The sequence below is a fragment of the Neophocaena asiaeorientalis genome, unplaced genomic scaffold, assembly GCF_003031525.2.
Source record: "Neophocaena asiaeorientalis asiaeorientalis breed wild unplaced genomic scaffold, Neophocaena_asiaeorientalis_V1.1 scaffold648, whole genome shotgun sequence".
Taxonomy (NCBI): Eukaryota; Metazoa; Chordata; class Mammalia; order Artiodactyla; family Phocoenidae; genus Neophocaena; species Neophocaena asiaeorientalis.
This window is the reverse complement of record NW_020172781.1, coordinates 3,587,678-3,648,152: the sequence shown is the minus strand read 5'-3', so window position 1 is coordinate 3,648,152 and position 60,475 is coordinate 3,587,678. Positions and strand designations below refer to the sequence as shown.

Here is a 60,475-nt window from a genome sequence, read left to right as displayed (position 1 = left end):
TTCCACTGCAGGGGGTACGGGTTCGATCCCTGGTCGGGGAACTAAGATCCTGCATGCCGCGTGGTGCAGCCCAAAAAAAAAAGACCTAGCCAAGGTCCAAAGAAGGTAGCTACTGCTGTTATGTACTGAGAACTTACTATGTACTAAGCATTTGGGACACATTATCTCCTTGACTTCTCACAACTCTATAAGGTGGATGTTAAGAGCTGTTGATCTCTCCATTACATAGATGAGGAAAAATGAGGTGCGGAGAGGTGAGGTCCCTTGCCTAAAGTCACATTGCTAGGAATGACAAGGCTGGAATTTGAACCCTGCTCTGTCTGACTGTACAGACTTACGTGGTCGATGAAACCTCTGAGCTGCCTCACCTCCCCAGACAAAGGGAGATGATGTGTGTCCCCGGAGACTCTCAGCAACCGTGGCTCCTGGTGGGAGCTCCCTAAATATATGTTGGATGGATGGATGAATGGATGGATAGATGAATGGATGGATAGATGGACTGAAGAAAGAATGGATTTTTCAAACTAATTCAGGTTGTTTCCTCTCAAATTTGACCCCAGATTTGTCCTTGACTGTCTTGATCTTCCCTGAACAAATTCTTTGTACTTTAGCCATCATACTTTCCCAGGGCCCTCAGAAAGCCCTTTGGGTTTGTTCACAAGCACACTGAGGGATTTCTTGCAGGAACTGGAGGTCCCAAAACAAGATAGAAAAAGCCACAGCCTGCACCCTGCCACTGGCCCAGGACTGCACTGTTCCCAGCCCTGTCCAGCAATCACTTTCCAAGATTTTCTGGGACCTCAAGCACTTTCTTGGACCATGAGTTCTGTCACCAACCTAGCAGCTCCAGCCCTCCCTTACCTGAAAGGAAGTGTGAGGAATGTGACCTTGCAGTCCCCAGGGTTGATTCAAGAACTCCTGTACAGAAAGGAGAGGCTCAGTGGGAGAGTGTGCAAGGCCTAGGTCTGAATCTAGAAGCTTTCTTCCCATGGAGAAGGGCTGGCACTAGCCTGGGGCTGGCAGGGGAACTGAGTTGTGGAGCCAAGTACTGTACTGCAGTGCAGGGAGAGTGAGGCCAGACAGACTGGGACAACTCAGGGAAGAAAAAGCTTCCCTCTGGTCCATAGCCAAGCTTCGCCTGAATGGACAGATACCTCCGAAGCCTGATTGCTCAGCCCCCTGTCCGGGGGTGCAGCAGATAAATTCAGGCACGTCCAGAGAGGCCTAGTGGGCCCCCTCAGCTCCCAATCAGTAAGCAGAAAATCCAGAGAAGAGGCTAAAAGCACAGACTTTGAAGCCAGGCGGACCTGGGTGTGCAGCCTTACCCTGCCCCTACTAAGGTGTCTGACCTTAGGTAAGTGACTCTACCTCTCTGAACCTCAGTTTCCTCACCTGTAGAATGGGGATTGTAATAGTCCTTGTTTCTCAAGGACAATTTGGAGATTGAGGTGGTGCATATAAAGTAGGTGGTATAGGACTTGGCACATGGCAAAGGTCAATGATGCTGGCTACCGATTATCATTAATGGTACCCTAAACCAGGATTCTTCAACCTCAGAACCAACGTTTTGGACCAGAAAGTTTTCTGCTGGGGGACTGTTCTGTGCATTGAACGATGTTTAACAGCATCCCTAGCCTCTACCCACTGGATGCCAATTGCACCACACACCCAGTTATTAACCAAAAATGTCTCCAGACAGGGAATTCCCTAGCAGTCCAGTGGTTAGGACTCTGTACTTTCACTGCGGAGGGCCTGGGCTCAATCACTGGTCAGGGAACTTAGAGCCCACAGCCAAAGATAAATAAATAAATAAGAGTCTGCAGACAGTGTCAAATGTCCGCTGGAGGGTGAAATTGCCCCCTAGTTGAGAACCAGTGCCCTAAATAAATCTAGGATGGGACTTCCCTGGCAGTCCAGTGGTTAGGACTCAGTGGTCTCACTGCTGAGGACGCGGGTTCAATCCCTAGTCGAGGGATTAAGATCCTACAAACCAAGCGGTGTGGCCAAAAAATAAATAAATAAATAATCTAGGATGAGTCTGAATGCCACAGATCCCAGATTCACAGCCCTGTGTAAGGACCACAGGGCAGGTGGGCTTACTTACAGACAAAGGGATGGGATGTCCAACAATTACAGAACAAGTTCCCTCCTGCATAGACTAGGAGGCAGGACTGGAGTCTGCTCTAGGAGCCCCCTCTGACTCACTAGGTGACCTTGCTGTCACTCTTTAATTATATGCAAAGTGGCCCCAAGTTAAATCTCAATTATTCTAGGGCCCCAGACAAAGGAACAAGCAGTTGGTATCTAATTTCCAGCATCTCCATTCTTAGGCACTGACTGGAAGAAAACCTGACTCTCCAGAACTCAAGAGTTCATTCAGACCTTCATTCATGATTGCTGAGAGAGAACCAGATGTCAGTCACTGTTCTGCGTGCTGGGGATTGTGACATTACAATTTATGATAAGAAATATATATTATAAACATATTATATATATATATATATCTTGTTATATATAAATGTAACAGGAGCAATGGGATCATCTTTTGTTATAATATTTGGTCTCTTGTCCTCAGTTCCTGAAATCACTTCAGAGCTATAAAGGTGAAATGAGTGTTTTGTTATTCATAACAAGCCCCTTCCCACCACAACTGGGTTTCTGCTGATGAGCTGACTTTTGGAAAGCACCTAAGGTGGGGCTGGTTGTCAGTGGAGCCAACCATGAGATTAAAGGCTTAGAACTTTCAGTCCCACCTCTGGACCATGAGGTGGGAAGAGGGGCTGGAGAGTGAGTTCAATTACCAATGACCAATGATTTAATCAATCATGCCTATGTAATAAAGCCTCCATAAAAACCCAAAAGGACGGTGTTCAGAGAGCTTCCAGGTTGGTAAACACATGGAGGTTCAGGAAGGGCGGTGCGCTGCAGAAGACATGGAAGCCCCCCACTCTTTCCCCATACCTTGTGTCTCTACCATCTGGCTGTTCCTGAGTTACAGCCTTTCATAATAAACCAGTGATTTAAAGCAATTATACTCCAATAAAGATGTTTAAAACAAACAAGCAAACAAACAAACAGTGATTTAGTAAGTAAAATGTTTCTCTGAGTTCTGTGAGCTGCTCTAGCAAATTAATTGAACTTAAGGAGGGGGTCGTGGGCACCTCTGACTTATAGTCAGTTGGTCAAAAGTACAGGTAACAACCTGGGCTTGCAACTCGCTTCTGAAGTTGGGGGAGGGGGCAGTCTTGTAGGACTGAACGCTTGACAGTGGAATCTGATGTCATCTCCAGGTAGATGCTATCAGAACTGAGTTGAATTGTAGGACACCCAGCTGGTGTCCAGAGAATTGCTTGTTGGTGTGAGGGAAACTCCATTGTAATTGGTGATCAGAACCCTATTAGGGATCCACAAGAGAACAAAACTGGCAAAATCCCTTCTTCATGGGACTTACATTCTAACAAGAGAATAAAGATAATAAGTAAGCAAAAATATGTCTGACCCTGCTAAGTTCAATGGATAAAAATAGACTAAGGGAACCAAAGGGGACAGAGTGAGAGATCTTGTCTTAAATAGAGGTTTCCAGGCAGGTCTCTCTGAGAAGGTACCATTTGAGCCAAGACTTGATGACCTGGCTATTGGGTGGAGGATAGAGTGTGGGGAAGCCAGTGGGAGCAGAGAGGCCAGGAAGAGGCTACTGCAACAGTCCAGGTGAGAGGTGATGGTGGCTTGGACCAGGACAGTAACAGCAAAGGTAGGATGAGAGGCGGTTGGATTCTGGATATATTCTGGAGGTGGAGCTGACAGATTTGCTGATTAATTGAATGCAGGGTGTGGGGGAAAGAGAGGAGTTAAGTATGACTCCAAGACTTGTGGCCTGAACAATGAGAAGAATGGATTGAGATAGGGAAGGCTGGCCAAAAGAGAAACAAAAAGTTGTTTTGGCTATGTTAGTTTGAGATGCCTATTAGACATTCCAAGTGGAAATGTCAAATATGCAGTTGGATATATGAGTTCTGGGAAGAGGTCCAGGTTAGACCTATAATTTGGGGAGTCATCAGATTACAGATGACACTTAAAGCCATGGGACTTGATGAGATCACCACCAATGTGAGGAGTACGTGCAGATATAAGAGGTAATGCTTATTCAGCTAGCAACATTCTCTGAGCTTTCACTGTGCGCCAGGCCCCGAGCTAGGTGCTGGGTACAGAGATGTACCTCCCTCAGCACCTGCCAAGAGAAGCTCCATTACTTAAATTTTTTCTTGCCTAAATGCTTTGGCCAATTAGAGGATAAACACTGAGAGTTCCTGCCCTGTGTCTTAGTCACTTGTTCATTATTTCAAGAGATACTTATTGAGCACCTACTTGGTACAAGGCCCCCATCTAGGCACTAGGGACATGAAAGGGAGAAACTCAGACCTGGCTCCTGTCCTCATTGAGTTTACATTTTGTGTGTAGAGGAAGTGGACACTGAATGAGATGCACATGGTATTTTGTTGTAGGAGCCTGAACAGACTAAGACACTTCCCATTCACTCTCCAGTCCATTCCACCAAAATAGCTTATCAAGGTTACCAGTGACCACCACGCTGCTAAATCCAGTGGCCAGTTCTCAGCATCCTTCATTGATGTACTTGTCACAGTTGCTCTCCTCCTCTCTGAAGCTCATTCTTCGCTTGGCTTCCAGTATCCCCAGGACTCTCCCTCTTCTCCCGGCTCACTGGCTGCTCCTCCTCAGCTTCATCTACTTGCTCCACCTCTTCTCCCTGGCCTCTAAAGGAAGAAGTGTTCTGGGCCTCAGTCTTTGGACCACTTCTCATAGTTTCCATTTTCAAGGCTTTGAATAACACCTCCATGCTCATGACTCCTGTCTTAGTCTGTTCAGGATGCTGTTACAGAATATTATATAGACTGGGTGGCTTATAAACAATAGACATTTAGTTCTCACAGTTCTGGAGACTGGAAGTCCAAGATCAGAGTGCCAGCATGGACAGGTTCAGGTGAGGGCCCACTTCCTGGTTCATAGATGGCCACCTTCTCTCTGTGTCCTCACATGGTAGAGGGGGTGAGGGAGCTCTCTGAGGCCTCTTCTATAAGAACCCTAATCCTATTCATGACCTAATTATCTCCCCAAAGCCTCACCTCTTAATACGATCACATTGGTTGGTTAGGTTCCAACATATGAATTTTGGGGGATTAACAGTCTATAGGAACCTCAAATTTATAGTCAGCCTGGAAGAAGTGTGGGTAGACTGGTAACCCCATTTTCAGCTGGCATCTGAACTGAGGGTAAGTCTTATGGGACTAAGCCCTTAACCTGTGGGGGTCTGCACTAACTCTGGGTAGTTGTGAATTGTTGGACACAGAGTTGGCGTTGGAAAATTGGAGAACTGGTGTGGAAAAATGACACATTTGGTGTCAGAGGTGGTGTCAAAAAAAGATACTGCAGGTATTCCCTGGGTATCAGCACAGTGCTACAGATTTAGATTTCAAGAAATATAAAAATTATAAGCCACAAATAGGAGAAAAGAAGAAAAAAGATGTGAATAAATAGAAAGTGATACCAAACTTCTGGGTGGGAGGGCCATATACAGCAAGAATGGAAAAATTTTCCCCATGTAAATTTATAGATATAACACCATTCCAATGAAAACAACTAGAAGATGCCATATAGAACTTGATAAAAAGATTCTAGAATGTGCTTAGACAAATCAACTGGCAAAAATACTGAGGGAATGAAAGGAGCAGTAGGGGACACCTAGGCCTTTCCAAGGTACAAAGTGGGAGGAAAGCTCTAGGCTGAGGTCACACAGGTCTTGGCATCACTGAACACCAACTTACTAAGTCAAGTAAGAAGGCCAAGGAGGGTTTGGTCAGGCTAAAGACTGGGGAGGCAGCGGTAGAGAAATCAATGTTCCAAGGAGAAGAACTAGCCCCTGCAACACTTGGTACAGGCTTTCAGACACAGCAGATCCTGGAGAAGTTGGCAATCTGGGAGTAATGGGAAATGAGGGAGAGACTGGTGGAGGCAAATCACAAAGGCCAAGATAAAGGGATGCAGATGGGGTTCTCTCTGGGAGGCAGACACTGTTCCCTCCACCTCTGGCACCCTAGCATCTAGCACAGTGCCAACAGTAGGCATTCCATAAATAACTCGCACATCTTTTCATAACTACATATAGGGACTTGCTCTTTTTCACATCTGCATGCTATTCAGAACTGCACGTTTCCCATGTAGCAAGTCCCCTCTGGGTGGACCTTGAGGGTGCTTCCAGTTCCTTAGGGAATTATAGTTATTAATAAACATCCTAGCATTTTGAATACAGCACCCCCTGCGGCCCTTCTTCCTCAGGCCCAGGAGGGATCGCTGGATTTCTGCTTGGTTCTCTTCTGCTTTCCCTCTGGCTTCCAAACAAGTACCCTTTCGCTTTGCACAGCTCCCCTAGGAGACTGTGAGACTATATTCCCCTCAGGCTCTCCCCTCCCTCCAGCCTATCTCATCCCCTTTACAATCATCCTAGTCAGGGATATACAATAAACATTTGTATGAGCAGCTGAAATACTTAGGATTTACATGTATAATCTAACCCAGCCAGGCTCTGATTTACATTAGGGCTTCTCACCCTAAATCACTGGCGGCTGTAGAGTGAGAAAGAAAGAACACTCCTCAGCCCCACCTAACTGTGCTGAGCTGGGTAGCTTCCCCAAAACGACAGAAGTCGTCCCAGCTTTCTTTGCACACGCTTTTCCTTCTGCCTGGAATGCTTTTCTTCTCTCCTCATGTACCTGGTTAACACCAGCTGGTACATCAGGTCTCACTCAGCTCAGAAGCCACTCCCTCCAGGAAGTCTTCCCTGAACACCCCATTCAGCTCTGGGTTAAGAGCTGCAGGAGCACCCATTGCCATTGTCCCTTTGTCTGTGAACAGTGGGGGTCTTTTTTTTTTTTTTTAACAGTGGGGGTCTTGATAACTCTTGTGTCCCTGGCGCCCAGCACAGAGCCAGGCTATTCTGCAGCTCAGTAAATACCCGGTGGAATGAATGAACAAATGTCAAGTGGGCAAGGAGTGGGGAAAACCACCAAAGTCCCAGATGCCACATACACAAGCCTGGGCTTTTAGAGCTGGGGTCAGAGTGTTCCATGAGGGAAAAAACCCTAGTCTCCTGCAGGCACTGTCAAGGAGTGTGCCATGACAAGAAAAACTGGCAGCCCACGAGAAGGAGGGAATAACAAAAGAAACTGGTCCCCAGCTGCCTAGCTCCAGGGAACGTTTGTCAATGTGACATTCACAGAAGCCCTGCACATGTGCTGGCTGAGGGGGAGAGCCAGCCTCAGCCAGACAGAAGGAAATTTAGCTACTGTGCACATGTTAGCACAGGGGGAGGTACAGCTTGGAAGGTTGGGGGGTTTTTTTTGTTTTTGTTTTGTTTTTTACTTTTATAAAATCTGCATGTACTTCCCATATTTGTTTTTACCTTTAATGAATGCGTTTACTTTTGAGGTGCTGTTACCTAATTATATCGATGCAGTTCATTAAAAATCTGCTTAGTACAAGATTGAGTACAAAGCTTTAGGATTCCATTAAATCAGTGCATCACCTTGCTGCATCAAGAAACATTATCAGCACTGTTGTTAATCTTTTCACACCCCTTCCACCCTTTGCTTGTGCTTCTGGTTCGCTGTGCCATAAAATAAGTTTCCAAAGTATGTGACAGAGTAGAAGATGTTTAGGGAAAAGTTTTGGGTAGAGGGTAAGGAACTTAGGGCTTAGAAAATAAAACTTGGTGAAACTGAGAAGACCATTTGTCATTTTGTACTTCAGCTCCCTTTTTCTGGAGCTAGAGCAACTCTTCTTTAAGTACTAGTTAAAAAATTAACAGGTGTTTATTAAACACTTACTATGTGCCAACACAACAGGGCTATAAAGGGATTGGCCCTAGTGGTTCTTAACTTTTCTGGGGGGGAGTTTGGGGGGTATAGGTTTACAGACCTTTGAAAATGATAAACTGCACTGTCCTGTATGGTAGCCACTAGCCACATTTGGCTATTAAAATCAAAATTAATTACAGTTAAATACAATGAAAAGTTCGGTTTCTCAGCTGTAGCAGCCACGTTTCAAGTGCTTAAGAGCTACATGTAGCCACATGGGGTTACCATATTGCACTCAGATAGAGAACATTTCTATCATCATGCAAATTCTCTTGGATAGCACTGCATGAATATTCTTCCAGAATCAAGACTATCCTGCTCACGTGCAATATTTTGCATCCAACTTTACAACTTTCACAACTTGGCGGGGTCGTGCGGGGGTTGGGAGGGGAGGCAGTGTGCTTCACTGACCCCTGCAGCCCATGGATCCGAGAAAAAGCAGCCCTGACATGACAAGCTATTTGAGGCCTCCATCTCAGAATACAGCAAGTTGGCAAAAATGAAGCAATGAGGCTGCTACAGATTCAGCACGCTTACTGCTTTAGATGTACCTCATATGAAACCAGACCCTCGTGTTCCTACTTGTCTGGCCACATTCAAAGAAACATCAGGGCTTCCCTGGTGGCACAGTGGTTGAGAGTCCGCCTGCCGATGCAGGGGACACAGGTTCGTGCCCCGGTCCGGGAAGATCCCACATGCCGCGGAGCGGCTGGGCCCGTGAGCCATGGCCGCTGAGCCTGCGCGTCCGGAGCCTGTGCTCCGCAACGGGAGAGGCCACAGCAGTGAGAGGCCCGCGTACCGCAAAAAAACAAACAAACAAATAAAAACCCAAAGAAACATCAGTTCATTACCCCAAAATAATTGAAAATGTTACCGATTTTCTGCAGTCTCTTAAGAAAACACCAAATAGTCACAATGTACTGCAACTCTTCTTGAATTATCTTTCCCATCTTTCTCCTCTTCTCATCCACCTACACATGGCACTTGCTTCCCTAAAGCTCTCTGCACCCCCTTCCATACTCTCTCCAGATCTCCTAGTTCTGCTGCTGCTTTGTCCCCTTCCTCTCCTGCACAGCTCAGTTCTTAATTATGTAGCTCTCCAGAATGTTTCATTTTACCCCATAGCACAAATAAAGTGGCAAAAAATGACAGAAAGCTCCTAGGGTACAGTGGCCAGAAACACATTCCACAGCGACCCAGCCCAAGCCTTCTCTGCTAGCCTGGACCAGTTTCTCTGAGATGACTCATTTTCCCACCGATGGTTTACTCCCCCATCACTTCCTCTTCTGCCCACTGCTCCCAAGGGCCAAGGTCTGGGAGAAGCTCATGACTGAGGCTGGCAGAGAAGAAAACATTTTGCTTGGATGCCAGAGGGGACTGATGTCATAGGGAAAGGGAGGAAACCAGATGGGCAGGTTCGTAGAATGTTTTATCCCCAGTGTTGCTTTATTATTTTTTACTGGGCACTGCCCTACTCCCTAGTAGGGGGTAAACGGCTTGCTGTGGGAAATGCATTAACTCTTCACAGTCTGCCAAGGCCAAAGGCTTCTTTTCAATCTGAAGACAATCCCACTGGTGCCATTCTTACCATCATATTAGGAATGATGAACTTTACTGAGCTCCCATACAGCTTAAGTGAAAGCCCCACCCTGTGGGAAGGGCAGGCCTATCCCATGTATCAGAGGACTCCAATGTCCATCCACCATCACCTGGTCATGCACCTGGAATTCTGTTCTCAGAGAGGGCACATAGAGCCTAGAGCCATCACACTTCTTATCCTTCCTTCTTACCTCCTCCACACGTATCTGAACTCATCGTTGTTCATCCTCTTGCAGATCAGTTCCTTCTGCTTTATTCCCTGTCTCAGAACGATACCACTGCCTAGCTAGTACCCCAAGCCAGAAACCTGGCAATCAACCTGGACTCCTCCTCCTTCCTCAGCTCCCACCACCAATCTATCTCCAAGTCCTATGATTTTTGTCCTTGGAATATCTCATTTCCTTAGCATCTATCTCTATCACCTTACATCAGACCACTGGCATCTCTTGCTTGGATGACGGCAGTGGTCTCCCCATTGGTGTCTCCCTGCACCCAATCCCATGTTACTTCCCCATGTAACCTGCTAGTCAATAGGCCACCCAAGGCTATCTCTGTTCTTACCTATACTCACCTTTGGGCTAATCTGAGCACACTGTCATATCTTCCCGGAACAATATGAATCCAACTCTAAAATCATGAATGTATAATGCAGATTTTTTTTTTTTTTTTTTTTTTTGGCGGTACGCGGGCCTCTCACTGCTGTGGCCTCTCCCGTTGCGGAGCACAGGCTCCGGACGCGCAGGCTCAGCGGCCATGGCTCACGGGCCCAGCCGCTCCGCGGCATGTGGGATCTTCCCAGACCGGGGGACGAACCCGCATCCCCTGCATCGGCAGGCAGACTCTCAACTACTGCGCCACCAGGGAAGCCCGATAATGCAGACTTTTTAATGAAGTCACAGGAGGGGGCTTACACTGCGATTACACAGCAATACTTCCTACACTGACCCTTTAATTATCTCTCCTCTTTCCCCAAGTTTCCCTATAATGGCAGCTGCTGCCACAATTCTCCCTGACTCCCTTTCCTTTCCCTACTATCCTGCAGCTACCCTCCATTCAAATTAGCTCTCAGTCTCCTCCCCTACTCGTTATCTCCCGTCCAGTCAGCTGCCACTTCCTTCTGAGAAGGTCTCATCCCAACATAACTCCCTAAAACCCTTAAATGGCTACTCACTGCCCTCAGTAGAGTCCAAACTCCATAATACAGTCTACTAGGCCTTGGAGGCCCCGGCCCTAGCTCCTTTGCCCTCCATTTTCCTACTTGAACTCTTTGCCCCAGCCATATTGTAGGGAGGTGGGGTTCGCCCCTGGTCTGCCATAATCTCATGATCTGAGCAATTGCTCATGCTGTCCTTTTTGTCTGAAAAGACTTCTCCTTCCCTACGGTTAACTCCTACTGGTCCCTCAGGGCTCAACCTAAATATCTCCTCCTGGAAGCCTCCCTTATAATCTCTAAAACTGTATTAGGTGGCCTCACAGCAGTTTACCCTTATCACAAATGTGCTCTAAATTGACTGTTTGAATAACAACTTGAATATAACACCTTGAGGACAGAATGGTATAACTGCATGCAACCAGGGCCTAAATTATAGCATGCACTTGATGATGTTGAATAACCAGATGGGCAAAAGCTCAAAAGGGTGTCCCTCCTTAGCATCTGTGGCCTTAGTAGAGAATGGAGTCCATGGGCCTCTTTAGCATTACGTCATAATTTGGGCTTCATCTGGGTTCTAACTTGCAAAGGTTAGTACCTGGGCTCACAGAAACAAAATCCACCTTTGGGGTTCCCTGGATGATGCCTCCTAGCAATTTAGCTGCCTTCCTCCTAATCCAGAAAGGCTGTACTTGTCACATCCCCAGATCTGGGCCCATTTTCTAGGCTACATATGAACTTCTTTGGTGATCACAAGCTGCAAGAGTTTGCACCAGACGAGTTGAATCATTACTATTTACACCTAGAGTTCTGTTAGGTCACTTAGCTGACTCCACCTCTCTCTCCCTAGGAGACTACCCAACTGCCTCCATCAGCACATTCCAGGCAACAATCACGTAGGAGTGGTAGGACTCAGAGGGTGGTGTTAGTACACCTAAGCACCCCCCCAAATGAGGAGGCATCTGGACTTTAGGATGCCTTTAGGATACATAAGCTCCTATATACTCTGGCCAGGGCTCTTTCCTGCTTGCTTTCTGAAGGCCAGGAAAGAACAACTAGAAGTTTTACATAATCCAGAATACAACAGATGGTTCTGATTGCTTTATTTTAGAAATAATTTATTTTTTATTCCAATTATGAAAGTAGTACATGCTAATTACAGATAATTTCATAAACACAGAAAAGCACAAATAAAAATATAGAAATCAGGGAACTTCCCTGGTGGCACAGTGTTTAGGAATCTGCCTGCCAATGCAGGGGACACAGGTTGGATCCCTGGTCTGGGAAGATCCCACATGCCGCGGAGCAACTAAGCCCGTGCACAACTACTGAGACTGCACTCCAGAGCACCTGAGCCACAAATACTGAGCCTTGTGTGCCATAACTAGTGAAGCCCGCGCTCTGAAACAAGAGGAGTCACCACGATGTGAAGCCGGCGCACTGCAATGAAGAGTTGCCCCTGCTCGCCACTAGAAAAGCCAGCAAGCAGCAACGAAGACCTAACACAGCCAATAAATAAATAAATAAATATACAAATTAAATATTTGGTTTTATTCTCTTGCTATTGCTAGCACTAACAGAGTTTGTTTTTGTTTCATAACTCCCCCCAACATTTTATTATGAAAGTTTTCAAATATACAGGAAGGTTGAAAGAATGGTACAGTGAACACACTGAATACACCCACCATCTAGATTCTACTAGTTAACCCACCATCTAGTTAATGTTCTACTGTATTTGCTTTCTCGTGCATCTACCCATCCATCAATCCAGAGAGGTTTCTTTTTTTTTAAATAAATTTATTAATTTTATTTATTTATTTTTGGCTGCGTTGGGTCTTCATTGCTGCGCGTGTGGGCTTTCTCTAGTTGCGGAGAGCGGGGGCTACTCTTCGTTGAGGTGCACGCGGGCTTCAGTAGATGTGCTTGCGGGCTCTAGAGCGCAGGCGCACGGGCTTAGTTGCTCCATGGCATGTGGGATCTTCCCGGACCAGGGCTCGAACCCATGTCCCCTGAACTGGCAGGCGGATTCTTAACCACTGCGCCACCAGGGAAGCCCCAGGGGTTTCATGTTTAACATGAAAAATCTTTTTAGATCAAGACTCTAGATGCAAGATCTCATTCTTGTAACGTCCCCAGGTTCAATGCTCTGCCCTGAATGTAAATGCATCCAATGGAATGTAAATGTGGAAACGTTCCAAGGTGGGAGTCTACCTGAGCTCCCGAGCTTCTGAAGGACCCAGCGCATAGGCTGGAATAATGGCTCTGGGTTCTAATTCTGACCCAATTATGATACCTCCGTTTTCTCACCTGTAATTTTGGAATCTCTCCATACTGCGTGAGGATTAAAAGCACAGTTCGCGGGAAGCACTCTATAGTGACAGTCGCCACAGTTATGATCCTTTTTTTTTTTTTTTTTTTTTTTGCCCACGCCGCGCGGCTTGCAGGATCTTAGTTCCCCGACCAGGGATAGAACCCGTGCCCCTACAGTGGAAGCGCGCGCCAGGGAATTCCCAGTAATGATTCTTTTACTCCCTCCTTGTCTCCGATAAATTTCAAGTCCAGCTATGGAGCCCATCTCAGGTCTCTTACACCCATTTTAATCCACCTAACACCCTCAGTTCTAAGCAACTGCAAAACAGGGACAGGGTGGCCCAGAGGGCTACAGACCTGAGGCAGTCGAGGACTCCTTCAGTCCGCTGCGGCGTCAGCCTGAGGCCCTGGCCGACTCCCTGCGGCGCCCTGCACGCGGAGTGACGGCCCGCGGGGCCCACCCTGAGCGCTACACCCGTTTCACCTCAGCAAATGTTCACAAAAACCTGTGAGGTAGGCAGCGCTACAGAGGGAGAAAACTGAGGCCCAGGGAGCCTGAGTCACTTGCCCAAGTCGACGCAGCTGGCGAGTGACTTGCCTTGGGGAACTGACTCCAAATCGCCTGACTCCAAGCTCTCTCCCGGTTGTCGCCCCCCGACCCCCTGTGCACCTACAGGGGGCGCAAGCGCACGCGCAGTCGTCGCAGCCGCGTCCCCTTTAAGAGGATTCCTTTTGCTTCCTCCGACCCTTTCGCTTCCGTTCCTGTTCCCACAATGCTGTGCGGCTGAGCGCCTCCGAGCCCGCGGGGACGCTGCGGGGGGTACCCCGGCTGAGGCTGCGGCGGGGACGTGGGCTGCGGCAGGCCCGCGGCGTCGCGCGGTGCGGATGTCGGGCTGGGCGGACGAGCGCGGCGGCGAGGGCGACGGACGCATCTACGTGGGGAACCTTCCGACCGACGTGCGCGAGAAGGACTTGGAGGACCTCTTCTACAAGTACGGCCGCATCCGCGACATCGAGCTAAAGAACCGGCACGGCCTCGTGCCCTTCGCCTTCGTGCGCTTCGAGGACCCGCGGTGAGGGCCCCGCGCCGCCCGCCAGCCCGCCGGCCGGCCCGACGCCCCGGGCCCCCCGCCTTCTCTCCTTTCCCCGCTCCTTTCCAGGGCTTCCCCTCCCCCCTCGCCGCAGACCCCTCACGGCGCCCCCGGGTGGAGGCTGAGGCCTCCTCTCGCCGCGGGGCTCCGGGCAGTCCTTTGCTCTTTGCTCCGTCACTTCCTCTATTATTTTTTTTTTTTTTTACTTAGAAACACAAAAGCCGGGTCTTGGGAGGGCCCAAGCCCACCCAGACCGACCTCAGGGATAGTACAGATGCCCGTTCTCCCCCTCGCGGCAGGACAGGCACCCTTCGGAGAAAGCGGCCCAGGGCTTGGGAAGCTTGGCCCCTGAGCCGGCCCGGAGAGGACTGGGTGAGGAGGGAAGGGTCGCCCTCCCTGCCCACTCCAACCCCCAGCTGGGACTCGCCGTTGTGGGGCGCACAGTGCCGGGGTGTGGATGCCTTTGGAGGGCGTATAGGGGGCTCCTTGATGGAACGGATCTCCATCCACGCGCGCCCCGCCCCACACGGCCAGGGCCTCGTTCTGATAAAAGCGTCAGGGATTTGGGAAAACTTGTAAAACAGTCTGATGGGGGTCTCTGATTTCACTATTCCTTCTCTAATAAGGGAGGCACCGCTAGATGCTAAGGGCCCCGAGGATGTGGAAGCTCTAGATCCCGAAACCGGCTCGAAGGGGGTCTTTGTGACTTTGCAAAGAGTGTCGGCCCTTGCCCCAGAAAAGGCCTGGTAACTTTCAACACTGCGCTTGTTGGTTCGCACTGTGTTGGTTACTACACTCGGGGTAAATCGGAGCCCGCTCGCTGGTTTCCAGCACTGGCAGAGGGAGCGCTTTGCCTAGTCTGCGCCCTGCGGGCTTCACTAGGAGGACTGCCCGTGGGGTGTCCTGCCCATCTTGGGGGGTGATACGAGGCAAGGGGCAGCGTCTGAGGATGAGGAGGCTGGACGTACCCTGAGGCTTTGATGGCTGAAGACTCTGACGGAGCTCATTTCTAGTGTCTTGCCATTTGCCTCAAAAAATGGAACTAGGCATTTTCACACACACCTAAACTGGAAAAGGTTGTTCTATAAATTAGTAACAGTTCCCGTGTTTCTTAAGTTGCTATGTGTCATGTGCCATACTATGTATTATTTAGCATTTTCAACAGCCTATAAACTAGGTGCTACTAATCACATTTTCAGATGAGGTAACAGGATTTAGAGTTGATGAAAGGGAAGGGTACTAGGGAAGGTAGGATTTGAATCTACTGCCCTGTCGAATACAAACTTACTGTATGGTATGTCGTCTTTTCCCTCATTCCTTTCATATTGAAAAGCTATCTTTTGCTATCACTAGATGCCAGGTTTCAAGCAAAGCACTGCGCACATAGTATCTTATTTAATCCTTACAAAAACGCTGTGAGACAGGCGTATTACATTCACATGTAAAATCTTGATCACATACTTACCCAGAGACAACTACTAGTAAGTAGCAGGAGGATGATTTGAACTGAGGACAGTTTTTATTCAGTCTTAAACCCTGGCAGTTCTGCCTCTCTCTCACTGTATTATGAATATAGCTAGGGTTGTACTGGATGTGGTCCTCCTTGCTCTTAATCCTGGGACTGGAATCTTGATTAGCGTTTATGTGCCTGTGACAACTGAATGCTGCCTTCATTAGTATGTCTTCAGCTGTTTGTCCTCTCACCCTCTGAGGATATTCTCTCTCCTATCAATATTGGAGAACCAGCTTGGTGTTCCTAACTCTCCTAGAGCCCTAGGAAAGACTTTAAAGTATTACTTTATTGGATATTTACCTCTTTTGATGAAACTGTACCCAGAGTGGTTTTGACAACTTAGTCCTCCAAACCATGCTGAAAAGGTACACTTGAAGGAATTCCATATTCCTCACAAAACACTAATTTGCATTTGTCTTTTGAGCCTTACCTCTTTTTAAATGGGTTTCTCTTTCTATAGACTTGAATGTACTAGGCCTTGAGGAAGAATATTAAAGGACTAGTGTGTGGTGTGCGTTTTGAGAAACAGCTCACCAAGGTTAGAGAAACACTTTTATTGGCAAAATCAGTCGTCTGTCAACAGTTTATTTTTTTCTGAATTAGTTCTCTTATCTGTTTATCTATTCATTATCATTTCATACCTAGAGAACCCTGTGTGTGACAGCTGTAAAGTTTAATTCCAATATCATGAAAGGTCTTCAAACCAAAGCAGTAGTGCATCAAGTTCCAGGTTTTCGTTCTTTTGTTTGTTTTCTCACTTGAGGTTTTCTTTTTATTCTTGTTACTCATGTTCCTCACTGGGAAGTCAGTCGGCCCTCCTGAGTAGCACTAACTCCAAACTTTTCTTTGCAGAGATGCTGAGGATGCAATTTATGGAAGGAACGGTTATGATTATGGCCAGTGCCGGCTTCGTGTGGAGTTCCCCAGGACTTACGGAGGTCGGGGTGGGTGGCCCCGTGGTGGGAGGAATGGGCCTCCTACAAGAAGATCTGATTTCCGAGTTCTTGTTTCAGGTATGTTCCTTTCAAACTAAGTAAGATGATGCATGTAAAATACTTAGCACAGAGTCTGGCCTCCAAGAAATGTTAGCTGTTATTCTTCAGTGCGTGGGATGTGTGGGGTTTTCTTTTCAACAGCCCATGCACAGTGACAGTCTGAAGCCCTGCCAGTGAGGCAGGTACCTTGCCAATGAAATTGCACTGATCGTGCAGCCTTGATAGAACATAAACTTTCTTCTTATAATGGAGTTTTCTGATGGCAAAACCCCTTGAGCTGGAATTCTAAAGACATTTTCTTTTGGAATGTACCCTGGTGTCGGACTTGCTAGAAAGACATTGCAGAAGCCAGATGTGAACAAATTACCTAGCCTTGGATCCTAAAATAGGCCATATTTTGTGGTGGTTTTGGAATTATGTAAAAAAGAAACCAAAACTACAACTTGGGAATCTTAGTGATTGTATTGCAAAGTATAGAACGAAACGTCTAGTGTTGACAAGTGATGAAATGCTAAGCTCAGAGGTTTATGCATCTTTTTGAAATATTAACACACTGGTAACAACCTGGGGCCTTTTGCACATTGCAGGGGTGTTTTAGGGCCCTGGTGGAGTGAAGTGTATTGAGGAGCCTGGCACTGTCTTAGATGTGAATGTCACACAGTCACATCAGACTCCCATGGTGCTTGAGAGTGATACTGTCGGTATCTGCCTATCTGTGTCCCTTTGTAATTTTTTAACCCCAGAACTCTATTCCCTCCTTCAGGATGTCATACATATCTTTTTTTCTCTCCATGCTGCTCTGAAATCCTGCTTAGAAAACTATTAGGAAATGGCTGCAGTCCTGAGCTGTGAGCGGTAAACACAGCCTTTGAGAGCAGGAGCACATTTCCCTTTCATGACATCAGGTAGGGTTGTATGACTCCCGACTAGTTTTAGCGTCTGAGTCTTACCTTTTCCCCTACTGTATTGAAGAGTGTTGGTGATCTCTTAAGAGGTACTTTGTCTAGTTTGTCAGTCATTCACACCTACAAGAAAACAAACTTTAGATTTTTGTTGTGTTACTTCAGCTACACTTTGGTTATTTTATTGGATGGTTTCAAAATTCCCATGTCCTGGGAACCCAGTCAGGCAAGAAATAATTGGTACCGATAAATTTCATAATGGAAAAAATTAGAACTCAAAGTCTTGGGAGTTTGTTATTAATTATGAAGGACAAAGAAAGAGAGGCTCTGAATTCTTAGAGGTACTAAACCTATAACGGGATGAACTTCTTGGTCTGTCGGAAAGGCTTGGTCTCTGGAAGATTATCCTAGGACCAGCTTCTTATGGTGGTTTACCACACATACTTTAGTGTTCTTCTCTGGTTTTGTGTCCCTTATTAAAATTTGTGATTTGGGGACCCTCAGGATTTAAAAGTAGTGATTGATGGAGAAGGGACCCTAGGTCTTGATGGCTCTTAACATAGATGAAGGATATGGCCTCTTTTCTTATGTTCTCTGTGCCTAGGACTTCCTCCATCAGGCAGCTGGCAGGACCTGAAAGATCATATGCGAGAAGCTGGGGATGTCTGTTACGCAGATGTGCAGAAAGATGGAATGGGGATGGTTGAATATCTCAGAAAAGAAGACATGGAATATGCCCTGCGTAAACTGGATGACACCAAATTCCGCTCTCATGAGGTGGGTCCCCACCTTCTGTTGAGGAGCTTGTACCTAGACCACTCCACCTGAAGCTGACCTAGCAGAAGTAGCAACAGGCCATGCGTTTGCCATTTGAGGACCTCACAATACCATTAAAGATCTATCTTACGTGGACAAAGCCAAGGAATTCATCATGCCTAAGCCCTGCAGGGTCATAACAGAGAGAAGTCTGCAGTCATAGTATTTTTAACCTGGAAAGAATACTGGTGCAGTCTGTCATAATGTGGTGAGCTATTCCATGATAACACCCTTTCACAACTGGCTTAATCTGCAGTGTCCCTCCATGAACCTAATTATTATGGCTCTCCCTCCTTAGGGTCTAGTCTGGGCTATGCAAGCCAACCTCATCATCTCAGCCCTTCTAGGTACTGCTACTGGGGCTGAGTTGTCACTTCACTGTGTCTTTCCCAAAGTGATGCAGGAGCCTCTTTGAAACCTGAGCCCTTGGCATTTTCTTGTTGTTCATCATCTCACCCTGGGGACTTAGTTCTTGATGTCCTTCCTTTCAAGTAGGTGGCTGCTGCTTTGGATCTCAGTCTGATTCAAATGGTGACTATTCCTTTGATACCATTGAGACCAGATACCAGACCACCAATTGGACATTTTTTTCTGGTTATCCTGTCCTGACTTGCTGTGGGGTTTAGGGATGTCTGGGGACATGAATTTCTGGGCCCATTTCTTTTTCTAAGGATTCATATAATTCCCTAACTTTATGGCTTGGAGGCTGCCTGGGTTAACAGTGCTTTTGCTCAGACTGTCCTCTAAGACTTGAATTTGCAGCAGAAACAAAACAGCACCTGGTTGTCAGTTATACTACAAAGCAGGGTCTCAGTAAGGGTAATCAAATTACTGACTTCACTGAGGGAAAAAGCATCTGGCTTCTTTCATCTTAGGGTCTTCAGATCTGAGAATGCTGGCTGAGGGCAAAGGGCCTGGAGGTAGGCCTGCCTGGACATGACTTCTCTGCTGCTTATTAAAATCTTAGCTGACCTACTCCAAACCCTGGTTCCTCTATATGCAAAATAGTCACAATAATAGCATTATCTTAAAAGACTTGCTGGGGGCTTCCCTCGTGGCACAGTGGTTGAGAGTCTGCCTGCCGATGCAGGGGACGCGGGTTCGTGCCCCGGTCTGGGAAGATCCCACATGCCGCGGAGCGGCTGGGCCCGTGAGCCATGGCCGCTGAGCCTGTGCGTCCGGAGCCTGTGCTCCGCTACGGGAGAGGCCACAACAGTGAGAGGCCCGTGTACTGCAAAAAAAAAAAGACTTGCCAGGAAGCTAACTTATGAAGATAACTAAGCATCTAGCCCAGGTCAGATTCTGGGGGTAGTGGCAGGAATTCAGATATGTTAACAGTAGTAGCTAGTAGCTGAGTTATTTACCACATAATCGAGTTGCCATTTAGTTGTGTCACCTTGGACAAGAATACCTACCTCCTGCACTATTGCGAGGGTTTAATGAGATAGCATTGTGCCAAGCAAACAGTAAATGCTCAGTACTTAACTATTATTGTTAGGCAGCCATGTTAGGTGTTGGTGTGCTTTATTATTCTGGGTCTTATTTTTTCCTTTACCTTTTGTTTGAATTTCAGGGTGAAACTTCCTACATACGCGTTTATCCAGAGAGAAGCACCAGCTATGGCTACTCACGGTCTCGGTCTGGGTCAAGGGGCCGTGACTCTCCATACCAAAGCAGGGGTTCCCCACACTACTTCTCTCCTTTCAGACCCTACTGAGACAGGTGATGGGAATTTTTTCTTTATTTTTTAGGTGAACTGAGCTGCTTTGTGCTCAGAATCTACATTCCAGATTGATGATTTAGTGTCTTAGGACATTTTTTTAATTTTTTTTTTTTTTTTTAAGGAAATAAAACTACATAATTTCTACCAGGGCCATATTAGCAGTGAAACATTTTTAACTGCGGAAATTATGGTTTTGGTTCAGAAACAAGTTGTATATTTTTCACCCCTGATGATGGGAAAAAAAACAGTGCTGTATCTTTGTGGGTTGCTCTTCTACGGAGATCAGCTGTTACTGTGACTTAAGTCGGCCCATTCTGTTTAGAAATATATTTTAAACGTTTAGTAATTGACATGTGTGATTGTCCTTAATTACGTTCATAGATTTTACCAAACAGGCACACTGATAATAGTAAAAAAAAAAAAAAAAAATCATTGACTTGTAGTGGCAGCTTGTACCCAGTTGGTAAGGAGCAGGAGTGGATTTACTTTATTTGGGGATAAAGATGTTGCTCTGATGGTGGTCTGAGAACTTCAATCCCAAGGGCAGGTTCAGGGTTCTCTTATAATTCAAGGCCAACTGTATAAATTAAGCTGCTTTAAAGAAAAGAGGGCGCATTGCAGATAGGGGAAGGGAATGGGAAGGCTAAAAACAGACTTTTAAAAGTGGGCACCAGCATAAAGATCATTGGGAAATTCTTAGCCAAAACCAACTTTGGCAGTTGGTTAGGGAAAAAAAAAAAACCAAAAAAGTTTTGGTTCTATCACTTTCACTCCTAAATTTGTCTCATTTGTCCCTGGTATCTGAGCTTTAAAAAACAAAACAAACCCCCAAACAAAAAACCCCACTGTCTTGGGATTCTGTTCAGTTCAGTAATCACGGGGCAGGGGGCCTACTTTGTCACAGGCCCAGGACTATTTTTTTTTTTTTTTAGACCACTTTATTGAAATACAGTTGACCTGTAAAAAGCTGTACATTTAATGTATACAACTCAGTGAGTTTGGGGTTAAGTACACACACATGAAATCACAACCATGAAGGCCATAAACATATCCATCACCTCCCAAAGCTGCCTCCTAACCTTAGCAGAAAGTCAGCCCTCTGCTTGGAACAAAGTGGGTACCCAAGAACAAATTTAAGTGTGCTCAGTAAAGATAAAAGGCTGCTCAAGTCAATGGAAGCAGCAACTGAAAAGGACAACTCAGGTTGTCACATAGTGATCAGATGCAATGTCTAACAGTTACATAAATAGAAAAATTCACTTAAATGCAGTTTGGTAGACAGTCTTTTGGGGAGGGGATAAAATCTTCCATACAGAACAGCCTGTGAGTACACTTGATCCATTTCCTTGGAAACTGGCCATACCTTCTACTTCCGTTGGCATCAGGGACTATTTGTCTTATTTTGGCTAGATCTTTCCCAGTTCTGTCTTCAAAAGAGTTAGTTACTAAGAGATACTTAACCATCACTTTTTTCAGGTGACTGAAGGAAGTGGGAACATTAGTGTTCGTAACAAAATAGTCGTTGCACTTCCACGTTTTTAGAGGGCACCCCTTCCCAGAATAGCTACTCAGCAGTGTGAGAAGGGCTCTTTTTCATCCAGCTTTGGCCAAGAGATATTACCTGTTTGAAAACAATAACAAAAAGGAATGTTATAGTTGAGCCTGCTTTCCAACTGGCTCTACACTGAGCTAACTGGTTTGTCATGAAAAATAAGCAGTGGAAATAAGTGTAGCTATTACAGTTTTTCTAACTATGAGTATCTGAAAGAACCAGTTATAAGTGAAGCCTAATCAATGCACACTTTTCAGTAAGTAGCAGAGACAGGTTAATTAGACATTTATATGCATATGGGAGAGGAAGGAGAGACTATGACTGTGAACTCAGTTTTTCCCAAGAAGCAAAGTCTGACACAAGGTTCTATTTGAGAAACAGCATATGTGATCAATGGATGTGTCTGCTGAAACAGCAACAACTATCAGACGCTGAGATTGAGAGATTATAAAATCTTACTTCTCTCCACAGTTAACTGAGGTGGTTCAGTTAATCAGAGGCATGAGCTCAAAAAAATTTTTTTTTTTTTTGCGGTACGCGGGTCTCTCACTGTTGCGGCCTCTCCCGTTGCGGAGCACAGGCTCCGGACGCGCAGGCTCAGCGGCCATGGCTTGCAGGCTCAGCGGCCATGGCTCACGGGCCCAGCCGCTCCGCGGCATGTGGGATCTTCCCGGACTGGGGCACGAACCCGTGTCCCCTGCATCGGCAGGTGGACTCTCAACCACTGCGCCGCCAGGGAAGCCCGAGCTCAAAATTTTTTTAGCTTTCCTTCCCATCCTTCCTTCAACCAGAGCTTTTCTTTAATTGGTTGGTCTCGATCAAAGAGGTATTCCCTGAGCCAGAGGACTGATGTTTGTCTCTGGAGGCTGCTCACGATGGTTCTCCACTGAGGGACATCTCCTGAACTTGAAGCTGGCACTTGGAAAGCCATCTACCTGGAGTGCTTAGGCTAGTCCCATTCCCCAATGTCCAGAGGGGTGCAGCAGCTCTGAGGGCTCACCTATCTGCAGTTCAGCTACCCAAGGTTCTGGGTTTTATCATTGGCCCAGAGTTTTAAAATAGTTACAGTGAGGTTTAAAGATGCAAATCTCCACACTAGGGGTTGCAGATTGGTCACAGGATGCACCTGGCTTGCAGCAGGTATGTTTTATTTTCATGGTATTTTTTAAAATCTTGAATTAACACTTAAAATTTGGGAAATAGCACACAAAATGCCAGATGTCCAGGTTCTCTGGGAAAATGGGCTCCCATTCCTGCCTGGCGCTAAATGAGAAGCAGCGCATGCCAGCTGCCCCTTTAGGCATAGCTTGAGCTCCAGATTTGCCACTCTACACAGCTCTCCCTGCCTCGGTCCTGTTTTTGTTTTGCTCATTCCTGTTAACACCTGGCCCCTAGAGGTGAATGTGACCCCTGGAATCTACTGCCACCTTAGTGTCACCACCTGTATATACTTTGTTTTTTGTTGTTATTAATACATGTATTATTTTTTTTCAAGAGGGTATTCAATTGCTTATTTATTACACATGATAATGGATGACACACAAGCTTCATTCCCATCTATATCTGGTACCATAGTCCAATTTAGATACATTGCATAGGATGTGCCAGCAATCATATTAATCATCAAAAAACTCCGTGACCTGGCTTGGGCGACCCTCTTCACGGTGAACTCCAGGTCACAACGCAGTAACTGTCAGCTCAGCTACACCAGGGTTTCAGAAGACAGCAGCTTCTCCACCAAAGCAGGCTGTAAATAAATTTTGAATGGAACCTGGCATCACCCTGAAGGAATACTAACTTCACACTGTTGGGGTAGTTTACCAAAATGGCTTCAGGGTAGACTAACTTTATACAGCACATTTTAAAAAAAGACACGTTTATTCAGCGTCATGATCAGACTATTACACTTAGCAATCAACAGCATGGGTGCAAAAAAAAAAAAAATCTACATTAAAACCCTTTGTTGGAATGCTTTACACTTTCCACAGAGCAGAAACTAAAATAACCTGTTATACAATTAGTCACAAATACAGTCCTTGAGGGTTTTTTGCCCATACACATGAGTATTGTCTAAAACATGTCTTCTTTGTAGCAGCTAGGCCCTGCCACCACTGTGCTTGGCTGAGTTCACAAATCTGTTGTAACCTGTAGCTTCCCTGTCACTTCTCTGGCTCTCCTCTCCTGCTAAGCTTTGTTTCCTGGCAGTAATCAAAACCTTCTGCCACTGCCATAGCTACTGCTGCTGCTGGAACCACCATAGCCACCTTGGTTTCGGGGTTTGGCAAAGTATTGGCCTCCACCACCATAGGGGCCAGAACTTCTGCCTCCAAAGTTTCCTCCTTTCATGGGTCCAAAATTTGAAGACTAATTGTTGTAACTGCCAAAATCATTGTAGCTTCCACCACCTCCAAAATTGCTTCCATCATTACCAAATCCATCATAGCCATCCCCACTGCCACCATATCCACCAACACCGTGGCTGCCACCAAAGCCACCTTGACCACTGAAGTTTCCTCCACGACCAAAGTTGTCATTCCCACCAAAACCACCTCCATGACCACCACCAAAGCTTCCAGAACCACTTCGACCTCTTTGGCTGGATGAGGCACTAGCCATCTCTTGCTGAGATAGGGCTTTCCTTACTTCACAGTTGTGGCCATTCAGTGTGGTATTTCTGAATGACAGTCTTGTCTACGGAGTCATAGTCATCAAAGGTTACGAAAGCAAAGCTGCTCTTTTGCCACTGCCTCAATCAGTCATGATTTCAATCACTTCAATTTTCCCATACTGTTCAAAATAATCTCTTAGATGATGTTCTTCACTGTCTTCTTTAATGCCACCAACAAAAATCTTTTTCACAGTTAAGTGGGCACCAGGTCTTTGAGAATCTTCTCTTGAGACGGCCCTCTTTGGTTCCACAACTCTTCCATCCACCTTGTGTGGCCTTGCATTCATGGCCACATCCACCTCCTCCACAGTGGCATATGTGACAAACCTGAAGCCTCTGGAGCGTTTGGTGTTTGGATCCCTCATTACCACACAATCTGTGAGCGTTCCCCACTGCTCAAAATGGCTCCTCAGACTCCATCGGTTGTTTCAAAGCTCAAACCTCCGATGAAGAGCTTCCGCAGCTGTTCGGGCTCTTTGGGTGACTCTGACTTAGACGTGACGGCAGTGGAGAGTCGGGGGGGAGACGTCAACGATGCTTACTCGGCGGCGTCCACAAGCAGAAAGGAGTAATCTCCATGTGTTTTTCTTATTTCCAGTTTTATTGAGATAATTGACATACATTGTATAAGTTTAAGGTGTGTAACACAATGATTTGATACATGTATATATTGCAAAATGATTACCATGATAAGATTAGTTAACATCCTAGAGTCACCATGCTGTACATTATATCCCCAGGACTTATTTAACTTATAACTGGAAGTTTTTACCTTTTGACTTCCTTCACCCTTTTGCCACTTTATACTTGTCAAAGTGCTTTCACATAGCAAATCTGGGCCTCACAGTTCCTACTGCATTCTTAGTTTACTGTGGGACAGTCTGTTAAGCCATTTTGGGCAACACATACCTGGGGGAGCCACAAAATACTCCTCCACAACGTGATGGGAGTTTTGTAGTAGTTCTTCAGCACAGTTGCCTTCTACCACATTGTCGGATCTCAAGTACAGACATCTACAAAACCAGAAGTTTAAGGTTACCTTCTCAGAACATGGCTTCTAGGGCATGGGTAGAGAGGGTCAAGTACGGGAGAACAAGGGAGCAGCATATTCTTGAGTTATAGTCAGTGCTCAAAGATGGAGGAGTTGTAGTCAACAGTAGACCAAATAACAGCCTACCATTTATAGATTCTCCCAAGAACCCTGTGAGGTAAGTGGTAATTATTCCTCAGGATTGATATGTTTAATATATTTTATGATTACTATGGGTAAGTTGCTTTTGGCGGAGATAGGTAAGAAGGCAATTACAGTATAATATATTAAATCTAACAGAGGTGAGCAATGCTTGCCAAGGGACTAGATAGGGGGACCTAACCCAGCCTGGGTGAGGGACAGGTCCTCAGAACAGGTGATGTCACTCCTTAACCATGGTCAAGGAACAGCTGGGTTGGGACTTCCCCGCTGGTCCAGTGGTTAAGGCTCCGTGCTGCCAATGCAGGGGGCCCAGGTTCAATTCCTGGTCAGGGAACTAGCTCCCACATGCTGCAACTAAGAGCTTCCATGCCGGGCTTCCCTGGTGGCACAGTGGTTAAAAATCTGCCTGCCAATGCAGGGGACACGGGTTCGAGCCCTGGTCGGGGAAGATCCCACGTGCTGCATAGCAACTAAGCTGTGTACCATAATACTGAGCCTGTGCTCCGCAACAAGACAAGCCACTGCAATGAGAAGCTCACGCACCACAAGGAAGAGTAGCTCCTCAGTGCAACTAGAGGAAGCCCACGCGCAGCAACAAAGACCAATGCAGAAAAAATAAATAAGTTAATTAAAAAAAAAAAAAGAGCCCCCATGCCACAACTAAAGATCCTGCACACAGCAATGAAGATCCCATGTAAGACCCGGCATAGCCAAATAAATAAATATTTTAAAAATATGTATACACTTTAGGGCTTCCCTGCTGGCACAGTGGTTGGGAATCTGCCTGCGAATGCAGGGGACACAGGTTCGAGCCCCGGTCTGGGAAGATCCCACATGCCGCAGAGCAACTAGGCCCGTGAGCCACAACTACTGAGCCTGTGCGTCTGGAGCCTGTGCTCTGCAACAAGAGAGGCCGCGATAGTGAGAGGCCCGTGCACCGCGATGAAGAGTGGCCCCCGCTTGCCGCAACTAGAGAAAGCCCTCGCACAGAAACGAAGACCCAACACAGCCAAAAATAAATAAATAATAATTTTTTAAAAAATATTTTAAAAATATGTATACACTTAAAAAAAAAAAGAAACAGCTGGATTGGGGGGGTGATGGGAAATGAGCAAGGTGCAGAAACTTGCTCAAGGTTGGTTATAAATAACTTAAGCTGCTAAGTGACAGGACTGGGATCCGAGCCCGGTTCTGGTACCCCTAAGATGAGTGCTTTTTTCATCGCAACCACCTTTGTGGATGTAAAAGTACCTGCCCTCCAAGATGTACCACGAACATAGCTCAAGAATCTCACACTGTTTTTGAGGCTTAGTGGTTTCATTAAACTATCCAGATGGCAAACTAGTGAAACCAAACAGTTTTTTTTTTTTTTTAATTTATTTATTTTTAATTTCGGCTGCGTTGGGTCTTCATTGCTGCGTGCAGGCTTTCTCTAGTTGCAGCGAGTGGGGGCTCCTCTTGTTGCGGAGCACAGGCTCTAGGCGCGCGTGGGCTTTAGTTGTGGCATGTGGGCTCAGTAGCCGTGGCTCATGGGCTGCAGAGCGCAGGCTCCATAGCTGTGGCGCCCGAGCCCAGCTGCTCCGCAGCATGTGGGATCCTCCCGGACCAGGGGTTGAACCCGTGTCCCCTGCATTGGCAGGTGGATTCCCAACCACTGTGCTACCAGGGAAGTCCCACACTACTGTTTTAAGGTTTAAAAGTGCATGACAAGAGGTTTGAGTTGGCTTCCAGATACCTGGGCTGAAAAATAAGCAGTCTGCTCAATCACTAAGAGGGTAGCAGCCAAGCTCTTTCTGCTCTGAGCCAGACACAGACTGCAGGCTAAACCTAATGGGACAATGGCACAAGGGTGTGACATGAACATCTGGGTAAAGGCTGCATAGAAGGCCAAGTTGTAATGATAAGATTCTTTTAGGAAAGGATTGGTTCTTCTATTTCTTTGGGGCACCCAGCCCTGGGCAAGACACGATAAACACTTATTCATGGTACAAAGAGTGGAAAGCTGGACTCTATTCCAGGACTGGCACTGTCTTAATGCGTCACCTTGAACAAGTATGATCTTTCTAAGACCTTAAGCTTCTTGCCAAAAAAAGTGAAGGTTGCACTAGAATTTTTTTTTTTTTACCATACAAGGATTATGCACTCATACTCATTCAAGGAAACTTGGAGAACAAAAATAAAAGTAATCTGCAAAGGTGACCATTGGACTTTCTGGGGTTTATATTTCTGTTGGGCAATATACCAAAACGGCTAAGAGACTGGGCTCCTGAATCACTGCAGAATTCAAACCCCAGAGCTGCACGTGGCCTGTATGCAAGTTACTTATCCTTTCCATGTATCAGTTTCCTTGTTTGTAAAATGCTTCAGAGAATTGCTGGGACAATTAAATGAAATGATGTTTAAAAAGAAGGTCTGGTAATGCTGGGCTTGCATTCTTAGGGCAACAGGAGGTGGGCGCTGAATAGCACCTGCTCTTTTTTCAAAAAGAGTTTGTACACCCCGGGTACACCTCAGTCCCCACTACTCATTCAGAGAATACCTATGCACTTAACCTGCTATAATCACTCACAACCCTCCCAGTCCATAGGGACTGGAGGCTGCTAATTGTTCCTGGGCGCTTGGAGATTTTGACAAAAAAGACTATACTACTGCCAAGAGGTGGTTAAAAGCTACTGCTTCCCAACAGTAGGTAGCAATTGATTTGTTCACTCATTTGGTAATTGGGTTTCCTCTTAAGTGACATTTCCAGAAAGACAAAACTCACCTCTTTAAATATCACACATTTCCACCTAATTACTATTTAAGGTGGAGCTGTTTGTAGAATAAATCCACACCTCCCTATTTTCTTAAACATAGGCTACTGAACACAGGGTCTCTGAGGGTGGCACACCAAGCAGACCCCTCACTTGGCAAGTCGCTTAACTTTTCTTGACCTTGGAATCATGCATAAAACACCAAACAAGACCAGATGAGCTCTTTAAGTGCCTATCAATTATGACTGACTGAATGTCTACCTCACCTCATCTTTCTCAGTCTGGGTTCTATTATAAGAGCATTTAGTCCAGATACGTAGGACAACTTCTATGCATCTGGGCTACAGTGTTAGTTATGTACCATCCTTGGGAGACTTGAAAAAAGAGTCCATTGATCTTTCTGTGTCCTCAATCAGATGAAAGACCCCGGTTGCGAAAACTTTTGACTGTGAATTAGAAATCCCTGCCCTCTAAAGCTCACAGACAAGGCACTTAAACCAGTAATTGAGGGAAATGCATTTAATTTCATGGAAAACACTATGGCAGCATGGCAGAAGAAGTGCCTCTGTTGGCCCTTGGGCTGACCAATGGAACAGTTCTGCTGTTGTATTAGTTTCTTTCTGCCTCTTCCCTGCTATCAGGCTGCCAGGAGTTGTTTCTCTGGGCACCATTCTACTTCCATCTACAAGCCTTTTAATTTATTTCTAGTTTCACGCGGACTGAAATGAGAGCTAATCGATTTGGCAAATAAGGCTCTGAGGGACATCCTAAGCATTGAAGTTATTTGGCTACAGTCAGAGATGTCACCTGAGTCAGTCTCTGGATCTGAGATGAAAAAGGATAAAGTTTCTAGGGGCTGATTTTATTATTGATTGATTGATTGATTTTTTTGGCTGCGCCACGAGGCTGGTGGGATCTTAGTTCCCCGACCAGGGATTGAACCCGGGCCCCAGCAGTGAAAGCACCGAGTCCTAACCACTGGACTGCCGGGGAATTCCTGGGGCTGACTTTAGAGGGCATATCTAGAGCAGTATTTGAGAGAAGCTCTGAGTTCCAAGTCCTGGATTCTCCTCGTAATACCTGTGAAACTTTGGCACAGGTTACATAATCTTTCTGAGCCTTGGTTTCTTCATCTATGAAAGAGATACTAATATTTGCCTTTCGGGATTATATGTGATTACTGAGATATAACGCATATAAAATCTTAGTGCCTGGTACATAAGCATGCTAATGCTTTTTAGCTCAAAACAAATGATAGGTTATTAATGGGCCAAGAGATTTCTGTTAGCCAGTCAGGACCCTTACAGCTAGTGTGGCTATCACCTAAAACCATTTAACACTTGTCTTCACTTAACTGGGTTCCATTTCAAATGTCAGTGAAGGCAGTACATTCAAAACATGAAAATCCTACAAATGTCACATCTAAAATGGAATCATTACCCCAAACTGGTTTCCTAATTTATGGCAAGATTGCAAATCACTGAATACTAAGTCACTATTCCAGTTACCAGAACCAAATCCCTCTTCATCTTTTCCACAAACTCTTCCCTGAGTAATAGTTGCATTTCTTTATAGTTACCCTCTAGATGCCTTGGGAAATTCTGACTGCTCTTTGCACTCTATTCCCACCTTTCCCATAGATAATAAAGAACATTCAACAAACATTTACTGAGTGTCTGCTCAGTGCTAGATGAAGATGAGCAATAACAGACATGCTTCCTGTGAGGTGGACGAGCAGTAGGAGAGGGGCAGAGAATCAAATATCAATTAAATACATGTATGAATACATGTAAAATTACAGCTCTTTTGAATACCATGAGAGCCACAGGTTCTGAAAGAGAATCTGACTCAATACAGAAGAATGAAAACTTCCTTGAGGAAGTGGCAGTTGAAATCTGAAGAAAGGAAATTAAGTAGGCAAAAAAAAAAAGCAATGTGGGGACTTCCCTGGCAGTCCACTGCAGGGAATACGAGTTTGATCCCTAGTCAGGAAACTAAGATCCTGCATGCCACACAGTGAGGCCAAAAAAAAAAGGAATGCATGGGCTGAGATGGGGGTAAAGGCAAGAGCCCAGAATTCTAACAAGGGGAAAGAATGGAGAGCTCTGGGAAAGCAATGTCTTGAAGAAGTGGGCAGAAGCTTGGTTAAATGATGCCCCACAGGCTATGGTGAAGCTTTCCTTTTTATCCTAAAGAGCACTAGGAAGCCACCTGAAGGGCTTGGGGAGGAGAATGACATCAGATTTCTGTTTTGAAACACTGTAACTTTGGGCAAATTGGTTAACCTCCCTAGACCTAAGCATCAAGATTACAAAATAGAGGATTTGAAGGAATCAAAGACTGGAGTGAGGGCTTCCCTGGTGGCACAGTGGTTGAGAGTCCGCCTGCTGATGCAGGGGACAGGGGTTCGTGCCCCATTCTGGGAAGATCCCACATGCTGTGGTGCGGCTGGGCCCGTGAGCCATGGCTGCTGAGCCTGTGTGTCAGGAGCCTGTGCTCTGCAACGGGAGAGGCCACAACGGTGAGAGGCCCGTGTACCGCAAAAAAAAAAAAAAAAAAAAAAGACTGGAGTGAGACCATGAGGCTAGCAAGCACTTTACATGAAGGTTATGGTTGCAGATAAGTGTGGCTCTCCCTACCGGCATTGACTAATGGCAGCTTTCTTTCTCCCACCTGTACCAGGAGTTTATTTTTAAAAATTCCATCAGAAAAAGGCTAGGACAGAGTTGTAGACTACCCATATCTTTATAGGCTACATACCCATCCTTTCTAAGAAGCTGCAGTCCCAAACAGCAAACAAGTCTGCTTTTCAAAAAAGATCATTTTCTTTTAAAATGTATTAAGATTTGGCAAAAAAAAAATGTATTAAGATTTGGCAAAAATTGGTAGAGGTGGGTAGAGGCTGCACCCTTTTAGTGTTCATAAGCTGCTTTGTCAAAGACCCACCCCTCCCTGTTTCATTACACTACTTCACTACTTGGGTTATTACTCTGCCCCCTTAGGCATTTGTGTTTTGGGCCCTAGGTATAAAATGAAAAGTTAAAACTTCCCTCTAGGCTTCCCTGGTGGCGCAGTGGTTAAGAATCCGCCTGCCAATGCAGGGGACACAGGTTTGAGCCCTGGCCCAGGAAGGTCCCACATGCCACGGAGCACCTAAGCCCATGTGCCACAACTACTGAGCCCGCGTGCCACAACTACTGAAGCCCACGCGCCTACAGCCCGTGCTCCGCAACAAGAGAAGCCACGACAATAAGCCACGCAGTGCAACGAAGAGTAGACCCCGCTTGCCACAACTAGAGAAAGCCGGCACTCAGCAACACAGACCCAACACAGCCAAAAAACAAACAAACAAAAAAACTTCCCTCTGCATTCCCATCTTCTTTAACACTAACCATCGTTAATAGTTTCTTGCATGCCCTTTCAGGGAACAAAACAAAACTTAATGCATACACCAGAGTATATAAAATAGATTACACATAAAGTATCGATAATACCATACACGATGTCATGAACTTTGCCTTTTTTATTAAGTATATCTTGGAGACCCTTCCATATCAGCATATAGTTATTTCATTATTTTTAACTGCCAAATATTCCAGTGTACTATGATGATGTATTTAGCCATGAAGGACACTTAGAATGTTTCTGGGGTTTGTTTCTTTTCTGTTGTTTTGTATTATAAACAGATTTGCATACCCTGGGCGCTTGTGAACACATCTTGATGCACTTTCACAGATATTTCCATAGGGAACCACTAGGTCAGAAAATACGTACATTTAAAATTTTTGAGACAGGAATTCAGCAGCTAGGAAATCAGACATGAGCTCACATTCTATTAACAAGAAACATTACAAATCAACAAAAATAAGATTATCAATAAAAATATTAGAAGAAAACCCTGGGACTCCCCTGGTGGTCCAGTGGTTAAGACTCCGCGCTTCCACTGAAGGGATCGAGGGTTCGATCCCTCGTCCGGGAACTACAATCCCGCATGCCGCACGGCCAAAAAAAGAAAACCAGACAGGATTAAGGAGTTAATGCAAAGATCCTAGAGGAGCAACGAATCTGGCTGTGTTGGAAAAACGGTAAAGAAGCCAATGTGGTTGGAATGATAAAAGCAGTACTTCGGTGCGGTAGGGAGGGACTCTAGGAATTTGGGCCTCGAAAGTGAAGCTTAGCAGTTCGGATTTTGTTCCTAGTTACACTGGGAGCCATCGAGGATTCTACAAGGGAGGGGCAGGATCCATAATGAACAAGGGAAAGAGTGAAAGCACCCGCGGGGTGACCGTGGGCAAGTTCTCGCATCTCGCTTCTGTGAAATGAGACACTAATCTTCATCTTAACTGGGAGCGAAGGCGCCGCAGGCAAGGCTTCGAGGCCGTAGTCGCGAGCTTACCTGTCCTCCAGAACTGACTCCATGGGCTCCACCCCGTCCGTGTCCACGGCGCGAAGCCGGTCGGCGAAGGCGATGGCTTTCTCCAGCCGTGCCACGGCCTCTTGGCTGCCGAAGTCCACAAGCGCTAGCCGCTCCAGGTGCTCGATCAGCTCGGCCGTGACCCGGCGGCTTCCCTGGGGGAGGATGAGGCGGAGGGCTTGGGTCACAGGTGGGGCCTGCTCCGCCTCCCGCCCCGCTTCGGCACCCGCCTAGACGCCCCGGCCTCTACCTGAGGATCGGCCTTGGAGGGGAAGCCCCGGCGCCCGCCCGCCGACGCTCGAAGGCCCAGCCACACTCTCCGCGTCCACATTTCTCTCCTTCTCGGCCTCCGTAGTGCGTCCTCTCGTAAAGCCTAGCGACGCGCTTAAAAGTGATGACATCCGAGAGCGCCGCCACCGCCGACGCCATGAACAGTGTGGGGGAGGCTTGCACCGACATGAAGCGTGAGTACGACCAGTGCTTCAATCGCTGGTTTGCCGAGAAATTCCTCAAGGGGGACTGCTCCGGGGACCCGTGCACCGACCTCTTCAAGCGCTACCAGCAGTGTGTTCAGGTGAGCTGAGGCCCGGGTCCTCTCGCCTCTACCCCAGGCACCGGCTTCTCTCTACGGTGTTCCTGGCCTCACGCATCGTATCTTGAGGGCGTTGGGACTGGCAGGGTGAAGAAAAGCCTCGATGAGACCAGTGACAGTAGTTCTCTCCCCTACCGTCACCAAGGCTGCCTGGTATCTCTCCGAATGACAAAGTTAAATATTTTTGCAGCACTTTACTTTTTACGGAGCCCAGTAACATTCTTTGGTTCATTTGGTGCTCAACCTGAACTTGCAAAGTGGGTATAGTTATTTGTATTTTATGCATGGAACACTCACGCCCAGAAATAGGAAGTGATTAGTCGAAGTTCACTAGAATCAAGTTTCCTTGGATTTTGCGGTGGTGCACTTTTCCAATATTGCTGAGGGACAAGGAGGGGTGTTAGCCTCTCTGGCCTGTTAGACATTATGGAGGATCTCCTTTTGTTATATTCCCTTCATTGGCCTATTTTATTCTCTCTTGACTAGCCAGAACATCTTCATTCCAGCCCAGTGAATGTGAAACTGATCTGAATCGTAATCACAGCCCTGGGCAAGGCACTCCCAATTAGTTAACTTAAAAAACATCCTCAGTAATTCCAGGTGGAGCTGCTGTCTTTACCCAATATAGATAGGGAAGTTAGGCTTGATCAAAGTTATATAACCAGTAAGTCCTGGGACTGATTTGAACTTGTCTCTGTCACAAGAGTGGTGATACTGTTTAAATTCCACTTCTGAATTTTGATGTTAACTCTTTCCAATCTCTCTGGTTTTACAGTTAATTTCTTTGTAATCTTATGTTAAAAAGCATGGGGTTTGAATCATGTTTGGTAGTCCTTATGGTCCAGTCGGATTTACTTTTGTACCATCATATTTATAAAGTTTGGTCCTCAGGCTCCATGTGGACCTTTATCATGTGTTTTCTTCCATCAGAAAGCAATAAAGGAGAAGGAGATTCCTATTGAAGGACTGGAGTTCATGGGCCACGGCAAAGAAAAGCCTGAAAGCTCTTCTTGACCTTGACAGTCACCTTGAAAATGGACTCCTCAGATCAGGAAATTGAGGACTCTGGATAGTGTCAGTTAAAGCTGTGAAGATAGCATCAATTTGATGAATTTAGGAGAGAGGAGTTTCCTGTCCTCCTTGATATTTTTCTCTCATTTGTAAAAGATGATGAAAAAAATCACTCTTTGCTTTGAAATTTCAGGCTTTGGCATCAGCAGGAACTCAATGTGCTAAATAATGGGATTATGGTTGCAATACTTGGTCTGGGATCGGTTTTAAATGTATCTAGTATGTAAATGCTGATAAGCTTGTCAGGATGATCAAGGTTGCCTGAGTTATGCTTCGAAGGGCATTACTTGTACACTGTACTGGGGTTACTGTTCATGGAAGCAACTGGTTAGGATCTCTCTTTTCTCTCACGGAGATAATGCTTTGGAAAGGGTTCCCAGCACAACAGTTTCGATCAATGCTTGGGAGACAGCTTTTAAGAGTTCCCTACCTTAAGAAGAGGTGTCAGATCTCATGTTAAGAGGTGAAAGCTTCAAGAACACTGTGAACACCATTTCAGAGTTCATGGTGTAGTTCAGCAATTAAGATCCTTGGAGTGGCTATGCAGGAGGATCCTAAATTGCAAAGATTTGCTGTTGCCAGCTTTCAACTTAAGTAAATGAATTAAGTCAACCTGTATATCATAAAAGTGCCAAAATGCTGCATCTGGTTAAATGGGGGGAGAAAGAGTTCACTTTATTTGCCTGCTTTACCCACCCTGCCCTGTAATGCCTGTAATCATGAAGATGGAACAAATTGTAACATTTAGTTTCTATCATTATTTGCCCCTGAAACTCAGTGCACTTTATGGAACTACCACCCTGTAACCCCACACATCCCATATATACACTGGGGGGAGTTTTTTATCATTTTAAAATGAAGATTTATCTAAGCTAGGTAGTATCGTATAGCAAATGGAAACCACTGATTTCTAAAATTTCCACAGTCAGCTACACGGATATCTTAAAATGTTTATATAATGGCACCCCAAAAAAGGATCAGGTGAGCACTTACACACTTCAGAATGTCATATAGTCTCCACAATTGCATATCTTGAGTAATGTGGTTCAATTTTTTTTATGTGCCCATATAGTATGAAACTTGATTTACAGAAGTCCTAGATCCTATTATCTCTTCTCCACTTTACCAATTAATAACTTCATATTTAATGTGACCAGTCCTTCATGTCATTACAATACATTCTGCATTTATATTTTGACAGGTTAAGGTCCATTATACAAAAGATATCTGGAACCCAGTTGAGGGAGTCCAGGCAGCAAGCTGCAGTTAAGTATAACTGTCCTGAAATAAGCCTGCCCACAAGCCAGTAAAACCTTATAGGCTCTTGAATCTTACCACAGAACTGTCTGGTTGAGCCTTGAGAATAAAACAAATGTTATTATAATTGCTACTGAGGGAATAATTTTTTCCTGATTGTTCCTCATGCTATTTTGACTTTATCCTGCCCATAAAATGGCTCCCACTATCTCAACTACTTAAAAGGTTTTAAATTTTGAAGAGGAAATCTTAATTGCTCTTTAATGGTGATCTCTCCTAATTCCTATGGCTACAGGAAGGTTTTAATTCCAGAAACAAATAAAGCCAGTTCTATATGCAGAAATGTGTCACACTGCCTTTATTTCTCCAAAAGTTTCTGACCCTTCCAGCCTTAAGGGAGCTGAGAGATGACCCAAGATGAGAACTTGACATCTTTGGAGAAAATTATCTGACTATAGGGAGAATTCTTCAGCAAATGCTGGTGTCTTTGCCACCTGAAGTCTGCCAGGACCCAGTTTTGACCCTTAATTAGCTTGACTTGTGGTATCTGCTTTACCCACCCCAGGCACAAGAAACCAATGCCAGGTCTGTTACAAACATTGTTATTTGGAGGCCTGAATTGGACCTGAAACTCCGTAAACAGCAGCCGCAGACCTTCACTGCAGAAATAGAAATAACATCAATGTTAATTTCTGAGGGAAAAACACCACCAAAGAATGCAACTCTCAGCTCATGACTAAATTATTTATTTAAGCCATCTCCTGCCATAAGCAAAGGGACGGAAGATCAGTATAATGGTCATCAAGTATAATGGTCATCACTGGATACAAGAAGGTGAGCTTAAGGTCTCGAACACTTTTCTGGTCCATGTGTGCAGAGTAATGGTCCAAACCAGTGCTGTGGTCCCCACTGGGTAGTGGCCCAGGTTCTCTTTATTCGTCTTCATAGCCAGTTGGAAGCGGATTCACGTGAGGGTTATGGAATAGGGTATGATTACCATCTCCCCAGGGAAAGGGCTGTGGAGTGAAGATGTCAATTAAGCAATTCCAGAAAATAGTTCAGAAACAACACTACCATGAACTGCCTAAAGTAAGGTGAGTAACAGATAATACATAAAAACAAAATGGAAATTAGTCCTTTAACTACTGGCATATTTCAGCCCTCCCATAATTTAAGGGAGCTCTTATAAATTCCAGGGGAGCCCGTAAAGTAGACAGTATGAAAAGCAAGCTCAAGTTCGTTACTCAAAAGCCTCTCGCTGGTAACTGTACATCAGTGCTGTGTTTCTGAAAGTGCAATCCTCCCACCACGTGCATCAAAGTGGTAGAGGTGGGTATGGGGGCAGAGATGCTTACTTAAATGCAGATTTCTGGACCTGAAACAAATCTCTGGATTGGAAACTGCAACATACCCTCAGTTATTTTGCATGCTACTTTCGAAAAGCATTGCTCTAGGGCAGTGATTTCCAGCCCAGGATGATTCTGCCCCTGTGGGGACGTAAGCCAGTATATGGAGACATCTTGGGGAGAGAAGCGTATACTACTAGCACCTAGTGGTTAGAGGTCAGAGATGCTGCTAAACATCCTATAACTCACAGGACAGCCCCTCCTCACCCCAAAGAGAATTATCCAGCCCCCAATGTCAATAGTACTGAGGTTAAGAAACCTTACTGCACGGCTTCTAATTCTGTTGTACAAGGGTGGGAGTGGCACTCAGACTCAAAAATTCTTTCTGGATCTAAGGATCCTGCTTAATTTTCCAGTCCTACCTGGGCTAAGTGAGGTAATAATTTTATAATATATCTGCATCAATAGCCAAAGGATGACATAGTTGGGATGATAACTAGCACAAAGGTGAACAGAAGCTGTCAATCTCTTCATTATGCAGCTAGTAGCTTCCAGATGCCCAGGTTTTAGAAAGGTGAACCGCCTTCCGACTTCGCCAGTCTAAGGGAGTTTCCCAAATCTCCAGGTTTTGTACCACCGACAACTGTTTCAGAACAGTATCAGAAGGCAAAAGGTGGGATGACTCAGAGAAAGGAAAACTGAAGGCCACTTATTGTACGACCTTGAAGAAGAAAGTGAGATATGACCGGAGAAAATAAAGTGAGAAAATTAAATGAGAAACTACACGCACGGCACCCACGCTTTTAGAGAATGAAGAACTTGGCATTTGGAATGAAAAGCGAAGAGACACTCGAACAGACTACAAGGGGTACCTTGGACCTGATGCGGAGATGGGGGTAGGCGACGAACTCGGGTCTCTCCTCCTCTCCGTGGCGCGACTTCAGGAACACGTTCAGCATGCTCACTCCCACCCCGGGAAGCGCCACTAAGTAGGTGAGGGACTTCCACATGCGAGCTGCAGAGGGGGCACGACGCTCAGGCCTGGCGGTAATACGCCCGGGTCTCCTCTCCCTCCCCCAAGGCCTCAAGCCAAGGTCACAATCCCGCCGCTCTTCTCTCCAGTGGGGCCGAGGCCCGCCCTGCGCACCCAGTCTCAGTACCTGAGCCCTCCTCGCCGTGGGCGCCACTCGACATAGGCCGGCTCAGCAGCCGGGAACGACCTAGCAGCCCAGAAACCCTGGCTACAGCTGCCGTCGCCATCTTCGACTAGAACGGCCGCAGCGCCGGAAGCGGAAACAGAAAAGTTGGCTGTGGGGGCGGGGCCAGAACCTCAAAAGGAAGTTCCTATTGGGCGGCGCCTTTTAACCCGAGGAACCTGCGCACTGTCCTCCCGGCGCGCAGAATCCTAACCTGAAACCTCGGGGCCGCAGAGCTAGAGGGAGCATGCGCTCTGCACTCCTGCGTGCACTCCCTGCTCCCTAAGGTCGGCACCCTGGTGAGGTTAAGCGCAAAAGAAAGGTTTGTGGAGGACACCCTGGCATCCGGGGTCGCTCCCTTCGTTGAAGTCCGTACACAGCAACAGGAGGTTCCGAGGACAAACCACTCTGTCTAAAATGCCATTTCCCCTCCTCCCTATCCTTTGACTCTACGCTATTTTTTTCATGGCACCAGGGCATAATAATTGTCATCATCATTATTACAATATTTTGTCGGCATCACAGAGTTTATGTTCTATCAGGGGAGTCAAAAGATTTTGCCACTGCAGCATCCCCAGACTCTGGAATCGTACCTGGCAAGTAACAGGTGCTCTACACAAATTTGTTGAATGAATGAATAGCAACGGGAAACAATTGGCATCTGTTATATTTTATCTCTACAATTCTTTCCCACCCCTCCTGTCATTTTTCTTCCTTCTACTCATCTAAAAACAGTTTTAAAAATAAAAGTTAAAAAATAGATACATAAGATAAAATGAAAATAAACTTTTTGACCATAGGTTCCTTTAAGGATATAATGAAAGCTATGAATCCTTTCCTCACAAAAAATGCAGCTGCTCCTAAGCACACACAGTTTAAGCACACAATGTTGGGGGAAGAAGGTACTATAAAGTACATCCGGACACCCCCTAAGAGTCCTGTGCCCCAGGTTAAGAACCTCTACTTAGAGGAATAAACAGGGACTCTGGCGTGGTAAGACTGGATTCACATTTTGTTTGCATCCCTCACAGCCTGTATGACCTTGAGCAAGTTAGATAAAACGAATGCTTTAAGGTCCTGCAGTTTCATGAAAACAAAAATTTAGGATCACATTACTAGAGCTTCACAATCTGATCTTTCTTTCTCTGAGTAGCCTGGGTTTTTGCATGTTATGGTGAAATTAGGATTGTCAAATCCCTAGGCATCCTCAAACACAGCCAGAGGGGCTGTGAAGCCCCACAGTGTAGCCATGGAAAGGGTCCAAGCTCAAGGATCAGGAAATCCTGGGTTCAAATCTGGTCTGCCCCCAACTGTTCCTCTTCTCTAAAATGGGAATGTAATATGCACTTATTCATCCCTTTATCTGACAAACAATAATTTAAGACACAGCCCCACCTGGGGAAGTTACTCACCCTCTATCCATAATAAGATGGTTCATTTAATAAATATTAACTACGGTGACTACTATGTGCCAGGTGTACACAGTAGTGTGCAAGAGCTATAAGATCTCTCTCATGCAATTTACAATTCAGTGTTAAGAGACAGGATTAAGTGAAAAATGCCCAATGCCTAGGATATGTTAAAAATTCAACAAATGTTTATTGTCTCATAGGACTTTCATACATCTTGCAGGGTGGTAGTGCTAGGTAAAGATTCTGTCTGTCGTATGCTTGGCCCACAGTACATTCTCAGGCATGCCTATGATGTTATTGCCAGGTATGCTCAGCATTTGCAAAGCTTTGGGTGACTGAGTTTAGACAGCCCAGGAAACCAAAATCATCAATACAACAAATAGCTAATATTTACTAAGCACTTATTTCATGCCCTCATCTCTGCTAAACACTTTACATAAATTGTCTTCTCCACCTCAGTAAATGGGCACTCCATTCCTCAAGTTTAACACCTTGGAATCACCTTTGATCTCTCTCTCTCTTTCTCTCTCTCTCTCACACACACACACACACACGCACACGCACACGCACACACACACACACACACACACGCACACGCACACGCACACACACACCCACACACACACTCACACACAATTTTCTATCCAGAATCTGACAGCTACTTACCACCTACTGCTACGAATTTAATCAAAGGTGTTATCTCTCACCTGGGCAATTGCAACAGCTTCCTAACTGGTCTCCCTGCTACCTGGCCCTTCTACAGCCTATTCTTACGTGGCAGCCAGGGGAAAACCTGTCAGATCATCTTCTTCCTCTGCTCAAAATCCTCAGTGGTTCCCATCTCAGAGTAAATGCCAAAGTCCTGACAGTGGGCTGCCAGGTCCTACACACCTTGCCCCCAGCCACCTCTCTGACATCATGTAGTCTACCTGCTCCCTTGCCCACTTCACTCCAGCTACATTGGCCTTCTTGCCTTTCCTTGAACATGCCAGGCATGCCCCTGCCTCAGGACCTTTGCACATGCTCATATCTCTGTCTAGAAGAGTTCCCTCCCGACCCCGTAGCCACATGAATTCTTCCTTATTTCACTCAGGACTCTGCTTAGAAGCCATCTCTTATCAGAAAGGCCTTCCCAGACCACCCTGAAGTGAAATAGCTCCTCCCCGCCCTGACACTCTATCCTCCTTACTGCGCCTTATCTATCTTTGTGGCACTTGCCACCATCTGCTGTATTAAATATTTATTGGTTTATTGTCTGCCTTTCCTCACCACATACCATGGGGGCAGGGACTATATTTTGTTCGCTGGTGTGACCACTTGGCACATGATAGGACCTCACTGAATATACATTAATCCCAACCATGATCCTGTGAGCTAGATACTATTCTCCCCATTTTTCAGATAAGGAAACTGAGACTCAAAGTTGTGAAGGAAATTGCCCAAGATCACAAAGCATTAGGCAAGTTGTGGACTCAGGCAGTGTGGGACTCAAGCCAGTTCTTTTAACCTCAAAGCCATACAGACTTTGCTTTAAGTAGAATGACACCAACTCCGAGAGGTCACCCTGTCAAGCTCATGCTAATCTGATGCTCTGAATAAGGATTAGCAAGAAAAAAAAAAAGAGCTAATAATTTCTGACTTCAGTAGGTTTGGAAAGAAAAATATTTCAAGTCATGGGGCCCTTGAGAATGGATGGAACCATCAAATGTGTTTTCAAGGTGCTGAGCTGGCAGTTCCCAGCTTGTGCGTCCTCTCACAGTGAACCCCAGGGCATCTGGCTTCTCTGTGCAGGGAGTCTCCCCAAGGCCATGGCCAGCCAGGCCTGGATTTGACGTCATCTTCTCTGGCAGCTGGTGATGTTTACACTCATGTTGAAGCCACTAAGGTCTCTGGTGCTCTGTTTCCTTGAAACAGGGAGCTGGCAGGCACACACCTCAATATTGGGGCCAGCTGCTGATGCGGGGATTGGAGGGAGACTGGGGGAGGCTGCCTAGCCAAGGACAGGGCTTGCTTAGGGGAAAGCTTATCTGGGGCATTCTGCCTGCTACTTCTACTGTGGTTTTTCCCAGCTAAGAGTTCATCCAGTTCCTGGACCAATAAATATTTGTCTGCCAAGAGACTAACCCCAAGTCTCAATTAAGTGCTCAATTATCGTTCGTTATTATTTTTGCCATGATCAGGGGAGGGGTACAGGTTCTATGGAAGCAGAGCAGAGGGGTATGTGGCCTGCGCTATGCAGAAGGCACCGAAGCTGTTTTCCAAGCACGCTAGAGGGGTGCTATGACCACCACTTCCATCATCTGAATAACTTGTCTGAGATGCTTAGCATCATTAATTCATTTAATTAGGGTCTCAACTGTGTCCTTGGACTGGGGCAACAGCAGCGACCTCCCAGTCTAGAGGGAGAGACTGACAAGTAAACAGTTACTACAACCAGTGTGATGAGTTCTACAATGGGGGGCAGTACAGCATGAACCTTGGTATCAGGTTCAAGTCTCAGGTCAGCTACTTAGCTACATAATCATGGGCAAGTCAAGTGACCTCTTAGAGTCTCACTTGTGAATTGGAGTTATTACAAGGACTTAACAGGATAATAGTTATTAGCTAATAGTTATTAAGCATTTACCATGTACTGGGCCCTTCACATGCATTAGTGTAGTCATTACAGCACTCCTATGGGACAGCTACTGTTCTTATCCCCGTTTCACAGATGAGGAAACTGAGGCACGAAGAGAGGTGAAGTCATTTGCCTAAGTTTCACACCCTCTAAGTGATTGAGCTGGGATTCAAATCCAAGAAGTCTGGCCTCAAAGTTTGCACGTTTAATCACTCTGTGATACTGCTTCAATAACTCAAGTGACCAAGCAAAGGAAATTACAAACAAGACGAAAAGACAACTCTCAGAATGGGAGGAAATATTTGCAAATGAATCAACGGACAAAGGATTAATCTCCAAAATATATAAACAGCTCATGCAGCTCAATATTAAAAAAGAAACAACCCAATCAAAAAAGGGCAGAAGACCTAAATAGACATTTCTCCAAAGAAGACATACAGATGGCCAAGGGACACATGAAAAGCTGCTCAACATCACTAATTATTAGAGAAATGCAAATCAAAACTACAATGAGGTATCACCTCACACCAGTTAGAATGGGCATCATCAGAAAATCTACAAACAACAAATGCTGGAGAGGGTGTGAAGAAAAGGGGATCCTCTTGCACTGTTGGTGGGAATGCAAATTGATACAGCCACTATGGAGAACAGTATGGAGGTTCCTTAAAAAACTAAAAATAGAATTACCATATGACCCAGCAATCCCACTACTGGGCATATACCCAGAGAAAACCATAATTCAAAAAGACACATGCGGGGGCTTCCCTGGTGGTGCAGTGGTTGAGAGTCCGCCTGCCGATGCAGGGGACACGGGTTCGTGCCCCGGTCCAGGAAGATCCCACATGCCACGGAGCCCGTGAGCCATGGCCGCTGAGCCTGCGCGTCCGGAGCCTGTGATCCGCGACAGGAGAGGCCACGACAGTGAGAGGCCCGCGTACCGCAAAAAAAAAAGACACATGTGGGAGATTGGGATTGACATATATACACTAATATGTATAAAATGGATAATTAATAAGAACCTGCTATATAAAATTCAAAAAAAAAAGACACTTGCACCCCAATGTTCATTGCAGCACCCCTTACAATAGCCAGGTCATGGAAGCAACCTAAATGCCCATCGACAGACGACTGGATAAAGAAGATGTGGTACATATATACAATGGAATATTACTCAGCCATAAAAAGGAAAGAAATTGGGTCATTTGCAGAGACGTGGTTGGATCTAGAGACTGTCATACAGAGTGAAGTAAGTCAGAAAAACAAATATCGTATGTTAATGCATATACGTGGAACCTAGAAAAATGGTACAGGTGAACCGGTTTGCAGAACAGAAATAGAGACACAGATGTAGAGAACAAACATATGGACACCAAGGGGGGAAAGTGGTGGGGGTGGGGGGATGAATTGGGAGATTGGGATTGACATGTATACACTGATGTGTATAAAATAGATAACTAATAAGAACCTGCTGTATAAAAAGATAAATTGAATAAAATTCAAAAAAGAAAACAAACTCAAGTGACTTTAGCACGGTGCCTGGCACAAAGTGAGTGCTCAATAATTTTTTGTTAACTATTATTATTGCCATGATTAGGGGAGGGTGAACAAGGTGTATGGAAGCAGAGCAGAAGGGCATTTGTCCTGGATTAGGGAAGGGCAATCAGGGAAGGCTTCTTGTAGGACATGACATCTAAGTCATGCCACCATCCCCCCAATTAAATATGAGTGAGTCAAGGACAAGTTTTGGTTGGAAGGGAGATGGGAGAGTTTTCCAGGCAGACATCACCACAGAGAAAAGATACGGGTACTGTATCCAGAATTCCAAATGGTGCCTTAATGTTGGAGGTGTGGAGGGAGAGAAGGAGCAAGAACTTAGAGTCCTGCAGACATAGAGAATGGACTTGAGGACATGGGGAGGGGAAAGGGTAAGCTGGGATGAAGTGAGAGAGTGGCATGGACTTATATATACTACCAGATGTAAAATAGATAGCTACTGGGAAGCAGCCGAGTAGCACAGGGAGATCAGCTCAGTGCTTTGTGACCACCTAGAGGGGTGAGATAGGGAGGGTGGGAGGGAGACGTAAGAGGGAAGAGATATGGGGATATAGGTATGTGTATCGCTGATTCACTTTGTTATACAGCAGAGACTAACACACCATTGTAAAGCAATTATACTCCAATAAAGATGTTAAAAAATAAAAAAAGAACTTAGAGCCCTACAGTCCTACAGGCTATGATGAGTTAGGATTTTATCCAAAGGGTACTAAGAAGACTTGCTTTTAAGCTAGGAGAGAGGTGATCAGCTTTGCACCTGAGACTTTGTACAGGCTGACCTCTCCTGTCTGGAAATGCCCTTCCCACCCTGTTGTGCATCTCTGTCTGCACGCACCCCACTCAGTTCTCACCTCCTACAGGCAGCCTTTCTTGGTTACACCGTGCCCCTGGCCTCTGGGACCCCAATAAGGTTTAAGTTCACTACACTGTGTTTGAAAACTATTCCTTCTCCTCATTTCCACTCTGAGCTCCAGGAGAGCTCCCCTCCCCTCACCCTTTTCTAAGATTCCTCTGAATTCCCATACAGCCTGGCACAGAGCAGTCATAACAAAATGGTTAAAAACTCAGTTTCTCAGTCAAAGCTGGATTTTAAAAAAATATTTATTTATTTATTTATTTGGTTGCACTAGGTCTTTAGTTGCAGCAGGCGGGCTCCTTAGTTGTGGCATTTGAACTCAGTTGAGTCATGCATGTAGGATCTAGTTCCCTGACAGGGATCAAACTGGGGACCCCTGCATTGAGAGCACAGAGTCTTAATCACTGCACCACCAGGGAAGTCCCTCAAAGCTGAATTAAAATCCTGGCTCTGCTACTTTTGCTGGACAAATCACTTCACCTTTCTGTGCCTCAGTTTCTTCATCTGCAGAATGGGGAAAATCATAGTACGTACCCACCTAATAAGATTGTTGGAAGGACTGAATGTGATGATATGTGTAAAAACACTTAGCATCTTGCTCAACAAATAGAAGCAATTTGTATTGTATTATTATTAATCATCTGCTGTTACATTAAGCTAAAAACAGTACCAGTGTATGGTCTGTGAAATATATGTCAATAAAGCTGTTAAACACAACAAAGCAGGCTACGAAATATGATGAAACGTATACTTCCATTTTGGTAAAGTGCATGGAAAAATGCTGTAAGGGTTATACTTACGTGTTAAGAGAAGTATGTCTGGGTTTTAATTTTCTTTTAAAAATTTCTACAATGAATATTTATTTCTTGTGCTATAAAAACAAAGGCTTTCACCAAAAAGCAGACTGTGAAGTTGATACCAGAACTTGTGTTGTTGGTATTCTTCTCATTAGACTGTAAGCCCCATGAGGGCAGGGACCCCTTCTGCCTGGCGCAGGAAAGGCCCTGAGTAATTGACAGAAGGGTGACTGGATGATTGGGGGCTTCTCTGGTACCCTCACCTGCAGTACCGCACTCTCCCTGTGGGTGGCAGGCTCCGCATGTGTGGGCGCCGCCCACGAGTCTGGCCACAGAGGAGTCGCGCCAGCGACCATCAACGTGGCTGTCTTGAAGGAGCGAGAGAGGTGGAACGTGAGAGAGAGGTAGAGGGAGCTCGGGCTCAGGCACTCCTTCTTAAGGCCTTGCCTCTGAAACGTCTCCTGAATCTTCCCCGGATTGGAACAAGAAAACTTCACTTTCTAGAGAATGTCCCCTCACTCCACCTCACCCCACCCCACACTGGGGGGCAGAGAGGAGAGACTGAAAGGCTCCTGGGGCCTGGGAGACAGAGGAGGAGAGAGAGAGGCCATCCTGAAAATCTTCATCTTCACAACTCATAACTCACAGGGTGCTGCTCTTGGCAGTTGACTAATTGCCCCTATCCAGTAACTCTTTGATCTTAGAAGGGAGCTGTGCTAGCGTCCCATTTTGCAGACGAAGGTTATTGTGGCTTAGAGAGGTAGCTCAGAGAGGCAGACCTCAGCTGAGTCTGATTCCAAATCCCTTCCCTTGACTCTGCCTCCTCCCCAACTCCCCCCGCCCTCCCCCACCGTGTGTCAAGCTGAGACATCCTTGGAGGGGGTGTGTACCCATCTAAGTTACCATTATTAATTGTTAATACTAACAGCATTTGTTTAGCCTAGCCTTCCTGTGGTACTGGCACTTGACATATATTATCTCATTTAATCCTTCCAACAACACTTTGAAGTAAGAACTACTATTATCCCCATTTTACAGATGAGAAAACTGAGCCTCAGAAATGCAAATATTGACAAATTTGGAGACAAGTTTGACAGAGCCAGGATTCAAATGCATGCCTGTCTAACCCCAAAGTCTGCTTTTTACCAGTACGTTTTTCCTTCATAATTATTTTAAGTATTAAAGTATCGAATACATACATCTATATGGTACAAATTATAAAATAATAATAAAGAATAAAGAATGAAAAGCCTCCCCATCCCTGTTCTCCAACCACCCAGTTTTACTCCAAAGAAAGTTACTATACTAGAGATTTCTGATGATCCTTCTAGAGATATTCGGTACGTAGATGAACACCTGTTTTACTGCCTCTCACACACTGATCAGTGACTTTCTAAACTATAAGAAGGACCAAGTCCTCTTCTAGAACGCGGTGTAATTTCTCTTCACTGACTCCTTGGATTGGCATGCAGGGCCTCCCAGGGGCACCTCCACCCACTTTATGCATCAGCCACATAGGTCTTCTCCAAGCTCCGCATCATGTTGCCACCTTCCCAGCCTCCTTGCCTCCAGCCTCCTTCCAACTGCTTCATTTATTGTGATCTCTTTCCCTTTGAGGCTCCCCAGCCAGAACTTATCCCCCCTCCCTCTCTGCCCCCAGAGGCACTGTTAGCCCCTCTCTTTTAGCACATTTCACTGTACCATGTGTGATGGTGGTTGTCTCCATGGCTGACTCTCCTACTGGATCATTAATTTTAGGTGTCCCTTTTCATTGGGTAGGTGGCCTTATAATGGCGCCACCATCCACACAGTCCCCAAGCTAACAAACTAGGAGTCGATCTTTCTCATTGTCTTCTCTTTCATTTTCACAGTCAATCACCAAGTGGATTTTACTTTGGAAATGTCTGTCTAATGTTCTCCATCCCTGTTTCGTCATGGCCACTCTTCTCTCTCCTCTGGACTATTGCATTAGCCTGAGTGTTGGTCCATCTCCTTATAGCTTCACCGCCTTCAATCTTTTCTCCACAGGGCAGCTATGGTGATTCTTCTAAAGGGCAAGTCTGACTAGACCTCTCCTCTCTGCAACCCTTCAGTGGCTTCCTGTTCCCTGAGGTTAAAACCCAGCACCTCACTCTGACCTTCAAGGTCCTGAAGGATATACAGTCACTGCCTATTGCTACCATTTTCACTAAGGACACCTCAGTCATCCTCTGAGCTAATCTTTTTGTTTCTGAAATATGCCAAGTCCCTTCCAACCTCAGGGCCTTTGCTCATGCTGTTCCCTCTGCCAGGAATGCTCTTCCCACTCCTCATCTCACTAAATTCTAAGTAGCTGGGGAGCTTCATGAGAGCAGGGACCTTGTCAACCTTGCTTACTCCTGTATCCCAACACCAAACCCAGTGCCTGACACAAACCAGGTGCTTAATTTTTTTTTTAATGAAATGATTCTGCTTTATAAATTTTTGACACAATTTTCGGTCTCTACCATGCAATATAACATCATGTCTCCTGTGTTTTTTGGGGGTTATTTTTGGCCGCGTGGCTCGGCCTGTGGGATTTGAGTTCCTTGACCAGAGATCAAACCCGCGCCCCCTGCATTGGAAGCGTGGAGTCGCAACCACTGGACCACCAGGGAAGTCCATGTCTTCTGTGTTTATCTAACAATTTCGTGTGCCCCACAGCTACATCCTAAACTGCACCCAGACAGTCACCCACTGCCTGCATTTCCCATGCCAAGCTGCACAGTAGTAAATACTAATTGTTCTAAAATTTTTTTCACGTTCCAGATTTTTATTATTTCTACTATTATTAATTTTTAAAACATCTTTATTGCAGTATAATTGCATTATTATTAATTTTTTGGCCGCGTGGCATGTGGGATCTTAGTTCCCTGATCAGGGATTGAACCCATGCTACCTGCAGTGGAAACACAGAGTCCTAATAACTGGACTACCAGGGAATTCACTGAAGATTTTTATTATTATTTTGCTGCTGTTGTTCCTCTTCTGTTGACAAAATGCCAACTGTAAAACCTTCAGACAGAAATAAATTAGAAGGTAAGAGTTCCCCATCGGCCCATCCTTTAGAACCATTGCTGATTTAAATGGCACCTATAACCTTGTTTCCATTTGTAGACTTTGCAGGGGAGGAAGACAAGGCTCACCTGCCTGCCTGTGAGGATACCGTTTCTTTTCTTATTTTGTAGCCTACACCCCACCCCGTAGTTATGCACACAGCATTGACCCCAACATTACACATTTTCTGTGAAGTTGGCAGTCATTGGCACCAATGACTCTGATGGAGAGGAGGTCTATTTAAACCTCACCAGGGATGGAGGCCCATTCTCAGGCTTACATCAGACGCCAGGTTTACATCAGACTCTAGGTCTCCTTTCAAGTTTGTAAACATTGAATGAACTTGAACACTGCTGGAAAAAATAAAATTCCTGGGTCAAACTGAACCCAGGTTCAAATCTTGCTGCCAGCACTTCCTGTGTGCCCTTGGGCAAGTCATTTGCTTTCTCTGAGCCTCCTTTCTTCAGCTGGAAGATGACAACAAAAAGAATAGGATCACACTCCAGCTGTATTGGCTTTCTTTTTCCTTGAATAAGCCAACCTCATTCCCACCTCAGGGCCTTTGCAAATGCTGTGCCCCTTACCTGGAACCCTCTTCTCCCAACTTGTCATGTGATATGCCTCCCCTTAAATATCAGCCTTCTTGGAGAGGCCTTCCCTGATCACTCTTTCTAAAAGAGCTCCTCTTTCTTTATAGCCACTGTCATTTTTTTTATAGCACAAATCATAATCTGTGCTTTTGTTTCTTATTAATTACCAACTTTTTAAAAAATTAATTTATTTTATTTATTTATTTTTGGCTGCTTTGGGTCTTCGTTGCTGCGCACAGGCTTTCTCTAGTTGCAGGACCGGGGACTACTCTTTATTGTGGTGCGAGGGCCTCTCCTTGCGGTGGCTTCTCTTGTTGTGGAGCACGGGCGCTCGTAGTTGTGGCATGCAGGCTCAGAGTTGTGGCTCACAGGCACTAGAGGGCAGGCTCAGTAGTTGTGGTGCACGGGCTTAGTTGCTCCGCGGCATGTGGGATCTTCCCGGACCAGGGCTCGAACCCGTGTGGCCTGCATTGGCAGGCGGATTCTTAACCACTGCGCCACCAGGGAAGTCCCTACGCAACATTTCCTGAGGTCCTGCTGTGTGCCGGGCACTCTTCTAAGCATTTCATAGGAAAATTCTTTCCATTCTCAAAATAACACTTTGGAGATAGTAAGTACTGTTAGTAGCCTCCTTCGCCAGAGGAGGAAATTGAGGCATCAAAAGGCCAAGTAACATAGTACGAGGACAGGTCATTAGAAAATGGCTGGGAGGAGATTTTTTTTAAATAAATAAATTTACTTATTTATTTATTTTTGGCTGTGTTGAGTCTTCGCTGCTGTGCACGGGCTTTCTCTAGGTGTGGCAAGCGGGGGCTACTCTTCGTTGCGGTGCGCGGGCTTCTCATTGCAGTGGCTTCTCTTGTTGTGGAGCACGGGCTTTAGGCACTCGGGCTTCAGTAGGTGTGGCTCGCAGGCTGTAGAGCACAGACTCAGTAGTTGTGGCCCACGGGCTTATTTGCTCCGCGGCATGTGGGATCTTCCCGGACCAGGGCTCAAACCCGTGTTCCCTGCATTGGCAGGCGGATTCTTAACCACTGCACCATCAGGGAAGTCCTGGGAGAGGATTTGAATCCAGGCTGGCAAGGGCCAGAGTCCTACTATCCACCTAATATGAGTCATCAATGATGTCCAGGAGGGTCATTCCAAGAGGGAAGAGATCCTGTGCTTCTTCTGTAATTGGATGGATCTAAGCAGGTGTTCTCCGGGTCCCATTTCAAAGGAATTCTCCTCCACCATTTACTACTGTGCACTAAGGACTCTAGATGGAAGGACTTAGTTCAAACAAGCAAAGGCTTAGCATTGACAATGGAGGTGAAAACAGCATCCAGATTAGAGGATGATGTGGCTTCCGCCCACTGTTAGTAGGCTGATAAGAGGCCTCTAACGTCCTAGGAGATGACACCTCTGACCAGCCCTGGATCTCTTCCACGCCCATTCTCTTCACTCAAGATGTGATGAAGCAGATGTTTATACCTGGGTGTTGGAAAACAGTCACCTCCTCTGCAGAGTCACCCCTGATTCCCCAGGTTGAGTCAGGCACCTTTTCCACATTCCCAGAGCCCCCTGGGCACATCCTTCTGCTAAGCTGCTGTCACTTTCCATCCCCTCTCCCCTAACTCCCCCCTGCCCCCCTCTGAATTCCCTAAAGACAGAGACTGGCTTCTTCCTTGCTGTGTCTCTTTCCCCTTCCCCTTGGTCTATTCACTCCTACTCACCCTTCAGGTCTCATCTTAAAGGTGCCCTCTTCCAAGAAGCCTTCCCCGGCAACCTCCATACTCCGTAGAGAAAACTTTTCTCTGTGTAACAATTGCTTGGGACTTCCCTGGTGGCGCAGTGGGTAAGAATCCACCTGCCAATGCAGGGGACACGGGTTCGAGCCTTGGTCCAGGAAGATCCTAACTAAACCCGTGCACCACAACTACTGAGCCTGCAGTCTAGAGCCCATGAGCCACAACTACTGAAGCCCACCTGCCACAACTACTGAAGCCCGTGCACCTAGAGCCCGTGCTCCGCAACAAGAGAAGCCACAACAATAAGAAGCCTGCGCACCACAATGAAGAGTAGCCCCTGCTTACCACAGCTAGAGAAAGCCCGTGCACAGCAACGAAGACCCAATGCAGCCAATATATAAATAAATTTTAAAAACAAAAAAACAATTGCTTGCTGCTTGTCCAGGTCACCTCACCCTCCATCCAGGAGTTCCCACATCTCAGTGTCTATGAGTCAACCCGGGAAACTTGTCAGATGCAGATTCCCAGCTCTAACCTCAGAGAGTCATTCCAGGGACTGAAGCTGGGCCTGAGAATCTGCCATGGAGCTGCTCACACCCTGAATCTGGTGCTGGGGGTGTCAGAGGAAGGATGCAATAAATGGGGCTGCTTGAGGGGAGGGACCATGATCATTGTGAGGCTCCGTTAGCCAGTCTGTGTCTGGCACATGAATGATTGTTAAATGAATGCTTGAAGGAATGAATGGTTGCCAGCATTATATTGATATGTTCTCCAAATACAGCAACTTGATTTTGGCCTTGAAAGAGTCCCATGGGGCTTATATGTTTATACTCCCCTGGATTGGAGGTGGGAGAGTTGAAAATCTGGTGTCCACAGTGCTGAATTGGAAACCAGGACCCCTACTGCTTGGCCATGCTACCTGAGCAAGTTAATGAGTCCTTCTAAGCCTCAGTTTCTTCACCTACAAAGTAGAGATGATAATGACAATGCCTGCATCATTATTATTCACAGGGCTGTGAAGAGATTAAATGAAGTAACAGTGCCTGGCCCAGAGTCAGCGTCTGAAAACTTCTGAATCCTATTATTATTGCTCTTGTTGTTATCATTACAGCTATTAGCATCACAGCTAGCGGGACCTCAAATCCTCAGATTCAGGGGTTCCCTACTCAGTGTTCCATGGATCACCCTCTCCTAGGGAATCTGTTGCGGGGGTTCAGGAGAGTGTTCTGTGAACATCTGGAAATGGAGTACAAAATTGTCTACGTTTGCCCATTTTTCTGAGTAGGAGAACCTTAGCCTTTAACCACTTAAAGTTGGGAAACTGAGTCCAGAGAGAGCAGGGGCCTTGCTCCAAGTCTCTCACTTCATTCATTCATTTATTCATTCACTCCTCATTTCTTCAACGAAGCACCAAAGATTTCTTGAGGGCCCACTGTGTGCCAGGATCCAGAGATGAACCAGTCACATCCTAGTCTCTACTCCTTACCTCCCACCGCAAGGCATCTCCTCCTCCCTTTGTAAAGGTTTCGTGCTTTTATTCTGATTCCTTTGCTACCCACGATGCCCTGGTGGGTATTTACTTCATCAAGTAAGTCGAAATTCTTGCCCCAGTTGAATGCCTTGCTGGTAGTTTTACTTGAAGCCTTTACTTCCCTTCTCTGAGCCTCAGTTTCCCAACCTGTAAAAAGGGGGTAACACCCGCTGCCCAGAGTTGTAAGAATTAAGTGAAACAGATTTGGGACTCCCCTGGTGGTCCAGTGGTTAAGACTCCATGCTCACAATGCAGGGGGCCCAGGCTCGATCCCTGGTCAGGGAACTAGATCCCACATGACGCAACTAAAAAAATCCCAATGCTGCAATGAAGATCCCGCACACAGCAATGAAGCTCCCATGTGCAGCAACTAAGAACAGTGCCTGATGCACAGCAGACACCCAATAAACCTTAGGAAGAGTTAATATTATTAGGAACTCACAAGAGGCCTCTCTAATTAGGGTGAAATACGTCTGGGAGAAAAGGGAAAACATGTTAGGGGGTTGAAAATCTTTCTCAGCAGTACAAAATAGCAGTCATTTTGACCTCATTATATCCCTTTGCCCTCCTAATAAACGCATTGAGGTATTCCCTGCCCATTTCACAGACGTGGAGACTGAGACTTGGTGAGGTGGAACGACAGCTAAGAAGAAGGAGAGCTGGGACTTGACAACATTCATGTGCCTCACATGTCCCACCCCAAACCCTGCCCCAGACAGACGCAGGCAGGTTGCCAGCTCCCAGTGCCAGGGGAGCCCTGCTCCAAACCATCTACTCTCCAGAGTCTGACTGTTCTCCTCCCGGGCCCCCCTGCCTGGTGCAGGAGGAGTCTTGGATTTCCTGCAGAGGCCACAGCAGGATTGTTTTCTTGGTGCTCTAGAAGTAAGGCCTTTCAACTCAACTCTGCTGCACAGGGATTTCCTGGTTCTGTGCCCTGGACTGTTTCTGCTGCTTTAGACCCTTGCCCAGCTCCAGCCAACACCAGCATGATTCAGTTTTGGACCTCAGACCAGAACTAATAAATACATTAATTCATCAGACATTCCACCTGCTATGTGCCACACACTGGGAGTACAAAACAGACACAGGCCCTACCGCAGAGAACCTGAATATTCACGTGAAGGACACACAGAACCAAGAAATAACATACAGTGTGATCAGTGCAGAGATGGGAGTATAACCTGGCTCTGTGAGAGCCCAGAAGAGGCACCAGATCCAGCCTGAGAGTGGGAGGGGATCTAGGAAGGCTTCCCTGAGGAGGTGACCTCTGAGCTGATTAGCAGGAGCTCGCCTTAGTGTTTCATCAATTTCTCATTTTGTAGATGGAGAAATGGATCCAGAGAGAATTATTTAGCTCATTCATTCATTGAAGCAAGCAAACATTTCCCTAGTATCTACATTTCTCCAATATCAGGCCCTGAGCCTGAGGATACAGAAGTATGAGGATACAGAGGTATAAGGAAACAGCCCTGCTAGATGGAAGGGTACAGAAAAGCCCCAAGCAGCCAGGGGACCTCACCCTTAACCCATGGGCGCCTTTGGTTTTTTTGTGGGTGTATGTTTTTTTTTTTCTTTTACCTTTTTGAAGTCAGGGTTATTACAGTATGCTTTACATAGAGTAAAATTCTCCCTTTTTAGTGTATAGTCCCATGAGTTTTGACAAATCCATACAGTCCTGTAACCATCATAATGGAGGCCTGGGACACCATTTGTATCTCATGCTCAACCCACTTCCCGAGCCCAAGCTTTCCCCCTTACTCACTGTGGGACCTGGGGCAGGTCTTCCCCTCCCTGAACCTCAGTTTCTTATCTATAAAATAGGCACCATTATGTCTGTCTTACAAGAGCGATGTGAGGAGGCCAAGCACAGAGTAAGCACTCAATAAAAAATACCAACTCTTAGTGGATGTCCCTTTTTCATTCTCCGGTTTCTGTGCTCGCGCTCTCTCTCTCCCTCCCTCTCTCTCTCTCTCTCTCACACACACACACACACACACACACACACACACAAAGACATTTTTGAAGCCTCTCGTTTCTCAGAGAGGTTTTATTTATAGGCCGCGCCTCATTGTGAACGTGAAAAGGAGAAAGCCCAGGCCCTCCGTAGACCTTTCATGTGTAAATCAGCCCGGGCCAGGAGCACCGGGGTCACCAGGAGGAGGATTTCACTCTTAATTACTCCTAGAGAAAGCAGGCGGGAGGGAGGCCGGGCACAGGCTCCACCCACGTGGGAGGGAGGCCTCGCCGGCAGCCCTGGGCCCGCTGGGCCCAGCCCCTCGCCGCCCAGCGCGGGGAGCCTGACTCTCCCAGGCCCGGTGCCGGCGGGCCTGGGGCTGCACCAAGGCAGAGGCGCAGGTGCCCCTGGGGAGCTGGACCCCAAGTGGGTTTCTTTGAAGGCAAGTTTGGACGTGGAAAGAGGGCACACAGTTTGGCAGAGTGGGTGGTAGGGAGGGGATGGTCTGCAAAAGGGCAGTGGAGGTCCTAATTTGAAAAAAAAAATTTTTTTTAAGGTCTTTTATTCATTCTTTCTTTTCCGGTGTAAAAATAACCTGCTCTAGAAAAGGAGTATGGAAGTATTCTCACCAGGGCTTCAACATTGTTAACCTCAGGGAATGAATTTGGACGTGAGGGGAAGGACATTATTAACATTTTTTCTGACACATTTCTTTATTTTTGACTTAGTTCAATGACTATGTATTTTGCCTTTTGTAATTAAAAAAGAGGTACTTTTCATAATATCTGTGAAATTGTTTTCTGATTAGAAAAGAAATTTATATTCTGTGTAAAACACTGAAATAAAACTACCCATGATCCCACACAAAGAAAGTCACTTTTAGTGTTTAGGTACATGGCCTTTGGTGATTTATTTCTGCACAAAGTTTTTCGGTTTGTTTTTGTTTATTTTGCATACTTACACCGCACACTTTTGGCACTACTTAACATATTGTGGTTTTCTTCCCTTTGTCTTTTCTCTTCATGTGTTTTATATACACATAGTATATATATTTAAATTTGTATAAATATATATGTATATAAGCATACATATATCTATATAATGTATATTTCATATTTTATAAATCCATTATATATTATCCATTATATATTTATATAATATTTAAATATATTTAAGTATGATAAATGTATATATCTATGTTGCTGGATGGCAATATCTTCTATCTCTTTTTTTTTTTTAATTAATTTATTTATTTTTGGCTGTGGTGGGTCTTCGTTTCTGTGCGAGGGCTTTCTCCAGTTGCAACGAGTGGGGCCCACTCTTCGTCGCGGTGCGCGGGCCTCTCACTGTCGCGGCCTCTCCCGTTGCGGAGCACAGGCTCCAGACACGCAGGCTCAGTAGTTGTGGCTCACAGGCTTAGCTGCTCCGCGGCATGTGGGATCTTCCCAGACCAGGGCTTGAACCCGTGTCCCCTGCATTGGCAGGCAGATTCCCAACCACTGCACCACCAGGGAAGCCCTTCTATCTTTTTCTTAAAATACCTTATATCTTGAAATTTAAAATACACAAACCATTGGGCCTCAGCAATTCCATATCTAAAATTCTATTCTGGGACTTCCCTGGTGGCGCAGTGGTTAAGAATCCACCTGCCAATGCAGGGGACACGGGTTCAAGCCCTGGTCTGGGAAGATCCCACATGCCGCGGAGCAGCTAAGCCTGTGAGCCACAACTACTGAAGCCCGTGTACCACAACAAAGAGTGGCCCCCCCTCCCCGCAACTAGAGAAAGTCGGCACACAGCAACGAAGACCCAACACAGCCAAAAATAAATAAATTTATTTTTAAATAAATAAAATAAAATTCTATTCTACAGGGAATTCTCTGGCAGTCCAGTGGTTGGGACTCCGCACTTTCACTGTCAAGGACGAGGGTTTGATCCCTGGTTGGGGAACTAAGATCCCACAGGCCACACAGTGTGGCAAAAATAATAATAATAATAAAATAAAATTCTATCTACAGATATAGTCACATGAGTGGGAAAAAGTTAAATATTATAAACAAATATGTTCATTGCAGCAGTGTTTATAAAAGCAAAAGCTAGCAACACTCTTGATGTTCATCATCAACCTTGATGGTCATCAGTCAGGATTAATTAAATAAATTATAATGTCACATTACAGTGGAATGTTTTGTAGTTATTGCAGTAGAATATCATACATGCAAAGATACCCAAAAATCTATACTGCATTGAATAACAAAGCACGTTTCAGAATCATTTATATTGTGTGAATCTTTCTCTCTCTCTCTCTATATATATATATATATTTTTTTAATGGATAATCATATCTAAGTGTATATGCACAGAAAATTTCTGGAAGAACACACATGAAACTAGTAACAGTTACTTTTGAGGAAAGAGACTAAGGGATAAAGAGAGGTCCAAGAACTTTTACTTTCACCTGATACTTTTGTGTACTGATTGAATTTTTCTTTTAATGTGACACGTTATATTCATAATTTTAAACTAGTTAACAAAAATGTAGTTTAGCTATATATAATTCTAATATATTTTCCTTAAAGAAAGTACAATATTCATTAAGTAAACACAAAGTTCATTAAAGAAATACAATGTTGATTAAAGAAAATATAATCCCCTATACCATCCAAAGACAACCACTGTTAACATTTTGGTTTATTTCCTTATAGTTTTCTTTCTAAAGTTTTTTTTTTTAACTCTGAAAAATGTACTAGTAGAAAAATATACACAAAGGATACATTTGTAGAAAAGTTAAGAAATAAATACCACTCAAACCCTACTATTCAGAAATAACTACTGTTTACATTTTAGTGTATAAACTTTGAATGCTTCCCTGCAGCATTTTCTATGGGGAGTTGATTTTGTTTTTTTCAACACCATTCCTTCTATATATGTAAATTTGTATTTTCCCTTTATTCATTAGCTTATTTTTATATGCTTTTCTATGTTATTATAAACGACTTGCAACTATAGTTGTTTAATTTTGTTTGCTCCCCTTCCTCGAGCCACGGAGCTTGTGGGATCTTAATTCCTTGACCAGGGATTGAACCCCGGCCCACGGCAGTGAAAGCGCGGAGTCCTAACCACTGGACCGCCAGGGAATTCCCTATAATTTTAATAGTTACAAAATATCCTTCACTCAAACATTCCCCTCTTGAAGACGGCTAAGTTGTTTCCAAGTTTTTGTGATTATAAACAACTCAGATGAGCACTTCATACTTACATTTTTTCTTCTATGTCAAATAACGTCCTTGTTTCTCAGCAGCGGAGTTATTGGGCTAAATGCAATACTCATTTTTCAGGTACTTTAAAAGCATTGTCCAGGGACTTCCCTGGTGGTCCAAAGGGTAAGACTTCGCAATCCCAGTGAAGGGGGCCCAGGTTCCATCCCTAGTCGGGGAACTTGATCCCGCATGCATGCTGCAACTAAGAAGTCCGCATGCTGCAACTAAGACCTGGCGCAGCCAAAATAAATAAATAAATATTTTTTTTAAAAAAGCATTGTCCAATATTTCTCAAGTGTTACCCTTCCTTACATCTCCACCCACAATCTCTGAAATGTCCTGTGTGTTTCACTCTGTATGAAGGGCACAGGCATTCTGGAGTGGGGGAGGGTTCAGCTTGGTAAGATTGGGTGTAAACACCTGGAATTTAAATATATATCTCTGCCTGTCTGCTGCCAGCTAGCTCCTTTCTTTCTCTTCTCTAACATTGCAGCAGCCACCACCAATTAATAAGTGTTTACTTTGTGCTTTGCACTGTACACACATTATCTCATTTACTTCTTACAAGAACCCTATGAAGTGGGTGGTTTTACCATCCCCATTTTACAGATGAGGAAACTGAGGCTTAGAGAGGTAAATGTCATTCCCAAGGTCACGTAGCTGGTAAGTGGTTCGGCTGAGGTTTGAACCAGGTAACTTGCTTCCCTTTGTGTAATTCATAGACTGATCAAGCTCTCATTTTACAGATTTAAAAAACTGAGGCAGAAAAGAAATGTGAATTGCCCAAAGTCAGAGAAAGAGCCTAAGCCCAGATTGCTGAACTTTTTTCCCCTATGCTCCATTGTCTGGTCACAGGGCACTGATCCAGGGAGTTAAGACTGTAGGAGTTCCAAAATTCTTTGCCTTAGAAAATCTTCCTGTGGGGCTTTTTGGTTCCAGCAAGATTCAGAGTCTCTCAGAACAACAGCTCCAGCTGTGCATCTCCCCTCCAGGGCTGGGTGCTGCCTGTCAGTCATTAAAAAAAGGAAATAGCAGTTAAGCACCCACATGCCCAGACAGGGAGGAAATTGGACAGCCCCAGTGCATGTTCAGCAATGGCCATTCCATGTTTGGGAGCATGAAGTATTAAGATGAACAGAAAAGAGGTGATAGAAGAGGAGAAGAAAAATGCTTTAAAAAGCAGTGCATTCTGGGGAAAGCCTGAAAAAACAGGCGGTAAAGAAGGAGATGGTGCCTGGAAGAAATAAATTAGAATTGGCTGGTCTCCACAGGTGAAAGAGGACTAAGTGCCTTAGCCTGAGTTCTCACTTCAAAGAATTGTAGGGTGTCTGACCTAGAAGTTCCAGTCACTGCATTTTACAGATGAGACCTCTGTAGCCCAGACAGGTAGGCTCTCCCCAGCCACAGAGATGGCAAGCCTGGGATTCTGCCATTGCTTCTGAGGTCTCCTTCTGTTACATAGTCCCATCATCACTTGGTTAAAGGTCAGAGCTACAGGAGGTGAAGGTCTAGATCTGTCTTCCTTGCTCAGGCCTGGACCACACTCCCTGCTCATGTGGACCCAGTTGCTCTAATGGGGAAGCAGCTACTAGAATGGAAAATTCCAAGAAGGCCAGGACACTAGATATCCATCCATCCATCCATCCATCCATCCATCCATCTATCCAACCATCTGTCCATTCAACTCTCCATCCATCCATTCATGCATTCATATATCCATTGATTTGTTCATCCATTTGCCTGTCCTTCTCTCCGTCCGTCCATCCATCCATCCATCCATCCATCCATGGATATACATCATCCATGCTAACACTAACCACTAGGCACAGGGGCATGCTGGTTAACACTTGAGTGCTGGAATCAGACTCTCCAAGTTAGAATCCTGGCTCCACCCCACACAAACTGTGTGACCTTAGGCAAACTACTTAGCCTCTCTGGTGTCTTAGTTTCTTCACCAGTAAAGTACAGATAACAGTATTATATTCACCTCATAGAGTTGTTGTAATTGTTAAATGAGTTCATCCATTTAAGATACTCAACTGGTTCATATCTATCGGGCAAATGCTCCTTAATGTTAACACCACTTACTATTATTCAACGATGTGCTATATAGGGTCCTGAGGTTTGAATAAGGTGCCATGGAATTCAGAGGCAAAAGCGAACACCCTGGTCCAAGTCAGGGAAAGTTGAGGTTCCTGTTCCTTGATTCACTATTTTCAGGGTCCTTGTTTGGAGTCCAGGGATGAGAGGAGGGGAGAATGCCCCCTCCCCTGGCTGTGGTCTGGGGGCTGTGTAGCAGATGCCATGGTGCACTGCCCTGATGCCTCTTTACAACTGAGGTATACATTTCCCTGGTGTTGGTGGCTGACAGGTCATGGCTGAGTCCTCTCTGTGGCTTACTCGCAGTTGAAGGGAGCCATTGCACCAAGGTCATGCCCCTTTCTCAGGGTAGCTCATGTTCTTGGACTGGTAAATGCAGCTTTAAATGCTCAGCCCCCTCATGTCAACTCAGGACAACTGTGATGGACCATCTCAGCTTCAGAGCTCTCCAGAGGGTTGGCTGAGGCCTCCATTGAGACTGCATTACAGCCCAGCTCTTCCCTCTACCCATTCCTGCTTTCTTCCTTTCCTTTCCACAGGTGTTGGTGCCAGGAACAACTCTTAATAAAGTTCTGCATGCCAAGCTCCATCTCTGAGTCTGCCTCTGGAGAAGCTGATGAGTTGGATGAAGGATACAACATCACATTGAAGGATCAATGTTGAAGGATCAACATTATATATGTGCTATATATAAAATTCCTGATACTAACACCCTCAGGGAGTAGATACTATTATTGCTCTCATTTGCAGATGGGGAAGTCAAGGCACAGAAAGCTGAGAGGATTTGCCCAAAGTCACACAGCTGGTGTGGATTCAAACCCAGCAGTCAGGGAATTCCCTGGTGGTCCAGTGGTTAGGACTCTGTGATTTCAATGCCAAGGGAGCGGGTTCAATCCCTGGCTGGGGAACTAAGGTCCCAGAAGCCCTGCAG

The 60,475-nt window shown here is 45.6% G+C and overlaps 4 protein-coding genes and 1 pseudogene across 7 annotated transcripts; 2 read left to right on the top strand and 3 right to left on the bottom strand.

Moving 5' to 3' along the window:
- Window positions 1–13,760: 13,760 nt before the first annotated feature.
- SRSF9 (serine and arginine rich splicing factor 9) lies at window positions 13,761–20,377 on the top strand. Its single transcript, XM_024741397.1, has 4 exons — window positions 13,761–14,060; window positions 16,444–16,604; window positions 18,093–18,265; window positions 19,878–20,377. Exons 1-4 carry the CDS (start codon window positions 13,873–13,875, stop codon window positions 20,019–20,021), a joined length of 666 nt encoding a protein of 221 aa, XP_024597165.1. The 5' UTR covers window positions 13,761–13,872; the 3' UTR covers window positions 20,022–20,377.
- Window positions 20,378–21,259: 882 nt separating this feature from the next.
- Window positions 21,260–33,023, bottom strand: GATC (glutamyl-tRNA amidotransferase subunit C). 4 transcript variants are annotated; one of them, XM_024741400.1, is made up of 4 exons: window positions 32,857–33,023; window positions 32,589–32,761; window positions 25,157–25,260; window positions 21,260–21,648 (listed from the first exon to the last, which is right to left on the bottom strand). In XM_024741400.1, the coding sequence occupies exons 1-4, from the start codon at window positions 32,935–32,937 to the stop codon at window positions 21,596–21,598; spliced, it is 411 nt and encodes a 136-aa protein (XP_024597168.1). In that variant the 5' UTR covers window positions 32,938–33,023; the 3' UTR covers window positions 21,260–21,595. The 4 variants fall into 4 exon arrangements, with proteins under 4 accessions (XP_024597168.1, XP_024597169.1, XP_024597167.1 ...); XM_024741401.1 differs by lacking the exon at window positions 21,260–21,648 and adding an exon at window positions 22,275–23,326 and having other exon boundaries at window positions 32,857–32,988; XM_024741399.1 differs by lacking the exon at window positions 21,260–21,648 and adding an exon at window positions 23,665–24,834 and having other exon boundaries at window positions 32,857–32,988.
- On the bottom strand, window positions 23,665–24,755 carry LOC112397339 (heterogeneous nuclear ribonucleoprotein A1-like; annotated as a pseudogene).
- Window positions 32,967–35,012, top strand: TRIAP1 (TP53 regulated inhibitor of apoptosis 1). The gene is made up of 2 exons (XM_024741403.1): window positions 32,967–33,180; window positions 34,129–35,012. Exons 1-2 carry the CDS (start codon window positions 33,001–33,003, stop codon window positions 34,210–34,212), a joined length of 264 nt encoding a protein of 87 aa, XP_024597171.1. The 5' UTR covers window positions 32,967–33,000; the 3' UTR covers window positions 34,213–35,012.
- Window positions 35,013–36,251: 1,239 nt separating this feature from the next.
- COX6A1 (cytochrome c oxidase subunit 6A1) lies at window positions 36,252–38,175 on the bottom strand. Its single transcript, XM_024741402.1, has 3 exons — window positions 38,033–38,175; window positions 37,745–37,887; window positions 36,252–36,542 (listed from the first exon to the last, which is right to left on the bottom strand). The coding sequence occupies exons 1-3, from the start codon at window positions 38,130–38,132 to the stop codon at window positions 36,459–36,461; spliced, it is 327 nt and encodes a 108-aa protein (XP_024597170.1). The 5' UTR covers window positions 38,133–38,175; the 3' UTR covers window positions 36,252–36,458.
- Window positions 38,176–60,475: the final 22,300 nt, after the last annotated feature.

What these genes read in the sequence shown, in the direction of transcription:
- SRSF9 (XM_024741397.1), top strand. Translation starts at nt 13,873, where the DNA reads ATGTCGGGCTGGGCGGACGAGCGCGGCGGCGAGGGCGACGGACGCATC. An exon ending in GTGCGCTTCGAGGACCCGCG is followed by an intron (nt 14,061 to 16,443) that starts GTGAGGGCCCCG and finishes TTTTCTTTGCAG; the next exon opens with AGATGCTGAGGATGCAATTT. An exon ending in CCAAATTCCGCTCTCATGAG is followed by an intron (nt 18,266 to 19,877) that starts GTGGGTCCCCAC and finishes TTTGAATTTCAG; the next exon opens with GGTGAAACTTCCTACATACG.
- GATC (XM_024741399.1), bottom strand. Translation starts at nt 32,937, where the DNA reads ATGTGGACGCGGAGAGTGTGGCTGGGCCTTCGAGCGTCGGCGGGCGGG. An exon ending in CCTCCAAGGCCGATCCTCAG is followed by an intron (nt 32,762 to 32,856) that starts GTAGAGGCCGGG and finishes ATCCTCCCCCAG; the next exon opens with GGAAGCCGCCGGGTCACGGC. An exon ending in GTATTTTGTGGCTCCCCCAG is followed by an intron (nt 24,835 to 25,156) that starts GTATGTGTTGCC and finishes ACTGGAAATAAG; the next exon opens with AAAAACACATGGAGATTACT.
- TRIAP1 (XM_024741403.1), top strand. Translation starts at nt 33,001, where the DNA reads ATGACATCCGAGAGCGCCGCCACCGCCGACGCCATGAACAGTGTGGGG. An exon ending in GCTACCAGCAGTGTGTTCAG is followed by an intron (nt 33,181 to 34,128) that starts GTGAGCTGAGGC and finishes TTCTTCCATCAG; the next exon opens with AAAGCAATAAAGGAGAAGGA.
- COX6A1 (XM_024741402.1), bottom strand. Translation starts at nt 38,132, where the DNA reads ATGGCGACGGCAGCTGTAGCCAGGGTTTCTGGGCTGCTAGGTCGTTCC. An exon ending in CCACGGCGAGGAGGGCTCAG is followed by an intron (nt 37,888 to 38,032) that starts GTACTGAGACTG and finishes CCCCCTCTGCAG; the next exon opens with CTCGCATGTGGAAGTCCCTC. An exon ending in ATCTCCGCATCAGGTCCAAG is followed by an intron (nt 36,543 to 37,744) that starts GTACCCCTTGTA and finishes TTCACTCCACAG; the next exon opens with CCCTTTCCCTGGGGAGATGG.